The sequence below is a fragment of the Malania oleifera genome, chromosome 4 (assembly GCF_029873635.1).
Source record: "Malania oleifera isolate guangnan ecotype guangnan chromosome 4, ASM2987363v1, whole genome shotgun sequence".
NCBI lineage: Eukaryota > Viridiplantae > Streptophyta > Magnoliopsida > Santalales > Ximeniaceae > Malania > Malania oleifera.
The window spans coordinates 116,400,885-116,472,973 of NC_080420.1; the positions used below are offsets into that span (position 1 = coordinate 116,400,885).

At 35.0% G+C, this 72,089-nt stretch overlaps 2 protein-coding genes across 3 annotated transcripts in view; both read left to right on the forward strand.

Annotated features, from left to right (window-relative positions):
• The first annotated feature begins 15,107 nt into the window (after positions 1 to 15,107).
• Positions 15,108 to 51,742, forward strand: LOC131154228 (acyl-CoA-binding domain-containing protein 4). Its single transcript, XM_058106863.1, has 18 exons — positions 15,108 to 15,422; positions 15,937 to 16,007; positions 20,453 to 20,516; positions 20,601 to 20,672; positions 26,035 to 26,229; positions 26,312 to 26,389; positions 26,958 to 27,068; positions 31,358 to 31,424; positions 32,604 to 32,665; positions 33,127 to 33,266; positions 38,886 to 39,012; positions 39,111 to 39,225; positions 44,586 to 44,674; positions 48,321 to 48,404; positions 48,486 to 48,674; positions 48,824 to 48,979; positions 50,276 to 50,335; positions 51,224 to 51,742. Exons 1-18 carry the CDS (start codon positions 15,267 to 15,269, stop codon positions 51,404 to 51,406), a joined length of 2,019 nt encoding a protein of 672 aa, XP_057962846.1. The 5' UTR covers positions 15,108 to 15,266; the 3' UTR covers positions 51,407 to 51,742.
• Positions 51,743 to 69,775: 18,033 nt separating this feature from the next.
• Positions 69,776 to 72,089, forward strand: part of LOC131154230 (PWWP domain-containing protein 1-like) — a 9,970-nt gene continuing 7,656 nt past the window's right edge. The window contains exon 1 of one of the 2 annotated variants that reach the window (XM_058106864.1): positions 69,776 to 71,344. In XM_058106864.1, the coding sequence (XP_057962847.1) occupies positions 70,072 to 71,344 (1,273 nt within the window). In that variant the 5' untranslated portion in view covers positions 69,776 to 70,071. The remainder of the gene's footprint in view (positions 71,345 to 72,089) is intronic. The other variant, XM_058106865.1, reaches the window with a different exon arrangement.

A 72,089-nucleotide genomic window follows, 5' to 3' on the forward strand; every position in this document is an offset into this window, starting at 1 on the left:
AACTTTAAAACATTAAACAAATCAGAATAAGAAAAGAAGACAGAAAAATAAATAGTAACTAATAAATAAATAAATGAAAAACAAAAAGAAAAAAAATATATATAGATAAAGTAAAACACCATACACGTGCAAGTGTGTCTGTGTGAAGCATGTATGTTGTGTTGCCCGGACTGTGTTATGGCAGGGATGAAGGGTTACCTGGTGTGATGGCCGAAACTGTGTTGAGCTTGCTGAACGAAGGTGGGCTGGAAGGCTCTGGTTGGGGAGAGTGCTGGGGTGCAGCGCGGGGAGGTTTCGCGCCGGAACTCGCGGTTGGAGGGAGTGAAGGTGGTTCCTCCGCAGACGATAGATTCGATGTTGCCGAGTCGGAGCCTGGAAGAGGGTTGCCCGCCCCATGACGGCGGCAGCGGCGCTGAAGCAGCAGAAGATTGCTGGCGGACCGGCGTTGCCTAGTCTGGGCGGAGGACGGTTGCCGGTGGACAGCCGGGACTCGAGAGGTGCTAGTGAGGGCCGGCCGTGGCACTGAGGCAGGTGGAAGATTGCGGAGAACCTCGTTGGTTCGCTGTGCGGAGGGCGGCGCGGTTGCAGCATGGCAGCCAAATGGAGGTGATGGCTTGATGGTTGCTGCGTTTGGCTATGCAACCTATTGGCAGTGAGGGGGTAAGAGAGTAGGGGGAAGTAGAGGATGTGGGGGGCTGGTTTCGCGAGAGCGAAGAAAGGAGAGAATATTTTTTATTTTTTATTTTTGGCTCGGCCGTGTGCGCTGTGGCTGCCCCCCAATTGGCTGTGAGCTGTGCCCTCTTCTTATAACAAAAAAAAATTTGAAAAACAAACCCAAAAAAAAAATTCCTTTTTCAGTTTGGTATTTTCTTTTTGATAAAAATTAATGATATTAATATATTGGTTATAAGGAAATAATAAAATAATAATATTTAATAATAATAATAAGTATGCAAAATAATAATAATAGCAAATAGTAATAACAAAAATACAAAATAACAATGAATAGTATAAAAAAATAATAATGATAGCAAAATAATAATTTAGGTAATAACAATAACTAAATAATATAAATATAATAATAATGATAGTAAAAAATAATAGTAAATACTAAAAATGTTAAACATAAAATAACAAAAATAAATAATGATAATAATAATAATAATATAACAGGAGAAATAAATAATCAGTAATAATAATAATGATAATAAAGGTAAACATACTAATAAGGAATAATAAATAATCATATAATAATAGTAATAATATTATTCCTAAAGATAAAAGTACTAATAATAATAATAATAATAATAATACAAATAATAATAATAATAATTAAATAAATATTAAGAATAATGAAATAATAATAATAAATAATAAGCAATTGATAGTAATAACTAATAATTGATACATGAAATAATAAAAATCCTACTAATAATAATAAAATAATAATAATAATAATAATAATAATAGTAATAAATATATTGGGCCAGGGTAAAAATGGGGTGTCTACAGACGTGATGCATCATGTCATGGATGAGGAATCACTAGCGACAGTTTGACTAAAACTGGAAAGTTAGTATATGTCCAAATCCTTAACGAACAAGCTTTATCTTAAACAGAAACCGTATGTTCTTAAGATGTAAGAGGATTCAAATCTGAACCAACACATTAACATTTTCAATCAGATCATCAGTGATTTGAAGCGAGTTGATGTGAAGTTTGAAGATGAAAACAAGGCATTGATGTTACTAAATTCCCTACTTGCATCTCTTATATATGAAAATTTGGTTACAACTATGATGTAGGGAAAAGAAACTCTCGAATTGGAGGAGATCACAAGTGCTTTTTTAGGTTTTCATTAGAGGAAGAAAGCTAGTAATGATAATTTACAAGGTGAAGGGTTTGTAGTGAGGGGTAACCAGGAACGTGGAAGAAACAAGTTTCAAAGTAGACCGAGGAACAATAACTCTCGGTCCAATTCCAAGAAGAGAAATGACATATAGTGTTTTAAGTGTAGGAAAAAAGGGCACATAAAATAAAATTATCTAGAGAGAAAAAAGGGGAATACCGAGAATAAAGAGAGTCCATTAAATTCTGCGATCGTAGTGGAAGAAGAAGGCTCAGAGAATGGCGACAAATATATGTTTTCTATTTCATCCAGTTCTAAACATCTTATAAATTCCGGGATTCTAGATTAGGCATGCTCCTATCACATGACACGCAATAAAGATTGGTTCAACATGTATGGGTTAGTAAATTCTGGTTCTGCTCTGATGGGTAACGATGCATCATGCAAAGTTGTTGGAATAGGGATTATCATAATTAAAATGTTTGATGATGTTGTTAGAGCATTGTGTGATGTTAGGCATATATCGGTTTTAAGGAAGAATCTGATTTCATTAGGCACTTTAAATTGTAATGGGTTTAATTACAAGTTTGCAAGTAGAGTAATGAAGGTGAGTAAGAGTGTCTTAATAATGACGAAGGGGCATAAATTAGCAAAAAATATCTATACACTGCTAGGTACCATAGTTGTAGGTGGAGCTGCAGTTGTAGAGTTTGAGTCAGAAAGTACAGTGTTGTGGCATAAGCGATTGGGTTATATAGGTGAGCATGGGATGATGGAACTTCACAAGAGAAATCTTTTGAACAGTGTTAAAACATGCAAACTGAATTTCAGCAAGTATTGTCTTTGTAGGAAACAAAATATGGTGCAATTCAAGACAGCCACACACATGGCAAAGGGAATTCTAACCTATGTTCGTACAGATGTTTGGGGGCTAGTAAGGGTAGCATCACAGGGAGGACATACATATTTCATGAGTTTTATCGATGATTACTCATGAAAGGTTTGGTTGTACTTCATACGACACAAGTGAGAAACATTTGCCAAGTTCAAGTTATGGAAAGTTGAAGTGGAAAACCAGATAGGGAGGAAAATTAAATACCTCAACTCCGACAATGGTGTTGAGTGTACAAATTCAAAGTTCATGGAGTTGTGCAATCAACATGGGATTAAGAGACACTTCACAATACATAAGACAACACAACATAATGGTGTAACAGAAAGGATGAACAAATTAATGGCCGAAAGATTTTGGTGTCTCTGATTGAATACAAGGCTTGCAAAGAATTTTTGGGCAGAAGCAGTGAGTATGACATGTTTCTTGATCAACATGTCACCAAGGGCAGCACTAGATGGGAAAGTAGCAGAAGAAGTGTTGACAAGCAGCGCGGTAGACTACTCCGGTTTGAGAGTGTTTGGATGTCCAGCCTATGTGCATGTTTCTAGTAAGGAGAGAATGAAGCTTGATGCGAAGTTTAGACAGTGTATCTTTTAGGGGTATCAAAAAGGGGTGAAAGGTTTCAAACTCTGGGATCTAAAGGCAAATAAGATGGTGATTAGTAAAGAAGTGGTTTTTGATAAGAAAGTCATGTTGCAACATACTCAAGATGAAGAGAAACACGTGCCAAAAAATTGTAATAGCAATGAGCATGTGATGTAGGTGGAGCTAGAGACTCAAAGTAGAGATGACAATGTTCATAACACATGGAGTTCTAGCTCATGAAACCAGCAGCATTACAATATAGCTATAGATAGGCCTAAATGCACTGTCAGGCCCACCCATAGGAATGGTTTTGATGATCTAGTTTCTTATGCACTCTTTACTAGTAGCAAGGATCATAATACTTTTCAAGAGGTGGTGCACGGCCAAGAGTAAAGTAGATGGATGGGTGGTATGGTGGAGGAGATGGAGTCTTTGCAAAAGAACCAAATGTGGTATTTGATGGAGCTTCCAAAAGGGATGAGAGCGATAGGATGCATATGGGTATATAAGAAGAAAGAAGTAGTATCAGGAAAAAAAAAAAAAAGGTGGAAAATTCAAGGCTTGTCTAGTAGCAAAGGGTTACTCATAGAGGAAAGGGGTTGATTATTATGAGATCTTCTCCCATGTGGCCAAACACACTTCCATTAGGGCAGTGTTGGGTCTGGTAGCACATTTTGATATGCATTTGGAGCAAATGGATGTAAAGACAACGTTTCTCTATGGTGATTTGGAGGAGCTAATTTACATAGTACAACCAGGAGAGTTTAGTCAGCTTGGACAGGAACAGTTGGTTTGTAAATTATGGAAATCACTTTATGAGTAGTCTTTGAGGCAGTGGTACAAGCGATTTGACTCCTACATGATCCGAATTAGCTGCAGGAGATGTGAGTATGATTGTCGTGTTTATGTGAAAAGTCTGAATGATGGTTCACTTATTTTTTTTGTTGCTTTATATAGATGACATGTTGATTGTTTCAAAGAGTATGTCTGATGTAAACAATTTGAAAACCTTGTTTAGCAAAGAATTTAACATATAAGATTTGGGTGCAGTCAAGAAGATTCTTGAGATGGAGATTCAAAGGGACAGAGCTTCAAGAAGATTGTGGTATCTCAGCATAGCTATGTTGAGAGGGTGTTAGAGAGGCTCGACATGGATAATACAAAATCAGTGAGTACACTATTTGTGAATCATTTTAGATTGTTTACCGTCCAGTGCCCAAAGATAGATGATGAAGTTCAAGTCATGTCAAAGGTTCCATATGCTAGTGCAGTGGGGTGCTTGATGTATGTTATTGCAGTAATCCGGATAATTATGGGAATTAAATAATAAAGAAAATAGAGGGAAAAATAATTTTAAAGGGGGACGTAGCAGGGCCTCACCGACGAATGCGGACTTCTTGGTCTCGTTGACGTGGATGCATGTCTCGTCGACTAGAGCTTGAAACTCTTTGATGAGGGTTTGGTGCTTGTCAATGAACTTCCTTCTTGAACTCGTCAATAAGGTGACGTGGCTCGTCGATGAGGCCACGTGGCAAAAGGTCTATAAGTAGTAGAAAATCGGGATTCAGCGAGAGAACATTATTTTTCCTCATTCCTCTCTCTCTCTCTCCTACTCAGTTCCTCTCACTTCTCTCTACATTTCTCGCCCCGTTTCTCCCCACTTTGACTATTAGAAGCTGCCACATTGATCCTGGAGAGATTTTTTACAAGTCAATCGGAACAGATTATTGGTTTGGCCAACTTGGGCACCATCCCAGAATCAGGGTAAGTAGATTATTTGGGTATTTTCAGTTTTATTAGGCTTATTTGAGTTTAAATTTTGAGTAATATGAGAATATACTAGAGTTTGATGAAATAAATTAGGATATTATATTTTCAGGACTAGAGTATTTTTGGGACCCTGCAGACATGGGTTGGTGACCCCAGTGAATATTTTTAGGAGCCTAGGTAAATTATAATTTAGAAAATTATGAGTATGTAGGTTCAGAGAAATATAGTTTATTTATTGGAAATATGTATATATATGTATTATTTCAGGATTTTGGGGATAATACGTCGTGAGCGTGAGGATAAAGTTGGAGGTGAGCCTCCCAGCCAGTTAGGTAAGGGAAATATGCTATGCTAGTAAATTCATAAATATTTTTAGTAAATTATAGTATTTGTTTATTAAGGTACATGGTATAAATTATGCAGTTTTACAGATTTCAGAACATGAGTTTTATTAATTGTGTGCTCTGAGTGGATATTTGTTTAGTACATAATTTGTATAGTTTTTCAGAATATCATGATTTACAGTGTATATATAAACAGATATTTATGAGACAGATATTTTACAAATATTATACAGGTAAGTATTTTATAGTATTTGCAGAATGTCATGCTTTCCAAAACCATAACACTCAAACATTACAGATTATTCAGTTAGATATTACAGTCAGATATTATAGTTATTTTAGTCAAATATTGTAGTATTTTCAGATCATATTTATAGTGTTATGGTTATTTTAGAATCATGATGAAAATAATAGGATATTTATAGAAATAGTATATACAATATCGACCCTGATGAATCAAGTTATGTTCAGTTAGTAGAGCACCGTACCGTAACTAGTATAGATCAGAGTGCAACCACACATCTTAGATAGTATGTGGATGGTTTCCATCAACCGTGCCTGGAGGGATTGCAGACTCCATGGAAGACCGGGTTGAGGTGGCCGGTTTGACGAGGTAGTTACCAGTTCTGGACCTAGAAGAGGTTGCAGTTTGGTCGGACTGAGGATTAGTACAGTACAGTTGACTTACCTGGTAGACCAACCAGGATCAAGTCCTGCCTACGGGTCGCACAACCCTGTCATGAGGGGTTAAATCATGACGTACAGTTTTCCAGGATAAACATCTCAGTTATGTGTATGTATACAGATTTATAGAATATCAGCAGATATAGTATGATACTAGAAGTATGAAAAGTAGAAAACTCAAATATTACGGTTATACTTTAAATTATGATAAATGCAAGTTATACTGTATATTGATTTACTAGCTTTTACAGTTTCAGATATTATTAATATAATATTTATGAAACTCAGTCACCACACACTAATAATAGCATATTTCTTCTTACTGAGTATTGTCTCATCCCAGTGGTTTATCATTTTTCAGGTGATCCAGTTAGGCGAGCAGATTAGGCTCGCTATAAGAACCTGACCTGTGAGATATGGAATAAATAAATAAATAAAGGGTAAAACAGTGATTTGAATAGGCTTCGTCGAGGCCCTTCTATTGTTCGGCAACAAAATGCAGAGGTTCGGCGATGAGGAGAAGCCGAACGATTTTCTTGAAATCTCAGGCTCATTGACGAGGCCACCATGACGTCGACGAATTTCCTTCGCTAGCTCATCGACGATGACGCCACCTCGTTGACGAGGTTGGCCGGGTCAAAGGCTCTATAAATATCTATTTCCTTTACTTCTTGGCTAAGTTATCAAAATTTTCTCTCTCTTTCTCTCTCTCTCTCTCTCTCTCTCTAGAACTTGAAGCTCCACTCTCTCTCCCTAGATTTCTTCACCGTTTATCATTAAAATCTACGATTCGATGTTACTACAAGGATAAGGGAGAGAATCTCTACGTGTTTTGTAGAACAGATCTTCGTTTTGAGATCTTTGGGTTTTGACCAAAAAATCGAGGTAAGGCTTGATTTTCATTTCCGTTTCAGTAGATCTGTAGAGAGTAAGATTGTACGTAATTATCGTACTGTGATTTATAGGTTTTGGGAACTCAGTTCGCTATTTAGGAACCGTAGAATTCGTGTTTGGATTATCGAGAAAAGGTAAGGGGATTCTGTTTATATCGGTTATTTTTGAAATCGGATTCAGTAGAACTATAATTCACGATCTTGTGTATGTTTTGGCTAGTTATTTGGGGAAATCTAACGGGTAAAAATTACAGGGTTTTCACGTTACAGTTTTGGGGAAAAAGGGGGCATCTGGTTTCGTTGGAAAACCGTGGATATATTGTTGAGTATATTGTGTTACGGAGATGGTCGTGCATTGACTTGTTTTAAACTGTATTCTGAAAATTATGATTTTGTGATTAGTAAATAAGTATGGAATGAACTGTTATATGAATATACATTGAGTTGTGATATGCTGAACCGAATTGTTCCAAGTTGTGAAAGAGTATTCGACTCTATATCCGAGGGTGTGAAATACCACCTGCTAGTGGTAAGAGTGTTCGACTCTATATCCGATGGCGTGAAATATCGCCTCTTACCGGCTGATCATTGAAGGATGTGGATCCACCAGATGTACCGGTACGATGCCATGAGAGCCTGGGGCTACGCCATGTGCCGGGGATGCCGTGTAATACGGACCAGCTTCGTGCCGAAGAGTGTGACGACACTAGGTTCATTGATCATGTGTGTATTGAGAACTATACTGGAACTGTATTGTGGAAATACTGGAACTGAATTGTGTTATGTTTTATGTCATGATAACACTCATCTGTCATACACCCAGATAACCTGAATCTACCTTACTAAGATGTGTCTCACCCCTATCATACGTATATGTTTTCAGGTCCTTCGAGTAACTGAAACTAGCGTCCTAGTGTTGGGAGTGTGGTGGTCGGTTTACTGCGTAGAGTATTTGTGTAAGTACTTGGACTGTAACAGGGTTGTCATTTGGGGTATTGCTGGCACCCTGGGTTATGTTTTGTAATATGGAGCTTAGACTCTGTTTGTATAGACTCTGGTATGGTACAATGTATGTATGGAATGAACTTTTTTGTTGCGTATATATCATGTATGTGAATGTGTATAGGGTGTACAGAAACCCCACGGGGTCAGACCCTCATTCATTATAGTATCATGTGCGTTTTGTATGATACAGGGACATGTTAGGTTACTACATCACACTTAGGGGCCCATTGCTAGGTTCAGGGGGTGACACTCGTAGATAGAGAGATCTTTTGTACTGCCCTATTTAAAAGGTAAGTGTATTCAGGGGATTATATTTTTTAGTAGATGGTACTGGGGTGACGTGTAAGTATGTATGTATGGTTTGGAAACACTGAATTCTGGTATTGTAAATATGGATGTACGACTTTACGTTTTTCGCTGCATAGGTGTGTCAATTTATGTACAGGGATACCTTAGTGCTCATTTGGGCCCTGAGATGTTATAGCAGGTATTACTAGGGTATTAGAGTAAATAAAAAAAAATGAAATGATGTAATTTTTGGGTCGTTCCAGTTATGGTGTAACGACCTGATTTTACAAGCATTTTTTTTTTTCATAAATTATACACTAACTGTAAAGTTTCACTGCTCTAATACCTTCTAATATAAACCAAACCATCATCACGGACCAGATAGGGACCGTGGAATCATAACACAATAAACTACCTAAGCAGTGAGAAGCAGAATACATACAACCATAATAATATATACAATACCAGAGTGTCATAATATTTCCCAAAATATGTATACACAACCATTCCCAAAATACCCCATCTGGACCTAGGGACTACTCAAAACTGACTTCCCAAAATGCTCACCCTACAGATAAGGCAGTACTGTAGTCCCCTCTATTTGTGAGTCTGATCTGCTCGCCTATCTGGATCACCTGAAAAATGTTAAATCACTGGGATGAGACAATACGCTCGGTAAGACGAAATATGCTATTGCTAGTGTGTGGTAGGAGAGTTTACATATTTGTAAAATTTTATTTAGAAATACCATAAATAACTGAGTTTGAGAAAAACACGTATAGATAATGTACAGTATAGCTTATACCTATGTTACTTAACATAAACTGTTTTTCTAAATTTTCTATTCATCATACTTCTAATATTCATAGGTACTTCTACAGTTTCTATAAAACTAGATATACATATAATAACTGAGAAAATTTCCCTGAATGGATAACTTAAAGTCATGATTTAACCCCTCATGACAGGGTTGTGAGGCCCGAATGTGGGACCTATCCTGGTTGGCCAACTCCAAAAGTCAGATTGGCCTCCTCAACCCTAACTGATGGGGAGCCTGTCCACAACGTAGGCACGATCGACTATTGATATCAACATACTATCTGAGTTATGTGGTTGCACTATGAATCTAAAAATAGTTACGGTACTGTGCTCTGCTGTCTGAATCTGAACCATCAGGGTTTGATATTATATATGTAACTGTTATTTCTATATTACTGTTTTACCATGATTTAGAAATAACCATAACCCTGTGAAACTGATATGAAAATCTGAATAACTGACTGAATATTTAGTTTATGTATAACTGAATAACTGTCTAAATATCTGAGTATTTAGGTGTTATGATTCTGAAATCATAGTGTTCTGAAATTGCTGAAAATATATATTTCTGTACATATACGGTAAATCATGTTTCTAAATATACTGTATAATTTCTATCTGTATATGTAAACTGAAAATTCATCATTCTATAATACATATATATATCCTATGATATTTTCTGCTAGTATACTGTAAAACATGGTATTTGTAACTGCATAAATACTGTGCTAATTTGCTATAAGCTCATACCACACAATTTAAATAAATAAACTCACATGCTCTAAAATCTGTATTTTCTGCTATACAGATATTTTATAATCTAAATAATAATAATACTGTATAATTTCTATCTGTATATGTAAACTGAAAATTCATCATTCTATAATACATATATATATCCTATGATATTTTCTACTAGTATACTGTAAAACATGGTATTTGTAACTGCGTAAATACTGTGCTAATTTGCTATAAGCTCATACCACACAATTTAAATAAATAAACTCACATGCTCTAAAATCTGTATTTTCTACTATATAGATATTTTATAATCTGAATAATAATAATATGGTAAAATATGTAATTTTTGCTGATAATTATACTAAAATTCTTAGCATAGCATATTTCCCTTACCTGACTATCTGAACACTAGCTGCTATTTACAGTCTCACACATGTGACAATTATAATTTCAATATCCCGAGAAATACACATATAATTCCCTAATCAAACAACTGAATTCTCCTAAAAATTACCGAATACTATTTCCCCAAATCCACATATACACAATTCCTAAACTATAATCCATATATCATTTTACCTAGGTTCCTGAAATACCAACCACTGGGGTCCTCAACCCTTGTTTGTAGGGTCACAAAACATCCTATTCTTGAAAATATAATACATTGATTTTACTTCACAAAACCCCAGTATATTCACATATAATACAAAATATGACGTCAAATGAACTGGGTAATACTGAAAATACTTAAATAATCCACTCACCCTAGTTTTGGGATGGTTCCCAAACTTCTCAAATCAACATTTCGCTCCGGTTATGTTGTAGAGAATCTCCCCAGGATCACTGTGGTAGCTTTTGATCGTCGAACTAAGGAGAGACGGAGCTGGATTTCTAAAGAGAAGTTAGAGGAACCGTGTAGAGAGAGAGAGAGAGAGAGAGAGAGAGAGAGAGAGAGAGAGAGAGGGAGAGAGAGAGATAGAATTGTAAAAATGATTTTATTTCATCAAAATCCGCTCTAGAGCTATATATAAAATGCTATCCACGCTGTCTCATCGATGAGTCACGTCACCCCGTCGACGAGTCCAAGAGGTAGTCTTATCGACGAACTACTCCTCATTAACAAGATTTAGGCCCTGAAAATGACCCTCTCAGTAATTTCTCGTTGATGAGACGAATGTCCCCATTAACGAACCCAACAACGATGCTCGTCGACAAATGCCTTGTGTTCGTCAACGAGTGTAACACCCCGAACCCTTAATCTCGGGTCCAGCGCGTTATACCTGATAAAATCTTTGATAATCCATAATCCATAATCCATAATATATGCAGCGGAAAACATAACCATAATCTCCATATAACATAATACCAGAATTTACTAATTCTAACTACCAACCATAATAAATTAATCATCCACCAGTATTCAAATATATACATGTCTCCAAAACATTATCCATTAATACCAGTATGTTTCACAACTATCCTTTCATAACTGAGTTAAAATATAAAGATATAAAACTTAAAATATACATATCAGAATTAACATAAAAATATACCATTTTTCTTATATCTTCCAAAAATGTTATAAAATCTCAAGCTCTCAAAGCTCGATCCTGAGAAATCCTGGAAAGAAATAAATTCATATTCGGGTGAGACACTTCTTAGTAAGGGAAGAAACAAAATATTAAATTCAGCGTGTGACCATAATGAGATTATACATATCATTTTATAATATTTGCAAATCACTAACATAATTTCCTGAAACCATTTTCTGATCCTAAACAAACACATGCAAATGTTTAACCCACGAGATTACCTGAGGATAGGGGTGATTACCCGCCCATACAAGTAGCACCCCTCTGCTCTAATATTAAAGCAACCCAAAGGTCGCGGCTAAAGCATACCAGGGCACTCACCTTACTCAGTAAGCCCTCAAGTGATAAATTGATCTCGTACTCACACCGTTCAACAATAGCTTACCAGTAAAGGCCCTAAGGATAGGGAAATCTACCCGCCCATACAAGTAGGTTTCCTCTGCCCTAGTACCTTATGCGGCTACTGCCACATCTGTAGCTACTAGTGCACTCGTCTTACTCAGCAAGCCCTCGGGCGAAAGGTACGCCTCGCCCAATCATAACATATTCTACGTACATACATACTTATAATATCATAATACATCGTTCTTTCTATCATTATTCAATCATACACATCTGTTCATATTCATGACTTAACATTGCATTACATTTCACTTTAAGTGACTCTTTCCCATTTTACATTGTTTACATTTCACATTTCATTTCCATTCCATTCATTTCCCTTTTCATTTCATACTCATTTATATTTTAATTAATAAATACTCGACATCTTTCCAGCCGTGGTTGGTTAGCTTCGGCATCCTTTTAGCAGTGGTCGGCATCTTTTCAACCGTGATTGGTTTGCTTCGGCATCCTTTTAGCCATGGTCGGCATCTTTTCAGCCGCAATTGGTTAGCTTCGGCATCCTTTTAGCCGTGGTCGGCATCTTTTCAGCCGTGGTTGTTTCCATGATTGTATTAACACTCACATGCAGCATATTTCATATATCATTTTCACGCTCATTTCATTTTCTGTATATCTTGCATCTCGTATATATAACATAATTCCACACAAAATTCTATTTTACTTATGTCACACAATTTAGTAATAAAACTCATACACTGCCTGTAAAATAAACCAACCAATATTTAATGTTTATATACTAAAAATACCCTTTATTTCTTACATAAATACTCTAAAAATATGTTTCCACTTTCATCAGTTCATTTTCACATATACATATATAATAAACAGCCCTAAACTCGAAAAAAATATAATTTAAACAGTTGGCATTTTACCCATACTAAAACATATACACGTACATATAACACAATTTATTTTTTCATTAAATTCATAAAAATTCTAATTTAATATATATTTTTTCTCTTACCCGATTTCTTGAACTACGCCAACAGGGACTTCGAAAAATACCTGCGGCGCTCACCCGAACCCTAAATAAAAAATTTCTAACTCCAATAAATTATTCCTGAATAAAATATTATTTAAATATTTTTTAGGGCCATAATTCCTGAATAAATAAATATACCCTCAAAATTTAGCCAAATTGCCAAATTTCCTAAATCTCACTCTCGCTTTGGAGTAGGGTCTAGAAAACCCCAATTAAAAAATTACCTACGGCAAAATGACGACAACGACGATTAGGACCCGGTGGTGGTGCCTGATTGTCGATTTAACAGCAAATTTAACCAAAAATTGAGAAATTGGGAAAAATTACCTTTCCCCAGGAGCAGTGCCTAAGTCGTTCCCACGACAAATCTGCTCTAATAGAAATATCGATGGCAGAGTCAGGAATCCAACGGCACTTTCCATTTTCCGATCGGTGCTCGTTAAGCTGATGAAATTGAGGAGAGAGAAGAGGAGACGAAGGAGATAACAGAGAGAGAGAAGAAGATTGAAACAGGCGCAGAGAGAGTCTAAGAAGATCCAAGAGGTAAGATTGAATTGGATTTCAAATTGAAATCCAATTCATTTAATTATATCTTTACATTATTTTATATTTTATATATATATATACCTTATCCTTATATATACCCATCACATAATTTATTTAATTAATTTAATTATATAACGTTTAATTAATTTAATTTTACTATTATTTTTTTGTTTTTATTTTTATTTATTTTTTTAATACTATTTCTTTTTACTTGTTTATTTAATACACTAATTTAACAATGTTTAACCAATTAATTAATTAATAATTTTAATTATTTTTTTTTTCGGGTTATTACAACGAGACCCTGTGATTCCCTTTTAGAATTTTTCCTGTTTCCCTCTTTTCTTTATTATTTAATTACTAAAATTTTTCGTGTCTCTACATATGATATGTACAAAACTGAATCTGGCATAAGTTGTCAGTGTAATGAGCAAGTTTCCATCAAATTTGGGACGACACCATTGGGATGCAGTCAAGAGAATTTTCAAATACTTGAGGGGTACTACAAACTATGGCATCATGTTTGGCGGGCAATAGGGTGATCCTTCAATTATGGGATATGTGGATGCAGACTATGCAGGAGACTTGGATGACAATAGGTCTACCACAGCGTATGTATTCACTCTTGTAGGAGGGAATATTGTTGGAAGTCCATGGTTCACTCTCTAGTTGCACTATTTACTACCGAGTCAGTATATATGGCAATGGTTGAGGCTGCCAAGGAAGCTTTGTGGCTTATAGGATTGATCAAGGAGTTGGGTATTCAGTAAGGTGGAGTTCAGCTGCATTGTGATAGTCAGAGTACTATTTATTTGGCAGAGAACCAGATGTATCATGCGAGGACCAAACACATAAACGTGAGGTTTCACAGGATCAGGGAATTGATTTCTTATAGTGAACTATTGCTTGAGAAAGTTCACACTTCTGAGAATGCAGTAGACATGTCGACAAAACCTGTTACCATAGACAAGTTCAAGTACTGCTTAGACTTGATTAACATCTCCAGATGCTAGATGGGAGGCGTCCCAACCTATTGTCGCAGGTGGAGCTCCGGGTTATGTTTTCTTATTCTCTTAAGGGTGAATATTCGCCAAGGTGAAGATTGTTGAAATATGTGACTTATATCGAGTGGAACACATGCATAGAGAAAATAGGTTGAGGAAAAATAAGGAAGCTAGTCTGAAGAGAAAATTGTCGACGATTTGCATAGTACATCGATGGTTTCATTGACGGTTTCTTCTAGTAGCCAATCAAGAAGAAAACCGTCGATGGTTTTGTTTGGTGTTGTTTTTGAAATTTGAACTGAGAATATCAATAGGTTGAAAATATGGAGGCAAATCTTATGCAGATTGATGCAAGGGTATTTGAGGGATTCTCTAATACCTTTGCATGTCTAGGGGTTAGAATAAATACAATGTTATAATCCTAACTTTGATAAATAGTGAATTTCAGCCACCGCTTGCTCTTGTGGACGTAGGCATTCTACCGAACCACGTTAAATTATTATGTTGCGTTCATTGCTTTCCTTGTCTATGTTACACAATCGTTATTTTCTGCAATAACAAAATTTTACTCTTAATTTTTTTTTTCAAAAAAACAAAAGACCCAAAATCACACACCAACCATACTTTTAGAATGCATAAAAAAATAATGCAATTTAGATTATTTAGTCAAATTCATCAAAATAAAAATGTCTTTGTTGGGAATTCATTGCATGGTTCCCTAAAACATAAAAAAAGCACAAAACAGAGAGAGAGAGAGAGAGAGAGAGAGAGAGAGAGAGAATATAAAAGGTTGGCTCCTCCCGCCCCAAATCTGCACTCTGCACCATCTTCTTCAATTCGTGGATCTGCACCAAATCGTCGCAAATGGCGACCATGGCTCGGGCAAGCTCAGGCCTGGCCTACCCCGAGCGCTTTTACGCTGCCGCCTCCTACGCCGGCTTCGATGGCTCCTCCAACTCCTCCGTCTCCGACAAATTCCCCAACGACGTCGCTCTCCTCCTATACGCTTTGCACCAGCAGGTGATTGCAATCGATCCTCACCTCCTCACCTCTCTCATGTTCCCTGCCCTTTTTTTGGCTTGTACTTTATCACGCTGCGATCCAATGCAAATCTTTACTTGATGAATTTGCGATTTCTCTGGTGGTAGTTCCATTGTTTTGCCAGAAGGGCGGGCTTTCAATCTCACTCTTTTGAAAAAATCTCATTTTATGACGTTTTGTTTTGTTTTGTTTTGTTCTGTTCTTTCCGGCTGCTTGATTGGCAGTGGATGAGAACTTATGCGACTCGTTTTGATAGTAATTTGGGTAGATCTGATTGGCTCAGACGGAGATCGTTCTGGTTGAAATTTAAAATTTGGAATTGAGGCTTAAATTGACTGGAAAATGTGTTCGAGGGTGAAGTTTGGGTTTGCCTTTGGATGGGAATTTTATGTATCCGTTATTTTTTATTGTCAAATGTTGGTTAGTGAGGGCTTGCTTGCATATCTTGAAAGCATTTTGATCTAGTCTTTAATTGGATGCATTGTGATTGCAGGCAACCGTGGGACCTTGTACCATTCCCAAGCCTCGAGGATGGAACCCGGTTGAACAGAGCAAATGGGGGAGGTTAGCGAGCTAAAGCACTGTTATTTAAATTTTATTATTGTGATTTTTTGAGCTCATGTTTCCATTTCTAGTTCTATGTATACATTGTTATTGCTGCTGTTTGTCAATAGCTAAAAATCATACATATAGTTCACCCTAAAAGGAGTCCTGGGCTCTTCCTTTGGGAGGGAGGGGGGCCAAGAGTGGCTGTTGAGCCACTAGTCCATGCCCAGTTCTATATTTAGTGTTTGCTTGCTTCGATAGTGGAATGTGCGGGGTGCAAATTGAGCCATATTAGTGATCTTAGGCTGTGCTAGTGTGCCTTGTGCCTCGAGCGCTTTCAACTGGAACTACTGGAAATTTATGATTCCATCCACTGATCTTCGTGAATCTCGTTTTAGGAGTTGTTCTTTTAGCTAAGAACGAAGGCTGGCCAAGAAAGAAGAATCGACCAATTGTATCAAAGACATAGTTGCAGTTCAGCATACAAAGTTTAGTCAACTATGAAATTTATCTATCATGTTGACATCCATCTATATTCTCTACCAGGTTCAAACTTTATCTTGGATCTGCATTATCCTATTGGGAGTGTGTTAATTCACTCTAGAACTTAATACTATGAAGCATGGACACAGAAACAGGTGTCCGACAAAATATGTGTCTCACACACTGATATGTCAAATCTTAAAAATTCAAAACCCAACATGGCATGGAAATGAAGATACAAAACATATTATTTTTAAAAATATATAGGTATATTAGTAACATGTCCAAATATGATCCATTAACGAAACAGCATTCAAGCATTGTAGAATTTGCATTTAGCATATGATGTTGATAAATATGGTCCGTTTAATTTTTGAGCTCTTCTTTGATTGATGGTTTGTTTTTGAAACATGATTGATGCAAGTTTGCTTAGCTTAGTTTAGACAATATATTGTATTTTCAAGATATAAGAAGATTCTCAAATTTCGATAATATTACAACATAGCCATAAATTTTTTATTTCTCCCTGTAATAATAATAGCCTTGTCATGTGATTGTTTGACAATTCATATTTTTTGTGTCCAACACGTGTCTAGAAAGAAAGAAAATTAAAAAAATGGCCAACATGCTTGAGAAGTGTTTGGCACATGTCAGGGGTGCGTTGGAGGCATAGTTTAAAACTCGGACCGGTGACTGACCTGGTGAAGCCACTGGTTAGTCAGACCACTGGGTCAAACTGGTGATATAAGCATCACATTATAATATATTTATTGATATATATAACCTATATACTAGAAAAATAATATCACTCCATTCTTATATAAAATTTTATAAAAGACAAATTAAAGTTATTGGCTAATTAAAACCAAGATAATCTAACAACTATCTAAATAAACTTTGTATTTATTTTCTTATTTTTTGAAAATATTCTTAAAATTTATTATTATATTTTATTATTATAGATCATTTAATAGTTTGTATGATAGATTAGGAACAAAAGAAGGGGAAAGAGATATATTTAAACTTGCTAAAGTTAGAGAAAGGAAGAGTAAGGACTTAGGAAATGTAAAATGTATAAAAAGTGAGGATGATATTGTCTTGGTTAAGGACGAAGACATTAAAGAAAGATGACGAAGTTACTTTAGTAAGTTGTTTAATAAAAACCAAATAGAAGGCTTAAACTTAGAATTGTCAAATAAGGAAAAGACTAAAAATATGAGATTTATTCACAAAATTAGAGTTAACGAAGTTAAGTTTGCACTAAAAAAATGAAAAATGGGAAAGCTATGAGACCAGATAACATCCCAATTGAAATTTGGGAATGCTTAGGTGATAACGGAATTATATGGTTAACTAATTTATTTAATACAATTGTAAAAACTAAGAAAATTCCAGATGAATGGAGGAAAAACACTTTAATACCTATATACAAAAATAAAGGAGATATTTAAAATTTTTTATAACTATCGTGGAATTAAACTTATGAGTCATATGATGAAACTATGGGAAATGGTAGTTGAACAAAGATTAAGGTTAGAAATGAAGGTCTCAAAAAATCAATTTGGTTTTATGCCTGGGAGATCTACCACAGAAGCTATTTATCTTTTAAGAAGATTAATGGAAAAGTTTAGGGAAAATAAGAGAGACTTGCATATGATTTTTATTGACCTTGAGAAGGCATGTGATAGGATACCTTGGGAAGTTCTATGGTGGGTTTTAGAAAAAAAGTATGTATGTAGTAGGTATACCGATGTCATTAAGGATATGTATGATGGAGTAATGACTAGTGTAAGGACTATAGAAGGAGAAACTAGAGAATTTCTAATCACCATAGGTGTGCATCAAGGATCTGCTTTGAGTCCTTATTTTTTTGTTATAGTGATGGACCAATTGACCTACAGTATTCAAAAAGAGGTTCCATAGTGTATGTTGTTTGTAGATGATATTGTATTAATTGATGAAACTAAGGACGGAGCAGAGGCTGAGTTAGAATTTTGGAGAGAAGTTTTGGAATCTAGAGGCTTTAGGATAAGTAGAAATAAGACAGAATATATGAAATGTAATTTTAGTAATGATAGGAGGAATATTGGGGACAAAGTTAAACTAGATGATGAAGAAATAAATAGCACTTGTAGATTTCGATACCTTGGATCTATTATGCATGCTGAAGGAGAAATTGAAGATGATGTAATGCATAGAGTTAAAGCAGATTGAGTAAAATGGAGAAGTGCTTCAAGTGTGCTCTGTGATCGTAGAATACCCTTAAAATTGAAAGGGAAGTTTTATAGGACAGCTATAAGACAAGCAATGCTATATGGATCGTAATGTTGGGTGACGAAGAAACATAATATCCAAAAAGTAAAAGTTGCCGAGATGAGAATGCTTAGATAGATGAGTGGTATAACATTGAAAGATAAATTAAGGAATGAACATATTCGTGGTAAGTTAGGTGTAGCTCCTATAGAAGATAAGATAAGGGAGGGACGATTTAGATGGTATGGACACTTGCAACATAGGCCACATAGTGCACCTGTGAGGAAGAGTGACTTAGTTACTGCGGGGGGCAAAATAGAAGGGGTAAGGGTAGACCTAAAATAACTTGGGAGGAGATAGTGAGTAAGAATTTAATATTCTTGAATCTATCAAAAGAAATGGTCCATGATCGTATAAATTGGCGGAAAAGGATTCATATAGCCTGGGACTAAGGCTTGGTTTTGTTGTTGTTGTTTATTTTTGTTAATATTTATATGAGTGCATTACGTTGTGTATTTCTAGTTACATATATATAGATATTTTATAATCCGTTGAAAGACAAAAAAAAAAAAAATATAGCCTGGTGCTGAGGGAGGGGCGCCTACCCCATGAAAGAGGTCCTGGGTTCAAGTCATCTTTGCGCTCAAACCCCAGCAATTTTTTTCTTTTTCAGTTAGCATCTCTTTCTTAGTAGGCAGCCGGGTTGACTGGTCTTTGACCCTAGTTCAGATTGGATCGTGCCGGTTCGAACCTGGTTGGATGGGTCAATATTGGTTCACCTCATTACCGGTTCTAGAATGCTGATTGGACCGGCTTGGTGATTTGTTTCGGTTGAACCGGGTTGAATCGGCCGGTCTGGTCCGGATTTAAAAACCATGGTTTGAGGCATTTCAGGGTCCAATGTGTGTTGGATGGTGGATACAGACACTCCCCCCTTGTTGAAGTGTTGTTGCTTTAGAGACTCAATATCTAAATATCTAATGTGTTTTATTCGATGCTTCATTGGCTTTCCAATCGATTTATTTCCATCCTGGCGAGATTTTGAAAAAAATTAATGCTTTGCTTGACTGGGGATTCTTTTGTTTATTTGGTTGAGATTGACCTTTTACTAACAAAGTTTGCCGAGTTGCGATAAAGATGAATTTGTTGTGAAAATATAGTTTCAAACAATGCATATTGTCTCAAAAGTAAAACTGGCTTGATTTTCTGGGCACTGCCTTGGTTGTCTTTTTCCTAATTTCTTATATTTTACCTCTTCATAAATGCGTGGACCCATGAAATATAGGCTTCTGCAGTGTTACTTGGCCGATCATATGCAGTGATTTGGAAAAGCATCATGGATTGCCTGATGAGTAACTAATCAGCAACTGAAACTCTAGAGTGTTTATATTTTTCTATCTTCTACGGAAAAATGTTTATTTGCTGTCATATTTAGTTTCTTTGCAATTGTATTTAGTCGTTGTTTGTAGTGTGAATTAAAAATTCTATATTCTCTTGTCTCAACGATGATTATATTTTTGAAATATTTTTTTCTTGTTCTCAACCACCGGCAGTCTCAAAACCTCTACTGTGTTCTGTCATACCAAGAGCTGGATCATCGGTAGAGGTCCTAACATTGTAGTTGGCTGTGATTTTTAACTGTTGAATTCTTATAATAAAAGACACATTGTTACATAATCATTACTATTTGAGTTCTACTTTCTTAAAGATGTTTCCTAAATGTACAGCTGGCACCGGCTTGGGAACATGGCTTCCACAGAAGCAATGCGTCTTTTTGTGAAAATATTGGAGGTTTATGCACTATCAATCTCTCAGGGTTATACTTTTAGCATGTTATTTAGCACCTTGATTAATTAACATTTTTTTTTCGAGTAGGAAGAACACCCAGGGTGGTATTCAAAAGTATCTGATTTTGTTGCAGAGCCTGTTGTAGATGTCGAAATGAATGTGAGTTTGTTCAAATTTTACACACTTTCCTCTGTTTTTCATCTATTATCGATCAAATTAGTTTTATAAATGGCATTCTTTCATATTCTAGCATGGCTTATATCGTTTGCTCAAAATCAATTGAATTTTCTGGGCTCATTCTGCATGGCCAGGCCTGGATTATATTCTGCATGGAGATAGTATGTGAAAATTACTAGTCCATTATCTCATCTATGTTAGCTCATTTTGTTAGGTTAAGCATAAGTATACTGAAAGCGCCCTTAAATAGGCTTTGAATTTTAATCAAACTAAATACTGAACTGCATTTAGGGACTGTAACATGTGCATCTTTGCAGTGGACAGTTTTACTGGTAAGTATCATGTATAATGTTCAGGATATTGAAGGATTCATTGGTTTAGAATGGCTTGAATCTAATTGTCATTTGCTACTATTGAGATGCAAACTAGAGTTTACAGTAAATTCATTAGCTTTTTGTATCAGTACACTTACTCATGCCACCTATATCCTATATAAGTTGGACAATACTGGGCAACTCATTATTTTTGCACTGACCAGTGCTTATTAGGTCTGGAATCTCTTGATGTCTTGCTTGGTTGTATGTATAAAGCTGGTATGCTAGTGATAATAGAAAATATCATTAATATGTCATAGTAGTATGTAAATGAAACTGCTATGTTGGAGATAACTTAAGGCAAGTGATTGTACTGTATCCCATAGCGGTACATAAATCTTGACTAGTGACAGAATAGTATCGTGCAAGCAAGAGCTATTTTCCTTGTCTAATTTTTATTTTATTTTATTTTTTATTTATGATATTTTTATTAGGATCATATCTTCAAGATTCTAGGGCATTGGTATTTAATTAACTAGTATTTTAGTTTACTTGGGCTGATTGGGATCATTGTTAAAAAAAAATACAGAAATGAAAATGGAGAATCAGAGATAGAAACTAAAACTGAAAACTAACAACCTAAACTGAATTAAAATTAAAACAAATTAAAAACCTGCTAAATTTCATGTTTAATCAAATACCACTTTCATATATGGATCAAAATAATAAAAAATGTAACAGAACATAAATTTCGAAAATATTATAATGGAAACTAAAAAATAATTATAATCATTTTATATAATTATTATAATTCTGAATTCACTTTTAGTGATCCAAGAACAATCCTATTGTAGATGGCAATTGAAAAATTGTAAAAATGATTTTTTTTAATAAAAAATTTTAGATATTTGATGGATATTATTATTTTAATTGAATTTTTTTGGAAGAAGGAAAGAGAATATATTAGATTATAATTGCATTTTAAATACATGGTCATTTATTTTAATTTAAAATTTATATAGAATGGATAATTGAATCGCTAAAATTCAGTTCTAGATATTGAAATATTGAGAACCAAGTTGCCACGACATCTGAAAATCATGAAGTTGGGTTTTTTAGTTTTTGCAAAAAATCAACAATTGAAAGCAGGCTATATAGACAAACATGTTGTCATAAACTGACAGCAATGAAAACAGAAAATAGTAGTGATACCAAATAGCACCTTAAGGCCTGTTTAGTTTTGGTAAATAATTTTCATTTTTCATTCTAATTTTCCAAAAAATTACAAAAAGTTAGTTATTTTTTCATTTTTACAACATTTGTATGAAATAAATGAACAATAATAAACAGTTTTGACACTATTTGATTGTGAAAACAGTTATATTTTTCATATCTAATTTTTCAAATAATTACAAAAATGCCACCTTGTTTTCCAATTTTCTAAATTTATATAGAAAAGCTGGAAAACTTTTTTTCATTATTTTTCTAGATTTCTAACTCTTACTCTCCCGCATGGGAGCATGGGATTCGGATGTTGGACTTTAATTTGTGTGGATTATGTATAGAATTTCTTCTATATCCACACAAATTGAAATTCAAGCCTCTAAATCCATAATTCTATATATTACCTCATATAAATTTTGGAAAACTGGAGAACAATTTGTCTGTTTTTTGTGATTATTTTCAAAACTAGAAGTAAAAAATGACATTGCTTTGCACATTTAAACAAATTCTTTATTTTCTACCTTTTTATTATGGATCTTGAAAAATTTTAAAAATAAGCTAAAATTTTTATAATTCTTTGAAAAATTAAAAGTTGGAACAAGGAAAATGTTTTCCACAACTAAACAGGCCCTTATTTTTCCTAGATTAGCTTCCTTACTGTATCATTCCAATTTGTAGGATCTTCACATCTAAGTTGCTGGATAGTTGTCCAAGCATTGTAAGCCTGTGAAAAAGCCCCTATGTTTAGGTTTTATGAAGACTTGAATGTAGACTTAAAGGTATCGGATGTTGGTCCTCAAGTGGTATTAGAACAGATTATTGTTATTATATATGGTTAATGATTTCAACTCAAATCACCATGTCTTTCATTGTTTGATAGGGTTGTCTTTGAGTCCACTTAAACTCAGGGTTTGCAATTTTCAACTTAAATCGTCTTATGCTAACACCGTCTTAGCCACCTTCTCACTGCTGACCACGCCAGCCCTTTTGGAATCTCCCTATCCAAACCTTTGTCGCTCACAGCAGGGGGAAAAAAAAAAGAGATTCTGAGTTGTTGCAACTGTGCAATAGAAGCCAGCCCTAATATTCTGTGAGTTCTGGTTAAAAGACAACCTTGCTCCACGCTACTTCCAAAATCGAGAAAACAAGCTTCCCTTGTCAGGCTGTCACAAGCTTTCATTATCATCCTTGATAGCTTCACTAGAGTTTCTCTGTTGCTGGAATCAAATTACGTCAATCTTCGACCCTAATCCTTGCTGCAGCAACAGTTTCCAAGTTCATTTCGTCATTTTCAGAGCTTCAATCACAATTAAAGATCTCCAGTGGAGCTCTGCTTTCATCGGTAATCCATACCATCACCATCAGAAACCACCGTCATTTGCCAGCAGCTAGATGTGCAGAAGAGAGAGCCTAGCCGTTCTTTACTGATTCCTCCTTCCATTTGAGGAAGAGATTCCATTGAGACTGAACTGGATTGGACTGAACCAGCGAGGCAGCAGATTCTTTTTTATAAAAAAAGAAAAAAGAAAAACCAGGTTTCAGCTTGGTCTTGGAAAAGTTTGATTCTTGAACATGCTTGATTCTATGCCTTGCAAATGTATATTGTTCTTGATCCCAATCATCATGTATTGGAGGAGAGGCCTTCCTTTGAGCCCATTAGAGAAGAGAGTTCAGAAAGAAGAGGTAGTTAAGGAAGCTACTATTGAGATAAAGAACCCCTGTAGGAAATAGTAGATGCCTTAAAATTAGAGCCCAAGCCCCAGTCAGTTGAATTCATCGTTTCATCTGCTTGTTATACATCTAATGGCTTTTTCATCATACAGTCTCATCTCATTTTGAAGCCAGTGCATAACATTAGTCTCCTGCAACAGTGGCCAGGATCTGGGTTTTGCATCCTTTGGATTTTTAAATTTGAGGTTGAATTCTTTCTAATTGGTGGAGAATGACGCAGCATGCAAACAAGATCTATTTTCCTTGTCTAGTTTTTATTGTATTTCATTTTTTTCCATTTATGATATTTTTATTAGGATCATATCTTCAACATTCAAGGGTTTGTGAGCCTCTAAAGGTCCCTTATGTATTAGTTTTTTTCAGACTTGAATAGACAAGTAAACTTGTGGTCCTGCGGCTCCTGCCCGTGAGTGCTAAAAATGAGTTCCTCATAGTCAAGTTTTTTATGACATGCCTTTGTGCACAATGCTTTCTATGACTTCTGAAGTGATGAATGATCAATGTTTATTTTCAAATAATCTTGATTGGTATTCAATTATGTGAGTATTGTTTAGTCCATTTTCAATATGTTTTTCTTTTAGTTGTTGACGTGATAATTCTTTATTTTGCTTTATATTTTTTGTTTATCACACACGTGCATGTATTGCTACTTCATTTATTTCATTTTATTTTTTAGGGGACATTTTGTGAGGTCAAACTATGCATTCCACTTCCTCCATTGTGGAAGCATGTGAATTTCCTAGTTTGTATAGTAGTGTAGTAGTAATAATAATGTTACTATAACAGGCCTGGTTTCTTTTGGGATTTCCATTTTCATAGGGCTCTTAATGATAGGGAGGTTTTGGAGCTTGCCTCCTTATTAAGTTTGTTGGGTGGTAGGGTCCTTTTCCAAAGGAGAGACATCATTCTTGGATTCTTGATTCTTCTGGGAGTATTCTTGTAAATCCATTTTTGAGCTTTTAACCAATAAAAACTTGTCTTTCCCACTTCATAGATCCATTTGGAAGGCTAAAGTCTCCTCTAAGATTAAGGCTTTTATTTGGTTTGTTCATTCTAAGTGTAGTTAACACTAACAATCTCTTGCAGAGTAGGAGGCCTTTCATGGCTTTATCTCCAGATGTTTGCTCTCTTTGTTATCAAAATCAGAATCTGCTTCTCACTTTTTCCTTCATTGCTTCTTTTCTTGGAGGGTGTGGAACTATCTTTTTGGCTTATTTGGAGAGAACTGGGTGTGTCTGAAGTCGGTAGAAGATTTTCTGGCTATCCTTTTTTCAGGTTTTGGAAGGCGTAAGGATGCTTCAGTGTTGTGGAGGTGTGCAATTTTTGCAGTTTTGTGGGGTATTTGGTTGGAATGGAATGCTTGTAGTTTTATGGGGAAGAGGCTGCCTTCAATTATGCTTTGTGACAGGATTCAGTATTTGGCCTCCTCGTGGGTTTTTGCAGCTGGGTGTTTCAAACAGTTCTCTTTTCTGATTTGCAGCGTGATTGGTTGGCTGTGCTGTTTTGATTTATTTCATGATTATGTTTTTTATTTCTTCTTGTATCTTTTAAGGAGTTTTACTTGTGTTCCTTGTTGTACTTCTTCTTCTTAATAAATTTCGATAAAAAATATTATATACATATATTGTGAATGCTTGTGTTTGCTTTTGGATGGTGGTTTTACTTCATATTTTTTGTTCACCACATGCCGGTGCATGTTGCTACTTCATTTATTTCATTATTTTTTAGAGGACATTTTGTAAGGTCAAACTATGCATTCGACTTCCTCCATTGCAGATGCTTGTGAATTTCCTAGTTCATGTAGATGTGTAGTAGTAGTAATAATAATATTATCATTTATGTATACTGTGAATGCTTGTGTTTGCTTTTGGATGGTGGTTTGTGCATGCTTGTTTGCTTGGGGTCTTTTGCTTTGTTTGCTTGGACTCCATGTGAACTTTTTATGCAAGAAGTACTGAAAATTTGGAAGGTCCAAATGCATGAAACCCATTTTGAGCTTCTTGGGCTTGATTCTGCATTTTGTACTGACATAAACCTGCTTTTTTTTTTTTTTTTCTCTATCCTGGCTTTTATAGCACAATTCAAAAGTTGTGCCAGTCACTGAAAATGGCAATTCTTTCCCGGAGATGAAGACTATCGCCACTGAAAATGGGAGCATGTTGGAAACTCAGGATAAAGACGTTGTTTTGGAAGGCTTAGCTTCAGTTGGTGTATATGATCAATGGGTTTCACCTTCAGTATCTGGTCAACGCCCGAAAGCCCGATATGAGGCATTGCCCTGTTTCTCTTTTAGAACATGAATTGGTCTGTTTTGTAATTCCCCTTTTCTGAACAAATTTCTTCAATTTACAGCATGGAGCAGCAGTTGTTCAAGATAAAATGTATATATTTGGTGGAAACCACAATGGTCGTTACCTTAATGATCTTCAGGTACAAAACTGTTTATATGCTTGTTTGCATTGTTAGTTGTTTTTATGCTGTCTAGCTAAATAGCCTTATATACTATTTTCTTTTAAAAGCTATGGGCTGAACTAATATTTTTACTATTGCTTGTATGGAGGTGTGAGATTTTTGCTGTTTTCTGTGGTATTTTGTTGGAGAGGAATGCTCATATCTTCACGGGGAAAAGATGTCTTCATCTTTCCTTTGGGATAGGATTCAGTATTTGGCTTTGCTTGGGCTTTTGCAGTAGGGTGTTTTAAGGGGGCGTATTTTTTGGATTTACAGCATGATTGGAAGCCTGTGCTATTTTGATCATAATTTTTTTCCTTTTTGTTCTTTTTCTTAAAGAGGATTTCTCATGCTCCTTTTGATGTACATTCTTTCTTCTTCGATGATATTTCTTCTTTAATGTTTTTTAGCTTTAGTTGCTCTTTTTTTTTGGTTCAGATTTCATCATATTTTGAACCTAATTGCTTTAATGAAGTTAATCAAAATCCCTTTGAGATCCAGTTAGCTGCATATATTTAATTGTTCTTTAATCTGAGAAACAATGCAGGTTTTGGATTTGAGAAGTTGGACTTGGTCCAAGATTGAGGTTAAGGTTGCAGCAGAGTCCCCGGAATCATCATCTCCTGTAACAATACCTCCCTGTGCTGGTCATTCCTTTGTAAGTGTATATGAATTTCTTCCTCATTTGCCAAACAATGTTTTAAAAAAGAACGTATAGCCAATCTGCTAGTAAATATTAATTGTCAGAGTGTTTCGGGTAATAAATTTTATCTTGACTTTTAATGTTAAAAAACTCATATATTTTGGGCATCTTAGAGGGTCCATTGAAATGCATTAAAGTTCCTTGGGGTATTTTCAAAATAAGCAAAACCTTGGTTGTAAACTGCATTTTCTAAAAGGGAAAACTTGATGAAGTAAAAAATAAAAAATTTCTTACATTTATGGAACTTGTACAAGAAGAAAACCTTGTATGCATTTTCTAGGTACATTCACATTCTTGCAGTGAATTATATATTTTATTAAGTCAATTCTCATCATCATTTCTCTCTCTCTAATATCCTCTTTATTCATCTACCGTGATATCGATCGATAGCCATGATGGAGATGAATCTCCTGTGATTAGTGCAAATGGAAGGATTTCCTTTGGATTGAGAATAACGAGGGTTGGAGGTTTTGTGGTTTTAATTGAGAAGTTTGAGCCAAGAAATCAATGGGTGATGGCTGCTGTGTTGGCGATACATTGGGTTTTGCAGAATTTGACTTCAATGTGGTCTTGACTGAGCAGCTTTGTTCGGAGAAAGAAGTTTGTTCATCTCGATTGTGTGGTGGTGATTAGGCCAGCTCAGTTTGGCTGATTTCTTGAGTTTGGAGTCCAGGAGTTTTAGATTTTTCTTCTTAAAGGGTTGAAAGGAGGTAGCTGAAGAAGTTTCAAGGAAGGGTTAGAGGATTTGGAATGCAGAAACAGTCAGATGAATCTAATCTTGAGAGAATTGGTATGGAAGAGGGGAAAAGGGGAATATTCTATGGTGTGAGGTTGTTAAGGGAGAATCTCCTAACGATTGGTCTGCGCCTGGATGGAGATGCATGAGTTGCGGGAATAAAGAAGGCTTTTGTCATGATGGTAGTCTGGCGGCTAAAGCACAGCATGATCGAAGAGAAAATATGTTGTGGTGAGATACAGAGTGAACCATTGATGAAGAAGGTGAAGATGTTTGGGCCAGAGAGTAGTGTGCCTTCTAAACCATGTACTCCAGATTTATGCATGATGGATCTAATCAGGCTGTTGGGCCTAAGAATGTTGGGCTTCAGTGTAGTCAGTCTGAGTATGGGAAGTGTATTGTGGGCCTGCTGGGAGAGGGAAGGGCACGTATAAAGATTTCAATAAACTTGGCCCATTTGGTGGACTGCTGTGTCCTTTTTACTGAAGGGGCACAGGTAAAACAGGTGGAGGGGTTTAAAGAGGCATCGTTATCAATTGGAGAGTTTCAGTTATGATCTTAAGGGGTCTCTCTTATAGGGTGGAAATATGGGTTATAGGATGAAGGGTTTTCGCCCTTCGATTATATAGATGCTATGCAAATGGATAAGAGTAAAAATTATGGTTTGGCAACTTCTTATTCAAATATAGCTGGTCTTTCTCTGAAAGTTTCATTTCAAAATCAGAATGATGGAATGTTAGGAGCTGTGGCTAAGCAATCTGTTAGGGTTTCAATGCTGATGGATCAAGTTTAAATACTGATTAATGCTTGTGTTGAGGATATGTCCAATAACTTTTGTAATGAATTCTTTGGTGGACCAGGAGATGCAATCTGATAGAAGCCAGAATCAGGAAAGCATTGGCGATGGGTTGCACCCTGTGGGGAAAGGAAGGATGGAAAAAAAAAATGTAAAAAGGTAGTCGATATAAAGGTGTATAAGGATTGATCAGTGAGGAAGGAAGGCAAAGGTATGAAAAGTTTGTTTCATAACGATTGTATGGAGTATGTGTGAGAAAAATTTTGGAAGTTGATGATGCTGGAAAGTTTCATGTTGAGGAATCTCAGAGTTGTTCTAATTCTAACATAGATAAAGGAGGACATCATTTTCAGAAGGGGAAAAAAGAAATGAGTGGGATATTTTGGAAGAGGACAGTGAGTATGATAGTGATTTTTCTTGCGATAGTGGTCTTGATTCCCAAAAATACGGTTCTGATTCTTCTGACGCTCTTGGGGATATTTCTAATGTGCCCCCTTCTCTGATTAAAGGTCTAGAGGATGTTTCTATCTTGGGGGTTGGGGGTGGATTGGTTGTAGACTTGGCTGTGGCTAATCAATGTAGGGATGGATTATTAGTTATTACCTACTTCAGTGGAGAAGGTTAGCGCACACTGCAGAGGATGTTGGTGCTCAAAAAATTCGGGATGGTACAGGAATGTGGCTGGCTGATCTGGAAGGGAATGAAGTTCAATTGGATGGGGCTAAAAGGAAAGCGACTAAGTTAGAAAGGACTAACAAGATTACAAACCTCTATCAATTATGAAGGGAAGGGCTTAAAATAGGTTTTTGAAATTAGGGTTTATTAGTTCTTGTTTTGTTTTATTTGCTTTTTTGGTGTTTTCTCTTGTTTTATTCTTTTTTTCTGCATTGAGCATCTCTTGCCCCCCTCTAGGTTGTAATTCTCTCTTTTCTCTTTCTTAGTAAATTTCTTTTACAGCAACAACAACAAACCAAGTCTTTAGTCCCATTAGGTGGGGTCGGCTACATGAATCCTTCTCCTCCAATTTACACGATCATAGGCAATTTCCTCCAACAAATTCAAGACTATTAAATCGTTATTCATTATCTCATTCCAAGTTATTTTAGGTCTACGGTCTACCCATCCCTATCCCTTCTAGTGCCAGTAACAAGCTCACTCCTCAATGGTGCACTATTTGGCCTATGTTGCATATGCCCAAACCATCTAAGCCGCCCCTTCATTATCATATCTTCTACAGATGTTGTGCCTAACTTACCATGAATATGTTTATTCTTTAATTTATCTTTTAATGTTGTACCTCTCATCCACCTTTTTGGATTGGATTTTACTTTTTGGATATGTTGTTTCTTAGTTGCCAACATTTTGATCCATATAGCATAACTGGTCTTACAGCCGTTCTATAGAACTTCCCTATTAATTTTAAGGGTATTCTATGATTACACAGCATGCCCCAAGCACTTCTCATTTTACCTAACTTGCTTTAACTCTTTGTATTACATCTTCTTCCATTTCTCCTTCAACTTGCATAATAGATCCAAGGTATTGAAATCTACTAGTGCTATTGATTTCTTGACCATCAAGTTTAATTTTTTCTCCTATATTCCTCCTATTGTGACTTAAGTTATATTTCATATATATTGTCTTATTTCTACTTATCCTAGAACTCTAGATTCTAAAGCTTTTCTCCATAATTCTAACTTTAGATTTTACTCCACCCCTAGTTTCATCAATCAAGGCATACACCTGGAACCTCATTTTCGATACTCCTAGTAAGTTCGTCCATTACTAGAGCAAAAAGATAAGGGCTCAAAGAAAATCTTTGATGTACACCTATTGTGATTTAAATTGCCTAGCCTCACCACCTGCAGTCCTAACTCTAGTCATTACTCCATCATATCGAGCCTTAATGACATTGGTATGCCTACTACATACTCCTCTTTTTTACCCTAGAACCTGCCATAGAACTTCCTAGGTATCCTATCATACACTTTTTTGAAGTCAATAAAGACTATATGCAAGTCCCTTGTCTTTTTTCTAAACTTCTCCATTGATCTTCTTAATAGATATATACCTTCTTTGGTAGATCTCCTAGGCATAAAGCCAAATTGTTTTTTTGAGACCCTCATTTCTGACCTTAATATTTGTTCAACTATCCTTTCCCATAGTTTTGTTGTATGACTCATGAGTTTAATTCCATGATAGCTATTACAATTTTGAATATCACTTTTATTTTTTTTATATAGGTATTAAAGTGCTTTTTCTCCATTCGTCAAGCATATTCTTAGAGATTTCTTTTGTGACTAAAAAATTATATATTTTATTTAGTTTGAGGGACAAAAACTCTAATTGTCCTTCCAAATAAAAAAATATTGTTTTTTCTCAATTATTTATTTCCATATTTTCCTCAGCATTATATATTGGTGAACAAATCATACTAAAAAATTTTCTCAATTTATTTACGTGATAAATAGGAGTTCCCTTTGTCATTAAGTTTTTATTACATCTATAGTTATCACCTTCTTTGACATTAACTTCATCCTCTAAGATGTTTCAAGTAATAAATTATCATGTGTGACATTTGTTATTAGTGATACATTTTGTGTTTCATGTATCATAATATGTATGTTTCTATGCAGAGAATTCATAATTTAGGGAATTTTCTAAAAAATAAATAAAATGTCATCGAACTTAATTTGTTTTTTGTTTATCTAGATACCATGGGAGAACAAGCTTCTTTCAATAGCTGGACATACAAAGGATCCTTCTGAAACTATCCTAGGTACAAATCAATATCATTTATTTTCCCTTCATTCATGTAGGGCTCATGCCACTTTTGTATATTAGACATATGAAAACATTAAATGTTGCACAAAATTTTGATTAGGATAGTTATTTTGTGTTGGGGATGTATTATGAGAAAACAATGATAAAAGCTTCAGTTATACCAAAAAAAAGAATATTCACACCAAAAGAAAATTGACTTTGAGCTGCCCGTGTTGTTAGATGCTAAAGTAATTGCCTTGTGTTTGGGAGCTTGGATTTCAAGGCTTGAATTTGGATTTTTATGAATGATAAAATGCAATACGAAATTGTGTTGAGTTTTGTCTAGATCCATATAAATACAAATCCAAGATCTGAAATATGTGCTCTCAAATGCAACCTAAGAATAAATATTTATGCTAGTGGAGAGGCCTACACCTGTGCTTAGGAAAAGTAAATTTTTTGGGTCCAAGAAATGGGAAAAAGGACACTGGACACTGATGTTAAAACTTAAAAGGTTAAGCTTGTGCTAGGTATACAAGGGCATATTTTTTGTAGCCTTTGTTAGATGTGTGAGAAGTGTCGTCTCCTAGTTTGGTTCTAATTTATTTGTTTTTTTGCTGCTTCTGTTTTTGCCCTTAGGTGTGGCTCACTGTGAGATATTCAGGGTTTAATTCATACCATTCAAAAAATTAAAAAAGGATATTTACAACTATTGGCATAATAATATTAGATCTACAACAAAATTAATTTTGCAATTGCTTATTGCAACTTATAAAAAAAATATATATATGGATGTCTTGACGACCAGGTTGAATACTTGGATCTTGTGTTATAAATATCTGTCTAACGAACAAGACATCCCAGGTTGAATATTTGGATCTTGTGTTATAAATATCTGTCTAATGAACAGATGCCTTTAAGATGTTTTCAATTACTTGTCAGAATATACCAGCAAATGTTGTAAGTTGCTCGACATATTCTGCATACACTTTATTTGTGTAATTTGTGTTTTTTCTTAGGAAATCATAAATTTTGTTGAACTATTGTAAACATTTTTTGCAACCTCAACTCGTGATGATTTACAAGCATTGCCTTCAAAGTTTGCTAATTCTGTAGAAATCGGAATTCACATTCATGCTTTTTGATCATTCTCTTTTCTTTTTAATGCCTTATTTTGTCTGTTTCTGCATGACAGTGAAGGCATTTGATCTGCAAACATGCACTTGGTCAACATTAAGAACTTATGGGAAGGCACCGGTATCTTTCTTCTCCTTATGATGTCTGATAAGTTTCTCAAAAACCAAGTCAGGAACAAGATATTCTAGTTAGAATCAGAAGTCTGCTGTCTAGAAATTAACTTGTGCCTACAAGCTGTTACATTGTCATTCTTTTTCCGAAGAAATTACACGAATGAACTTTCTTGGAAAAATTTTTGTCGGGGTTGAGGGGAAGTTACAGTTTTGATCCCAGTTTATTCTTATTCATGAGCATGAATGGAGACTTTTGGGGATATCTTCAGCATTACCGATTAAATAAAATAACAACCAAGATATGGTCTAACTGAAGAAGACACAGCTATGCTCCTTGATCACAGGGCTCAGGGATACATGATTGCAGTACAACATGAACTGATATTTTGGATACGTGCTAATGAAATTGTCATCAATTGCGAAGTTGTGCTTGGTAAATGTTTGCTTACATTTATTTATGCTTTGCAGGTGTCACGTGGTGGTCAATCAGTGACTCCTGTTGGGACAAGCTTAGTCATCTTTGGCGGACAAGATGCAAAGAGATCTCTCTTAAACGATCTGCACATTCTTGACCTGGAAACCATGACCTGGGATGAAATAGATGCTGTGTAAGATGTTTTATCAAAGTTTCTTGTGAAAGCTTAGTTGTTGTTTTTTTTTCCATTTCCTTTGTTGCTTGTCATAGGTGAGTAAATGACATAAATAATCAGAAACATAAGAAATAAAGAGAGAATAAAAACCTTCTTGTTCTCTAAATATCAGCCAACAACAATCCTCTAAAGCTCCAAAAGCTAAATACTGTTGGGAAGCCAAGAAATTCACTGTTTCAAATTAATTGTACAGGCTGGCATTGATCTCTAAAAATTTTAAGCATTGTTCTCTGCCCAAAGACATGAAAATAGCCATCGAAGCACTTTTCCAGGGATCTTGTAGTCGACGTAGTTATAGCCCCTTCTGTCCAAGTTTGCTTAGGATGGTCAAACTGTCAAAGAAAGCATTAAATAACCGGTCAAATAATTTCTTGAAAATGTGCCATCCCTAGGAAAACAACCCTATACTCTTATTCATTTTCCTATTCTTGAAAAGTCGTTGCAAGTTTGGTCTATATTTTATATATACACACACGCAACAACAACAACAACAACAACAAAAACCAAGCCTTAAGTCCCTCTAGGTGGGGTTGGCTACATGAATTCTTTTCCGCCAAATTTATGCGATCATGGACAATTTTTTTCTATAAATTTTGGACTATTAAATCTTTACTTACTATCTCATTCCAAGTTATTTTAGGTCTACCCCTACCTCTTCTACTACCCCTTACAACAATTGACTCTTCCTCATTGGCACGCTATGTGGCTTACGTTGCAAGTGCCCAAACCATCTGAGTTGTCCATTTCTTATCTTCTATAGGAGCTACTCCTAACTTAAGGATTTGCATATGGTTTTTATTGATTTAAATAAAGCTTATGATAGAGTACCTAGGGAAGTGCTTTGGTGGGTATTAGAAAAGAAGGGAGTTTGCAATAGATATACAGAGGTCATTATGGGTATGTATGATAAAGTTGTGACTAGCGTCGGGATCGTAGGAGGAGAGTCTAGAGAGTTCCCAATCTCAATAGGTGTTCATGAAGGTTCTACTTTGAGTCCTTATCTTTTTACTTTAGTAATTGATGAAATTACTAGGAATATTCAAGATGAGATCCCTTAGTGTATGTTGTTTGCAGATGATATCGTGTTGATTGATGATAGTAGGAGCAAAGTAGAATCTAAGGTAGAACTTTGGAGAGCTACATTAGAGTCTAAAGGGTTTAGGATAAGTAGTAATAAGACTGAATATATGAAATGTAATTTAGTAATGTAAGGAGTAGCAACAAAGAGAATGTTAAACTGGATAATCAAGAGATTAATAGATACCCTTAAAATGAATATCTGTGTTGTGTGATCGTAGAATAACCTTAAAATTAAAAGGAAAGTTTTATAAGATGGCTATAAGGCCAGTTATGATTCAGAATGTTGGTAGCTAAGAAACAACATATACAAAGAATGGAAGTTGCTGAGATGTGTATGCGAAGGTGGATGAGTGGTTTAACATGAAAAGATAAAGTAATAAATGAACATATATGCAAAAATTTAGGCATAGCACTGGTTGAAAACAAGATAAGGGAGGGGTGACTTAAATGGTTTGGGCATTTTAAAACTAGGCCTAGTAGAGCACTTGTGAGGAGGAGTGAGTTATGGTTTCTAGCATGAAAAGGGGTAGGAGTAGGCCTAAAATTACTTGCAATGAGGTAGTGAGGAAGGATTTAATAGCCCTTAATCTAATAGAGGAAAATGCTTTGGATCGGGTGAATTGACGGAAAATGATTCATGTAACCGACCCCACCTAGTGGGACTTAAAGGCTTGGTGGTGTTGTTATTATATTCATCCATCTTGGCAACTTTCATTTTTTGGATATGTTATTTCTTAGTTGCCCAACATTCTGATCTATATAGCATAGCTGGTCTTATGGCCGTCCAATACAATTTTCCTTTTAATTTTAAGGGTATTCTACGATCACAAAGTATACTTGAAGCACTTCTCCATTTTACCCAACCTGCTTTAACTCTATGCATTACATCATCTTCAATTTCTCCTTTAGTTTGCATAATAGATCCAAGGTATCAAAATCTACAAGTGCTATTTATTTCTACGTTATCAAGTTTAACTTTGTCTCCAATATTCCTCCTACTATTATTGAAATTACATTTCATATATTCTCTCTTATTTCTACTTATCCTAAAGTCTCTAGATTCTGAAACTTCTCTCCATAATTCTAACTTAGCCTCTACTCTACCCCTAGTTTCATCAATCAATACAATGTCATCTGCAAACAACATACACCATGAAACCTCATTTTGGATACTCCTAGTTAGTTGATCCATCACTAAAGCAAAAAGATAATGGCTCAAAGCAAATCCTTGATGTACACCCATTGTGATTGGAAATTCTCTAGTCTCTCCATCTATGGTCCGTACACCATCGTACATATCCTTAATAACATCACTATACCTACTACATATACCCTTTTTTTCTAAAACCCACCATAGAACTTCTCTAGGTACCCTATTATACGATTTTTATAAATCATTAAATACCATATGCAAATCCCTTTTCTTTTCCCTAAACTTTTCCATTAATCTTCTTAAAAGGCATATAACTTTTGTAGTAGATCTCCCAGATAAAAAACCAAATTGATTTTTTGAGACTTTCGTTTCTAGCCTTAATCTTTTTTCAACTACCCTTTCCCACTGTTTCATTGTATGACTCATAAGTTTAATTCCACAATAGTTATTACTGATTACAATTTTGAATATCTTCTTTATTTTTGTATGTAGGTATTATATTGCTTTTCCTCCATTCATTTGACTTTTTTTTAATTTTTATAATTTTGTTAAATAAATTAGTTAACCATATAATTCTATTATCACCTAAGCATTTCCAAACTTCAATTGGGATGTTATCTCCTTTTGCTTTTCCATTTTTCATCTTTTTTAGTGCAAACTTAACTTTGTTAATTCTAATTTTGCAAATAAATCTCATATTTTTAGTCTTTCCCTCATTTGTCAATTTTAAGTTTAAGCCTTCTATTTGGTTGTCATCAAATAGCTTACTGAATTAACTTGCGATCTTTCTTTTATGTCTTCTTCCTTAAATATGACAATATCATCCTCACTTTTTATACATTTTACAATACCTAAGTCTGTACTTTTTCTTTCTCTGGCTCTAGCTAGTTTAAATATATCTCTTTCTCCTTCTTTTGTATCTAATTTATCATACAAATTATTAAATGATCTATGTTTAGCTTTACAAACAACATTTTTTATGTCTTTTCTTGCCTCTTTATACTTTTCAAAGTTATCCATGTTTCTACATTTTTGCCATGTTTTATACCAAATTCTTTTTTGTCTTTACGGCCTTTTGAACATTTTGATCCCACCATCAACTTTCTTTGCTATATGAAAATCTTCCCCGACTCACCTAAAATCTCTTTTGCTGTTTTTTTAATAGAGGTAGCTATCCTACTCCAAAAAGTGTTTGTGTCTACACCATCCTCTATAATCTAATTACCAGCTTTGATCATTTTATCTTTAAATTTTATTATATTTTCTCCTTTTAGGTTACACAATCTAATTCTCTTTCATTGATTTATTTTATCCTTTCTCTTCCATTTTTTTTCATACATATGTCTAATACTAAAACTCTATGTTGCGTGGTTAAGATTTCTTTGGGATAACTTTACAATCCTTGTATGATAAATGATCTACCCTCCTAGTTACAAAAAAATCTATGACTTTTATTTTTTCCATTTTTGAAGGTTATTAAATGTTCTTCTCTTTTCTTAAAGCAAGTATTCATTGTAATAAAATCATATGACATAACAAAATCTAAGATCATCTCCCTAGGTTCATTTTTGTCTCCATATTCATATCCTCCATGTATCCTGTCATAGTCTTTATTATCTCTTCTAATGTGTTCATTCAGATCTACTCCTATGAATATATTTTTAGTCCTTGATATGCCTTGTATAATACTATCCATATCTCTGCAAAATTGTCTCTTAATATTTTTTGATAAGCCTACTTGAGGAGCTTAAGCACTAATGCTATTTATTATCTCTGGCCGAAGACCATCTTGATTTTTATAATTCTATCATCAACTCTATTTGCATCTACAACGCTATCTTCTAAGTTTTTGTTTACAATAATTCCTATCCCATTCTTATGTTTTTCTTTTCTAGTGTACCAAAGTTTAAATCCTGATTTATTAATATCTTTATTAATTTTTCTTCTAATCATTATGTCCACAATTTCCATGCTTTTACCCGTAAGTGTCCTTATATTCCAAGTTGCTAATATAATTCTAGTCTCCTGAACTAACTTCTTTACCTACCTACGTCCAAAATGATGCGGGAACCCTCGCATATTTGACAATGTACCCGGGTGCAACACATCACGTCACTTCAAGAGGATGACCTAGCTCACCCTCGCCCACTTTTCGCTACACTCGGGTGGTATAAGTGCAATGCGTCACTTATAGGGGACGCTCGAGAATATTCGGTAAGGATTCATAACATAGTGATCTAACAAGTATTACGCTGGCTGTTAGCTACCTAACGCAGTCCTCCTTCTTTACCTGGGCTTGGGACCGGCTGTGTGTGAAAAGATTGGGACATTAAGTGCATCACATGTGGAGTTTTATATATATATATATATATGTGTGTGCGCGCGCGCGCGCGTGCGCATGTGTGTGCATATACTCATGTGTTAGCATATTATGAGTTGATATTGAATGAATTGAAGCCTCTGGTATAATCATCTCGATAACGTTGTGTCTCTTATTTGTCCTACATCACATTCATTATTTAAATATATTGGAAACTGTTTGTAAACATTATAATTTAAGATTAGGATTAAATATTGTAAATTTAATACATCAATGACAAGTGTGTGGTACGTAAGGTGCCATAAATATAAAACATTAATCATGTTAAAACTGAAAAAAATAGTGTTGTCAATATCGAAAATTCAAATTTGCATGAGAATGTTCAAGTCTTAAGATCATCATTCCTCTCCTTGTAATAATCTTTATTTTCAATAAAGAAGATTTATTAATATGGAAATGTCTATTTGGCGGGCTTTGGATCTCAAATTTAATTTCAAGGAAATTTTGCTCTATAGTCAACATTTTGATAAATTTTGTTGAAATTTAGAGATTTTGATTAATTTGGGATAATTTATTGGAATTTCAATGGAGATTTTGTTGGAAAGAAATTGATTGCCATTCTGATCTCAAATTTGGTGGAAAGTGGGAAAAGGATTAGACATAGAAATGATTGGCATTAGGATCCTGAACTATTATAACAGCATGGATCTTAATTTGGTGTGGTTTCTTGATTGTAGAAATAGTTGGCTATATAGATATCTGCTTCCCTTTCTGTCTCTTACAACAGTTGCGATACTGTTCTAAAATCTTATTGTGCCTTAAATGGGGCTAATAATGAACAAAACAGCTTGTTTTTTAAATATTTGATGCGTATAGTCGTTACTGCAGAGAATTCATATCATTTTGCTGTCAATCTTAATTTGCAGCTGGATCTTCTAGCAATGTTATGGATTGAGCAGAATGATCTAAATCAGTTTTTGTATTATATTTTTTTTGTAGTTGACTTAAACTTTATTTTTTGTAGTGGGGTGCCACCTTCGCCAAGGTCTGATCATGCTGCTGCAGTGCATGCACAACGCTACCTTCTTATCTTTGGTGGGGGTTCACATGCTACATGCTTCAATGATCTGCATGTCCTTGATCTGCAAGCTGTAAGTTGAGTTTTTTTTTTGTTTTTATTTTTAAAAATATTTTGAGTTGTTATGTACAGGATTATCATTTTAATCTTGTTTGTGTTTGGATTTTTCAGATGGAATGGTCGAGGCCCACACAACAGGGTGAGATTCCAAGTCCACGGGCTGGACATGCCAGTGTCACAGTCGGGGAGAATTGGTTTATTGTTGGTGGAGGTGATAACAAGAGTGGTATGTGTTTTCAATTTCTCCATTCAATAAAGTAATTTTTTACTTAATCTTTGCTTCTGGAGCTCCTGGTTTGGGCTTAATGTTTGCTGCCTAAAATTCCAGTATCTTCAATTAGCTTTCTGTTAACCTTAACGCTATGTTTCCTTTGGAATCATAGTTTGATAACTCCGGACACACTGTAGAGCAGTAATTTTGGTATGTAGTTTAAAAAGAAAAAAAAAAAAGGTTTTGATGTATTGAGTGGCAGTAGGAGCTGCACCAAGAGGGCTGTGACAACCATTGTATGACTTGGAATTTCCTGTTTTTACTAGTGCCATTATTTTCATTTAATTTTTTTCTTGTTGGAATCTTATGTTGTATTGATTCTCTAGCAGCTATTTATAGGAGACAATAATTTCAGTTCTGCCTTTTGATCATTAAATTTCCTCCACATAATGTGTTTTCTAAGCTTGTTCAGATTGAGAACTTTCGAAGAGGGACTTAGAAAATGCTTCTGTGCTTAATGGCTGGAAATTATCATTCAAGCCATTGGAAATTTTTGGATATTGTTGTAATTTTAATTTTTAATTTTTTTAGTATTTCTCTAGTAGCAGATTTTATTTGTTAGGAAAGTAATGTGCTAGTAATTAGGTTCTTCTATTTCAATTTTCTTGTTTTACAAACATTTAGGCTTTTAAATACCGCTATTATATAATTGTGTGGAGATTAGGTTTTGGAATTAAACTGGAATATTACACTGCTTTTGGTTCTCAGCATTAGGGCTGGGATGGAATTGACATTCAGACCCCGATTCCAGTTCCTATGTTTGGTTTACATAAATGAGGCTCGAATTGTATTCAACATGGAATGCTAATTCCCTCATTTGGAATGGTGCTTCCTATTCTTACATGTTGGATTTACAATTCCCTTCCTGACTCTTTTTTGAAAGACAATTATAACCTTCTCTAACTAACAACAGCAGCAACTATAATAACAAAAATAATAATGACAACAAAAATAAAGTAATAATAGTAATAATAACAAAAGTAAATAGCATAATAAAAATAAAAACAGCGATATTGATGTTGACAACAATGATGGAGACGAAGACAATGACAACAATAGCAGGGTTGAATTGAAGTCATATATTTGAAAGATTACAAAATTAAATACTTTTGCATCATGGGATAATTTAAAAGATGGCTTATTTTGAATTCCATTATAGCCACCATTGAGAAATGTCAATAGAAGGCCATAAATTATGCCTTGTTAATAGCTATTAATCTAGGTTGTATATACTTACATAAATAGGAGAGGAGATTTAGCTTACCATGTATAGCTTCCTAAAATCCTAAAATCACTCTATGTAAATTAGCTGGCTACCATATATAGCTTCCTAAGATCACTCTGTGTAATTAACATGTACAGATTTAAGTTTCCTTTCCTTGTATAACTGACAGTCTTGCCTATATAATGAAAGACCTTCTCAAAATAGAGGACAATTCGAACCATTCTGTTATGGTATCAGAGCCATTCTCTAAGAAAGCTCAGTCCTAGTTTTTTCTGAGTCATAGCCTCAGTGCTTATGGAGAAGTAAGATAATGTTTGTGTCAGGTTCACTGGCAAAAATTATGCTGCTTGGGAGTTTCAATTGGAGACCTTTCTCAAGGGTAAATAGCTGTGGGGACATATAGATGGCAGCAGCAAAGGGGGATCTACTGCAGAAAGGTCTGTGGCCAACAAGGCAACTTAGGATGCCAAAGATAATCAAATCATGTCCTGGATTCTTGGTTCTATGGAGCCACTCTGATTCTGATCTTCAAATTGTCCTCTTTTTGAGAAGGTCTTTCATCATATAGGCAAGACTGCCAGTTATACTGGGAAACTTAAATCTGTACATGTTAATTACACAAAGTGATCTTAGGAAGCTATATGTGGTAAGCCAGCTAATTTACATAGAGTGATTTTAGGAAGCTATACATGGTAAGCTAAATCTCTTCTCCTATTTATGAAAGTATATACAGCCTAGATTAATAGTTATTAACAAATAATAATTTATGCCCTTCTATTGACTTCCCCCCTCAAATTGATGTGGGTTATCCATAAGCATCAATTTGTTTGTAAGAAAATTATGCCATTGCCATGTGAGAGCCTTCATCTTAAATGAAGGTTATGACTTGATCAGAATTAGAGAGAACCAGAAGAAGAACTGTAGAAGAAGATGAAGATCTGTTGAAGAAGATGAAGACGATGGCTGCAAGAGTTCGAAGACAAAGACGAAGATGATGACTGTGATGGCTGCAAGAGTCTCAAACAATGGTGAGATTACAACTCGATCAGAATCAGAGTGGCTCCATAGAACCAAGAATTCAGGACATGATTTGATTATATCTTTGGCATCCCAAGCTGCTTTGTCGGCCACAGACCTTTCTGTAGTAGATCCCCCTTTGCTGCTGCCATCTATATGTGCCCACAGCTCTTTACCCTTGAGAAAGGTCTCCAATTGAAACTCCGAAGCAGCATAATTTTTGTATAACTGACCGTCTTGCCTTTACAGTGAAAACCTTCTCAAAAGAGAGGACAATTCGAACCATTCTGTTAAGAAATACCAAAAGAAAGGAATTGAAATCGTGATTTCGAAGTCATTCTATATGACTAACAGACGCAATAATTGCACTCCAACTGTGATTTCATTCCTGTCTCAATTTTTTTTCTACTTCAATTTTATTCTGCAAACCAAACGTAACGTCAGGACTTAACCTTTTGATGTTGACAGTGTGCCTACATTTCGGCCCTTCTCATTGTTCTCCTGTCCTCTCATGTGCTTCCTCTACCTTTTCTCTCTAGTGATATGTGTAAGTTCAGTGTTTGAGCCCAAACCTGATCCATACTCATCCCCCGTTGTTGCCATCTACCATCAATACCTACATTGAGATCTTGCGACTGCCCATATACTACTATCCGCTGCTGCCATCACCACATTACACCATCATCATCATCAACTGAAAGAAAGAGGGCTGCCTCAGAGAAATTTCAATCCACAAAACAATCTTTAGTTCTGAAAAGGAAAGAAAATTGTTGCAACAGCCAAGACCAGGGCCTGCAATCATTGATGATTTTCCTTGCCAGATTGACACATCGTAGCACTAAATCGTGATACCACCTTCAGTTGCTGCTGCAATTTATTGAAGGCCCACTCTATTTACTCTTCCGGTTGCAGACCCTCTCTGGAATTCCATTGCTGGATCAGTTTATTCTCTTGTATTGGACAACCTGTCATGAATTCCGTCCCTCGTCATTGCTGTAGCTCTGCCTCTTGTTACATTAGTATCATGGCCCTCACCGGAGCAAGCACTGGACAAACTAGAACTATTACTGAGCTCTATCACTACAATTTTTATCAACATCAAGTTCCATTCCATCAATGATGATAATCAGCCGTATGCTCTCTTCATTGCAGCAGATACCTTCCCTTTATTTATTTTTTTATTTCATTTGACAACCCCAAGTACTTATTATTCATATAACTCAATCTCCTTCATTATTCTTATTACATGGCCTCTTTGGTGTCTCACTTGACTCGAGCCCCTATCCTTACCCATTTACTTGTGTCAAATATAGCCTCTTAGTCATCCTTTCACAATGGTACTTGAAAACCATAAAAAAAGTGTTCAGTTATCAAAAAAAAAAAAAAAAAAAAAAAAAAATAAGCCACAAAAAAAGTTGGGGGAGGGGGTGGAGGAGGAAAGTGTTATTTTTCAAATTAACCATGGATGTTGGTGATTTTCTATATAACCAAAAATCAATCAACATAACAATAGGTATTTCATTTTCTTTACCGATGGAGCACAAAGCTTGATAGAAAATCACTAGCTTTTGTGTGTCTCTAAAGAATTTAGGTGAAGCTTCTAGGCTTGAGATTGACAATTGATATTCCTTAAACTAGGTCACAGAAGATGCTATTAAACTGTTACAGTTGCTAACTGGACCACATCCATCTCAATTCATTTTTGTTTGGGTGGACAACACATCCCCATTCATTTTCGCTTGGGTGAACAACACAAAAATTTGCAGGTCACACGGATATGTTTGGTTTCTGTTGAAATGGGTGCACGCTTGAGTTTTTTTTTTGGGCGTGATGTCCTTGCTATGAAGGTTGTACATGTGTTAGTCGGTTATCCTCAACAAAGGATTAGCTATTGGCTGTTGCAAAATGAAAACCATTTTGAATTTTGAGAAAAAATCTGCATCAAAAGAGAAGAGCCTTTCTCAAGTGTTACTAAACAATTGGCAAGTAGAATCACATAGAAAGAAGGGAAAAACATTGAAGGTGGTACTGGCCTCATCCATACAATGCGATAATGTTGCCATTGATGAACTTTCTGAGCTCATAAATGTAAAAGATCCATTGGAGAATGTGCGCGTGATGAATAATATTCAAGAACCCACCAACATTCCCATCATTGAGTTTGTCATTTCTAATCAACTTGGTGAAACAAAGAATAAGTCAACTGCTTTGATGTTTTTTATTACTTCCATTGGAACAATTTTTGTTTGAGCGACTTTGGTATCTTCTGGCTCATTGTTTGTGATTTCTTCTCCTCCCACTATTAAACTCCAGAATAAGTTTTTTGAACCACGGGGGAATGATGCTGTGTGAGAAGGCAAACTGGATATTCAAATTCAAGGCATTGGAACTTTCTGGATATTTTTGTGATTTACATTTTTATATTTTCATTATTTTCTGCTAGTAGTATTTTATTTGGTAAACGGTAATAAAAAAGTAGATTATCAGATTTTATTTGTTAGGAAAATAATGTCCTTGTAAATCAGGTTTCCTTATTTTATTTTGGTTCCCAAGTGTTTTGGGCTTTTAAATGCCAATATTATGTAATTGTTTGGAGACTTGGATTTGGAGTTGAATTGAATGATGAGGGTTAAACTCTTGGTATAGACAGTGTATCTATGTTTCTTCCTCTCTTTCTTGTTTCTCTTCTGCTCCTTAATTCTCTCTTTATCTTTTCCCTCTTTTTTCCTGCATCAATATAACTTAGAGATGGAAGTCCTGTAATGGGACTAAGGCTATTGTTTATATAGAATGGAGGGGAATACCTTATCCTTTGTGCAACGCATGAGCACCCATTTGATTCTGTAATTTTATTACTTTCTTGGTAGCTGTAATGATTGTGCAAGTGCAACGCTATTAAATTGTAAACATTTTATTTTTCGTAAGTGTAATGAATTCTTTTTTTTTTTATTTTTTTAAAATTTTTTTGGACATATAAAAGCTTTTTTGGATTATATAAAAATTTTATCTGTTCTCTAATTTATCAGTAATTAGACCATTTTTCACCTTTCCCCTTCCTTTGAACTTCTTGCAGGGGTCTCGGAAACTGTTGTTCTCAACATGTCAACACTTGTTTGGTCTGTTGTAACTACTGTTCAAGGACGCGTTCCTCTAGCAAGTGAGGTATTTACTAAATCTAATTTCATCAAGCCAGTTGATGAACACACAGAGACATTCACATGCATACATACTTCATCAAACTAGTTGCACAAGAAACATCTAATGTGAAGTGTATAAATTTTTTTCATTCATTCGGTTGCTTGAACATTATGAGGGAAAAAATGAAGTCAAATTTGTTCTTTCCAAGTTTTAGGTTTAGGCAACTTTTTTTTGTTTTTTTAATTTATTTATACATAATTCTATTACAAAAGAATCTGTTCAATGCTTTTGAGTGTTTCTACAAGTTTGTGTTAAGAACTATGCAGAGAGACGGAGAGAATGAGAGAGAGAAGAGAGAGATAGCTCGTACCAAAAGGATGAGCCATAAACTCATTTCTAAGTAGAGCTCTTACAAAGCCCATTTCACGTGGATATTTATGGGACTGATACTCTTGGGACTCGAGCAAAAGTCCTAGGTACTAGTTTTCAGAAAATAGAGTGCTTAGATTTTCTAGAAATGTTAATCCTAAAAAATTTCACCAAAAAATACCTGCAAAAATAAGTAGTAAAATACATATATGCACAGTAGTTCCAATAAAAATATCAAATAATAAAAAATCTTAAAATTCCTAAATCCGTGTTTTCATCTTGGGCTTGCATCCTCTTTCACTCAACATTGTTTTGAAATAAATAAATTTCCTCAAATATTAAACATTTGAAGAGCAAGAACTGTGCAAGTAATTTTTTGGATTAGCATTGCAATTCATGGGCTCTGAAACATAGTAAAATTGCATATTGGAAGAGTCATTCAAGATCACTCAAGGATGAAGCCAATATTTTATGGTTTTATTTTTTTTGGGCGGTTGGGATGGTGGCGTGGGTAGATAAAAGATATAACAAAAGAAAACATAATGCTCATGGCAGTAGTAATATACGTAAAAGAAAGATGCACTTAAAGAAAAACATTTAAAGAAAGTTTATTTGTAGCGTATTGAGTTTTTTCTTTACAGTTTGCAATAGAAAGAGTGAGTTAATTTCATTAGAGAAAAAAGAACAAAGAAAAAGAAAAATGAAAGAAGAAAAGGAGATACCGTAAAGAAAACAAAACTACTAAAATATGATAAAGACAATGCTCATAAATAATTAACATTTTAGAATTTTATGGTAGCCACCATATAATTCTTTAACAATTCTACATACTTCATGGTTCATTTATTAAAAAAAAAAAATAACACATAATTTCTTCGAGGGGGGTGGCCAAGGCCCAGCTAGCCTCTTCTCCCTTTGTCCTTGGGTGGCTGCTTGAAATTATAGAGTTAGGAATGTTAGAGATGATTCAAGAACTCCTGATGGTGCTCAGCAAAAAAAAAGGAAAAAAAAAAAAGGAAAGAACTCCTGATGGTGGTTACAAATTCATCTTACATACTTGCAAAGGTACTTAATTTTCTAGCATTTGTTGAAGAAAGATGTTAACAGAGGGTTTTGTTTTATATTGGGAGGAGGTAAGAGAATTTTGTTGAACAAGTTACAGTCTCATAAGATATTATTATTATACTAATGAGACAGCATTGGTGACAATCCTTCCCCTACCCTTACAAAGCAGGAAGCCTTGTGGCCCGGGGATTCCCTAGAAGAAACTAAATCAGTTGACTGGTGTCATAGAATATTTATTTAGATGTAGTGTGAGAGCTCGTACATTTATTCAGTCCCATTCCATGGTTAAATAGCCCAAAGCTTCAATCATAGGACAACATTCCTGCACCCCCCCCCCCCCCCTCTCTTTTCCAGGGGCACATGAATCCCCATTTAAAAAAAAATAAAATGATTGGGTTGGTATTTAAAGTCTTAGTCATCTATAAGGTTTGAGGTCGATACCATAACCCATTTGCATGGGCTTTAGAAATATAATCTTGTTATTAGCACCTTGCTGTTGAGCTATACTTTTTATAATTTTTTATTTTGGAAAAACAATCCTAACACCATGTTGGGCAAGACCACCCACACCCCAATTGGTAAAGAGATAGCGAAATTACAAGAAATATAAGCACACAAGAAATTTATTACTATCAAGGTGTAGAGAAAATACAACAAGAGAGTATTACTCCTCTCTCCACAATTGTGAAAAACCCACTACCATTTCCTAACCCAAGAAAATAAATTTATGTAGGATGAAGAACCCAAGGTGAACTCTTTCGACATTCACTCTCTCTTGAACTTACACTCACACCTTACTCTGCCCACATGGCAGTGAGACCCACTCCTTATATAGACCCAACATATATATACTGTCCAACTCCAACCACTTAATAAATAACCATGCCACAAATGTTAAGACACTTGTCCCCAAAGTCAAGAAGTGACTCTGAAGTTGTACAAATCATCATCAGCATTGTTGTATGGTGTCATAGGACTTAGACAAGACAGGTGGTTGGACTGCTTGCTTTATATGGAAGCATCTGTGTGAACAAGGGATATTGCATGGTGCATTGTGCGGTTCTATCATAATTAGGAGGTCCAGAAGCCATAATATGACTTCTTTGCAGGCTGCAAAGGCGTGTTCTGCCTTGGACAACCCCTCTCGCATAGCAGGGGCAAACATTTTGATTGGTGAACATTTTGAAAGTGATGTGGGCCTGTAGCTGCATGTGTCTGTAGGATGGTGACTGCTGATTCCGTAAATTTGACATCTTTGTACCTTATACATATGGGCAATCGTGCTTTTGAAGTAGGGGGCCCATAACAAATTTTGCTTGCTCAGCAATGCATTAGCCTCTCCTTCTAGACACCTCGCTGATTCAATGAGCAAGCTAGAACTTATTGCACTTTGGTGTGAAGAATGGAATGTTATGGATTAGTGAGTGAAAGATGGAATACAAGAGATTCTGAAGGAAACAAAGGAAATGTTTGGAAGTTAGGGAATTTTGCATACTTGATTTTTCTGGTGCTCTGGGAGTTTTACAAGAGTGACCAGGTCCTGAGAGTTTTTTCATCCGTAGTTTTTATTTGGTGTGTATACAGGTTTAGCACTCCATTGATGTCCTGTTAATACAATTTTAACCCTTAAAAAAATGCAAACTTTTCCTTAAGTTTTCCCCAACAATTGATTACTGATCTGAGAACTTGTAGTTTATTGTGCAAGATATAATTTTATAAATAGATAGTGTTTCTCAAGCTAATATTTGATGCCCTGGATATAGTATGGGTCTTGGTATACTTCTGCTACTACTGCTAGTAGGTACTAGTAATGGTTATAGTAATAGTAATAGTAACATTATTAATTAAAACATGGATACTGATAATGTTTAAAAAGCAGATTGTTTTATTCTTAACGTACTGTTGTACAATACCATTGTTATTAATTTGTAGCTATTGCAGAAAATTATTGTTTAGCATTGTTGGTGTACATTATATGAGATACCATTTGTGTTTGCTAGTAAAAAAGGATATAATTTGTGCTTGACCTGATTTTTATGTGATTAATCCTTGCTTTGGCATGAATTGGCAAAGTGTGTGAGTGTGTATTGGATAAAAGAATTGGCGAAATGTAGAGCATATGTGACTGAATTTGTTGCATGTTAAGGGAAAGGTAGCCTGGTGTTTGATAACTGGAGAATTGGCCTTATTGCTAGGATTCCGTAATAAAAGTGCTATCTGGTTTCTACTATTGCAGGGTTTGAGTTTAGCGGTGAGCTCGTATAATGGTGAAGACATTCTTGTGTCTTTTGGGGGATACAATGGGCGATATAGCAATGAGGTCAAGAGTAGTTCTAACTATTTTGTGTTTGTAATTCTCCTGCTGTTTTTTCCTCTTTCTGATTTTGTTTGTTCATATTAGGTTAATGTTCTCAAACCGAGCCACAAATCAACCTTGCAATCAAAGATAATGGAGGCTTCTGTGCCAGACAGTGTGTCTGCTGTGCACAATGCTACAAATGCAACCAGAGATTTGGAGTCTGAGTTTGAAGCAGGTCAAGATGGGAAAATAAGAGAAATTGTTGTGGATAATGCTGATTCAGAGCCCATGGTAATACATAATGGCATTATATATTCAAATTTTTGTATTCATTTTACTTCGTCTGAGCTAGTTTGCTATGTATTTCTCCACCAAAATTGATAGCATGCAAATGAGTATTTCATTTTGCCCCTTCTCACTTAAATTTTGGAGTGTTGCAGAAATTTAAGAGTGAGGAAACCAATGAACGCCTTATAGTGACTCTCAAGGCAGAGAAAGAAGAACTAGAGTCTTCACTGAGCAAGGAGAAATTGCAGTCCCTCCAGTTAAAGCAGGAGTTAACCGAATCTGAGGCTCGAAATGCGGACCTGTACAAGGTAACCACTTGTAGGGACTTCATTAAGCATTTTGGAAGTAGAGGGGGGGAGGGGTGTACCATTTTTTTGACTTTGTTTGTTTGGTAGGAACTATAGCAACACCTCCTCTCATCTGGTGAGGTTGTTTTTGTGACTTGAATGTGGCCTTTACATTGTAAATTTGTAATGCCCTTCCCATTGGGTTGAGGCTTGCCCCAATGAAGGAAAATGTTATTCGTTGGGAAATAGTTTCAATAAAATTGATGTCCAGCTGAATGCATGTTGGCAAATCTCACTAATGAAACATGGGCTATGTTGCAATTTGAAAGCTAACCCTCTCATCATGAATTTTTTAATGAGGAGCGAGGACTAAATTATATTGATAAATTGACCTTAAGTTATGATGGAAAATGATTTCTTGAAAAATGGTTTTTTGGTAACCCTTGAAATTAAAACTTAAAAAGGAACAGAATGTCCTTAATGCTCCATTTTATAACTTGGTGAAAACTCAATATGCCTTCCCATTTGGTTTCAGGGAAGTTTTCCTTTTTTGTACTTGAAACTTATTTTGGCACGATACTTTCCCTTGTCAGATTTTCCACCGAAACAAGTGACATCTGAGTGTTCTAGTCCTGCCAGTATTACTGTGGCTTGACTGATCTATTTTTATTCTCACTGACTTTTCATCAATTTGCTTTAAAGTATGAGGAGAATTAAAATTTTCTGCAGACAATCTAATGTGAGGGAAATGATCATGAACTGCTGTTTTGAAGCACCGGAATTTAAATCAAATCCTAGGGAAGCCATTTTTTCAATAAGAATAGAAATATATTAAGAGAGAGAAAAAGATTACAAGCTTGAGGAGGACCAGAAGTCCTCAATAGAAAAAGAAAATGAAATGAAAAATATACAAGAAAGACAAATAAGAGAACCTAGCGCAAACTAGCTAAGAAAGCCCCTTCTTAAGCCCTTGCTGGACTCATTACAAATTCAGTAAGTTTCATGTACCTGTCTAATGTTGAAGCTTATCGTGTTCATAAACTTTCTGCAAATTTTTGGGTATTTATTAAATTTCCATGAGTCTGCAAGAAATACAAATGTTTAGTTTCCTATCCAAGAATTATTCTAGAAGCAAGCGTCTCACATGAGCTGCAAACTCTCTGATATTAACCTACCTTAGATTGGTTGGGCAAACTTAGTATAATTATCCTCGTTTTCATTTTCGAAGAATTGCATTCACTGCTTATAATTGTTTTTCTCTGTCGGATTTCCATTTTTGTTTTTGGCTTGATGCAATTCCCTTTACTGACAATCTAGGAGCTTCAATCTGTACGTGGACAACTTGCTGCCGAACAGTCGCGATGTTTCAAGCTTGAGGTATGTGCCTTTTTTAAAATATTTTTTTTCAAGTTAATTGATTTTGGGTTCTTAGCACAGTGATCGTTGCATTTTTCTGCTGTAGTAACAAATTATGCTGCTTTAAAAAATGAGTAATCCATTGGTTAATGAAAAGTCCATTAAAATTATCTTATCAGTCGCCTTTGTCAGTCTACGTCATTTTGTTGCTACTTTTGGAATGGGTAGCCTACTATTGCACTTTCCAGACAACTGCTAGTTAAATTTGGGAAAATGAGAGTAAAATAAAATGCACATAGATATGCATCCTTGCTCTTGCTTTGTTTAGTGGTCCCCAAGCCTTTTTCCTTCCCTGTTTTTGGCAGTTGAAGATTGCAAATAGTTTTTCGTGACTTCAGTTCATTGAACAGTGAAATGAGTGTTAGCTCCAAACCAGTCTGAGATTTCAAAATAAAATAAAATACGATATTCAACTGTGTGATGGTGGGCCTTGGATCAACGATAAGGTTGCTCTTTGTGATCGGTTGGTCATGGGTTCGAGTACAAGGAAACAGCCTCTCTATATAAAAGTACGGGTAAAGCTGCGTACACTGTGATGACCCTTTCCTTACCCTCGTGAAGCGGGGAACCTTATGGCCCGGGGACGATATTCAACTGCGTAATGAATGTTGCATGCAAGAGATCCCCTCTCTTCTGTGAAGAGAAGGGCATGTGCAGGTTTTATAGATGACAAACTATGGTTGACATTTCTAATCTTGTAGATGTAGGCATTTTTTTGAGGATTTTCAGGATGTTGCATCCTTCCAACATAATTTTGCTTGACCAATACAAAACCTTGTCAGCATGCAGTTCTCATTGTCTTCCATGAGAAGGTCTAATCCATCTGCCAATTAATCTTTGAATCAACAGGTTGATGTTGCAGAACTACGACAAAAGCTGCAAACAATGGAGACCTTACAAAAAGAACTCGAACTCCTGCAGCGACAGAAGGCTGCTTCAGAACAAGCTGCCTTAAGCGCAAAGCAACGGCAGGGCTCAGGCGGTGTGTGGGGTTGGCTTGCTGGCACCCCACTCCCTAAAGATGATGCCTGAAAGCTCTCAAAGCCTAATCACAGAGTGGCCATTAGATTTCCTTCTTATTGATCATTTTTACTTGAGGCTTTTTTATTTTTTTCCCTCTCTTCTCTTTAACCCGTTCTTTTTTTTTGACAGAAATAAGATATTCAAGTTTTTTGTTTTCCAGAAGGAGACCTCAGTGGCTTCCTTCACGAATACATGTTTTGTAATCTCAACCATGTAGTTAACATATGGGCAGGTGCTATATATTTCCCCTTATACCAATTTCCAAATAGTTTGTAATTGGAGTGGAAAGATTTCGAGTGAAATGTAGAATATCATCGTTTGCCATGAGAAAAATGTTTCTTTCTATATTCTTGTGGATTGTTATTTGAGTAATGCATTTTCAAAAAAAAGATTATCTATTTTACATTCTTTTATGTCCAATAAAGCACTGCAGCCTTCATTTTATTTTTTAAATTTATTATTTGTTTTAGTTCTCATGCGGAAAAAAAAAAAAAAAAAAAACATATGTAGCTACCATGCTCTCTTTGCTAAAACAATACCTATGCAATGCTTCCATGGTATGTAAGTCTCTTTTCATTTTTTATTTGGTCATGTGCAATGCTTCCACAAGAATGGCCAAACGGTAATCTTATTATTTCTTCCCCAAATTGAATCACCACAAGAATGGAACTATGGACCTCTAACAAGAGAGGCCTAGTGATGTTCACTCCCACAGTTAAAACGTTGTATTTTGTAAGCAAAGAGAAAAAGAAGAAAAATACAAGGAAGAGTAATGAAAAGTAAAGAAAATTTTCTTTACCTTCTATTGCACCAAGAAATATATGAAAGAAAATTATTAATACTTGGGTTATTGATGGGTATTTTTTTTGTTATTCATTTTATTTCCAATTTTGAAAAAAATTAAAATTGCATATCAATTTCTTCTCTTTGTCAATTTTGTATCTTGTCTAAATGAAAGAAGAGTAATGATATACAAAAAAATAAAATAAATAGGTTAAGCGGTTTTATATTTTTTATACAAATACATATAATGTGAGTTGTACTTTTAGGTTAAATTATTATTTGTCACTTTGCAAGAAAAAAAAAAGTATTTTTTTGGCTGTTGTATGAATCAATTTTCATGACTAGTAATAATTTTAACGTACTTCTTTTCCACCCTCTATTCTATGTAAAATTAGTTTTTTGAGAACTTTAGGCACTTTTGCAATTATATTGGAATGAAACTCAAGAACTTTGATCAATTTTGGATGACCAATAACTTGAAGTAAAAATGTATCTCAATTAGTTCAAATTGATAAATTAATAGGATGAATTTTACAAGTCAAGAACATTATATCAAAGCAGCCATTAATTTAAAGCCATTCAAATTATAAATATATATATATATATATATTTAAATGTATAAATCTATAATTGATATCACAACTATACATAATATATATTTAAAAATTTATAATATATAAATATTGTTCATTTAATCTAGGTATTCATATAAAAATATCAATGTGAAACCATAAAAGAAGTTCACAACCAACTACTTCCCCAAGTTAGAAGATGACAAATTTGCGAAACAACAATACCATTTGCTTCTAATAATGAAGCATAATGCTGACATTTAATCACTTAAAGTTTATCCACGACTAAATGACCAAAGAGTCGTCATAATAATGTTCAATTATCCTAACTAGTTTCGAAATTCGGTGAATCCAAATGCTAATTTAATTTCATATATAGAAATAATTAAATTATGAGTAATTGTGATTGAGATTCACACACTTTACATCTTTCCACGAACACTGTCATTTCTTTCCACAATTCCATTTTTGACGGTAATGTTTCTCTCTACAACCCTTTTTTGAGTCTCCATAGGGCTGTTGCTATCTCAGTAACTATTTTGATATTTTTTTAGAGAATATATCTAAGTAAACCTAACACCTCCCCATAGTCCCTTCAAGTTTTTTTACCAAATTCAAGTTATGGAAAAATGAAATTACATAAATGGGGTGTCCACAAGCACAAAATATAGAATTGGGGGCTATTCCTATTTAGGAAATGCGGACACAAGTGGAGCCCACAAAAAAGGACCAAATTCTTATCCTCATGTTCAACTCTCTTACACCAAGACTACACACAAGGGATTAATTTGGAGAGGAGTTAGTAGGTCAAATCCTTCAAACATTTAAATTAATATTTGTGAATTAATAGATAAAATTAAATTTTCATATTTTTAACATATTATAATATAATGATTTTATTGAAATTTTAGAAACATAAAAAAAATTAAAAAATAGAATTTCAAATTCACACATAGAAAATCTAGATTGAAAAATTTTATATTCTTTTCAAATTAAAAATTATAATTCTAAAAATTATTATTTATACGATTTATATTTATGCACATATATAATAACATGCACATATAATTTAATATTTCTATTATTTAGAAAACATGGTCCCAAAAGAAATTCCAATGAAAATACAATGATTTGAAATAGTAAGCATAATAATAAAGTAAGCATTGTGATTCTTAAATTTTCAATTAAATCAAAATATTTATTATAAAACTTTTATTCTTCATTAGTTATCGATAAAAGTAAATCTTGATTTGAAGAATATATTTTGAAATAGAAAATTATGAAATAGTTTCTAATTTACTATGATGTATTATTGATAATAATAACATATACTCGTAAAATAAAGATCACAAAATTTGAATAATAAATATAATAAAGCAAAGATCACAATGCATAGTATAAATAAAACTTTACATTTTGAATTTCAATAATATTGTAATAAAAATATAAATTTAATATCATAAAAGATTTTCTAATTTGAAATTCTATTTTAAATCTTTTTGTACGTAGCCAAAATTTTAATAAAATCATTATGTTGTAATATTTTAAAAATATGAAGTTTAATTTTGTCTGTTAATTAGCAAATATTAAATTATATGTGCATATTATTTTGTATATATGTGAAAATTATTACTAATCAAGCTATTAATTGATTTTTCCAATTTGTTTTTCTTGTTACTCATTTTATTTCTATTTTTGAAAGAAATTAAAATTTTGTATTCAGTTCTTCTCTTTAGAAGAAATTCAGAGTCTAGAAATCCATAGAGGGAGGACAAAGAGGGAAGGAAAATTAAGAATTGTATATTTCTTGGTGTGAAAATTACACTATATAGAGACTCCTATTTATACACATTCTCTGTAGACAAATTACACCAATTTAGCCTAATCAGTTACCTACAATCAAGCCAAATCAATCAATAATATCAATCTTAACAAATCAACCCTTATTTGCTTCTTTGACCAATCTTAAGAGTGATTCTCTCTCATCAATCTTTAATGGTAAATCTCCCATATCCTTAACACTCCCCCTCAAGTTGGAGTGGATATTAATGACACTCAACTTGTTCAGTAGATGGTTGAATTGAGTAGGTCCAAGAGCTTTGGTAAATAGATATTCTGGTCATTGACTTGTAGGTATGTGAATGGTTTGAATGACAAGGTTTCGGAGCTTCTCTCGAATGAGATGACAATCGATCTCTATGTGCTTGTTCGTTCATGGAATACCGGATTCGATGCAATGTGGATAGCTGCTTTGTTATCACAGTATAACTTGATTGGTTGTGGATGTGCTATTTGGAAATCTATTAGAAGTTGCTTTAACCAAATAATCTCACAGCAGGTTGATGCCATATATCGAAAAATTCATCGTCCAGATGATTGTTTGAGATGTTCGAGGTTTGTCCATGAATTGACTTTGAATGTGTACGACATATGCTAACTATGGCCTGGTGATGGTCAAATATATCAGCTTCCCAACCAATCGTCGGTATGAAGATGTGTAGAGACTCGAACTCGTAAAAATAAGAAAAGGGTAAAAAGGGGATTTTGTAGGCTTCGTCGACGAAGCTAATGTTCTTGGCGACGAAGGCAATTCAGTGCTTCATTGCCGAAATTCAGAGTCTCGTTGATGAAGAGATCCTGATTGACAGGGAAAATATCAGGCTTGGGTTCGTCGACGAAGGACCAATTCATCGACGAATTTGACCGGGTCAAAAGTCCTATAAATAGGATTTTTCATTACTTAAGGGTTGAAAAACCTAAAATTCTCTCTCTCTCTCTCTCTACAATTCTTCGCCGCTTGTCGCCCGTTTCGACGATCGGAAGTTATTGCGAGGATCAGGGAGTTAAGATCTACAATACTATCAGATTAGATTTTCGATTGGGTGATAAAGGTCGGGAATTGGTTTTCAAGAATTTTAGTTTCTGTTTCGAAATCAGGTAAGGGAATTATGTTAATGCAATGTTTTAATGTTTTTTGATCCGATGGAAATAGTTATGGAATGGAGTATTTATGTTTTCAGTTGTTCTTTTTAAAGCCAACCGTTCGAAATGCTTGTTTTCAAACCTAGGATATACGATATGATATTTTGAATAGAAATGAACGGTGGAAAGTTTGATTTGATCCTACAAACCATTTATACAGAGTTTTCTGTGGTTGCCTACGGGCTATATTTAAATATGGAAAATTGTGTGGCATGTGAATATGATTTTTGGAGTGATGGAAATACCAGGATGGGTATGTTTGTATAATACTGAATTGTTTGTGAAAATACTAGAACTGTTTTGGGAATTGCAGGAACTTTATGAGAGGGCCGAGGTTGAGTTTGTATTAAATGGTCGAGCCTGGGTTTTATGAAATGTGTTAAAGTATAGTTTTAATTACCTAAATTGCTTGATATGCTTTAGGAAACCTAAGAACCCAGTGTTGTGAGCACGGTACCGTTGCTAAAGAGAGTTGCACCATTTGACTGCGTGTGCCCACATTTACGAGAGTGTGGTATTGGGTGGTCCTAGCCGATTGACCTTGGTAGAGGTAGTACCCTTCTAAGAAGTGGTAATACAATCAAACTCGTAAGTGGTTTGCGGAAGCCTGCCATCGACGAATCTAGGGAGTTGAGTTGACTTGGCTTGGGTTGATCCCTCGGGTTTTTGTCCAGCCTTCGGGCTGCACAACCCTAACCATGGGGGTTTATACATGACAATAGTTATAGGGTGTATCTTTTATGCATATCTGTATATTTATGTAATGATGTAATTGTTTTCCAGTAATGATTTATGTTATGAGAAATGAGAAATGAGAAATTAGTATACATACTATGTTCAATAAAAGAGAGAGGCATGATTCTAGTATACACTGAAAAACATGCCGCTACACACTATCATTAACTTAATCTTCCTTATTGAGAGGTGTCTCACCTCGTTGTAGAACATATCTTTTCAGGGAATCCAGAGATCTAGTTTAGCGGGATGTGGGGGTGGAGACTAGTTTAGTTACTTTCTGTGAGTGTCTTCAAGAATTTAGATATGAGTAGTTTATGTAGTATGCCTTCAGGCTTATATGATTGGTCGAGTGGACCAATTTAGTTGACTTACTGTTATGGGATGTAATATGTGAATGGAAGAATCTTGATGTATATTGTGGTTTAGCCTCTGGTAATAGAAAATGGACAATGTTTCATTATTTCCACTGCATATCTTGTATGTTGAGATGGTATCAGGTACACATACGTCACTAAAGTAGCACCCTCTGGTAAGAAATTTAGAGTCTAGAAATCCATAGAGGGAAGACAAAGAGAGAAGGAAAATTGAGAATTGTATATTTCTCGGTATGAAGATTACACCATATAGAGACTCCTATTTATACATATTCTCTGCAGACAAATTACACCAATTTAGCCTAATCAATTACCTACAATCAAGCCAAATCAATCAATAATATCAATCTTAACAAATTAACCCTTATTTGCTTCTTTGACCAATATCAAGAGTGATTCTCTCTCATCAATCTTTAATGGCAAATCTCCCATATCCTTAACACTCCCCCTTAAGTTGGAGTGTATATTAATGACGCTCAACTTGTTCAGTAGATGGTTGAATTGAGTAGTTCCAAGAGCTTTGGTAAATAGATTTGTTGGTTGTTGACTTGTAGGTATGTGAATGGTTTGAATGACAATGTTTCGGAGCTTCTCTCGAATGAGATGACAATCGATATCTAAGTGCTTTGTTCGTTCATGGAATACCGGATTCGATGCAATGTGGATAGCTACTTTGTTATCACAGTATAACTTGATTGGTTGGGGATGTGCTATTTGGAAATCTATCAGAAGTTGCTTTAACCAAGTAATCTCACAACAGGTTGATGCCATAGATCGGTACTCTGCTTCCGCCGAGGATCGTGAAATTGTTGTATGCTTTTTGGTGTTCCAAGAAATTGGTGATTTTCCAAGTAGAATACAATATCCGGTGACTGATCGTCGAGTATCTTTACATCGAGCCCAATTTGCATCACAAAATGCATGCAATTGAATATTACTGGAAGTTGATAGGAAAATTCCTCGTCCTGATGATTGTTTGAGATATCGTAAGACTCTATGTGCTGCGTCCAAGTGAGATGTTCGAGGTTTGTCCATGAATTGACTCAGAATGTGTAGTGACCCGAAGAATAATGGTATTTAAATAATAAAGAAGGGCAGAAATAGAAACAGAAACAGAAGGAGGCAGCAGGCTTCGTCGACGAATGCTTCACGTTCATCGACGACGTTGCGCTTTGGGTGTAATAACCCAGGAATTTAATCAAGGACTCATCGACGAATACAGGGGATTCGTCGATGAAGATAACATGGGGTCTCGTCGACGAAGGTATGTTTCGTCGATGAGAATATACCGAGAGGCTATTTTTTAAATTCTAAAATTCGTCGACGAGGAGATGGTGTTCGTCTACGAACCTTCTTCGTGACCTCGTCAATGAGATGATGTGGCTCGTCGACGAAAGCCGCAATATAATGTTAAACTCAGTTTTTACACAGAAATTTCACCTAGAATCTCTTTTTTCTCCCCTACGGCTCATTCTCTCTCTCTCCTCGATTTCGGTCCCGTCAACTGTCAGATCGACGATCTAAGGCCACCACGACACTCTTGGGGAAGTTCTCTCTAAGTTTTCCGGAACGGATCGTCGGTGGGACGAAATTGGATTTCATCCTAGATTCTGGGTAAGACATTTTTATTGAAATTTGGCTTTCGAGCAGTTATAGGAAATGCAGTAGACATAGAAATAGTAATATTTTGTTCTGGGATATATGATTTTTAGGGTGTTGAGTGGGAAGCCCTGCGGTGTAGGACTTGATACAGTAGGGGATCTTAGCAGGAATCAGGTAAGGGAAATATGCTATGCTAGGCAAACCTATTATGCTTTAGTATAAATTATATGTTTTCAGCAAATTATTATTCAGATTATTTATGTGATTTCAGAACCTGATAATATTAATGTTTAATGGTGTGGCATGAGTTTGTTATTAGCCCAGTACAAGGTTTCCATAATTTCAGAATATCATGATTTTCAGCACATGCACAGAAACTCGTATTTTATAGTATTTCTCAGAATATTATGATATAACCGTTTCAAAACCATAACGTTCAGTTTATACAGTTAATTAGAAAATTTAGTTATTCAGTTATGCAGACTTACCAGATATCTAGTTATTATAGTTTATTCAGCTCAGTATATATTATGTTATGGTTATTTCAGCTATTGCAAAATCATGGTAAAAATAGTATTTTAGAAATATCAGTTATGTATATAGTATCAGACCCTGATGGACCATATTCAGCAGCAGAGCACGGTACCGTAGTTATTTTCACTTTAGAGTACAACCCCTATTAAGATAATAGATGGTATTCAGAAGTCGATTGTGCCTATGTTGTGGACAGGCTCCCCATCAGACATGGGTTGAGGGGGCCGATCTAACTGTCAGAGTTCAGTTGACTTACCCTGGTCGGACAGCTAGGTTAGGTCCCGCTTTCGGGTCGCACGACCTTGTCATAAGGGGTTAATTCATGACTTCAATTATCCATCAAGGGAATTTTCACAGTTATTATTTATATATATCATGATCAGATTTACAGAGAACAATTATACTTATAAGTATTATCAGTATTATGAATAGAACATTCTAAATAATCAGTTTATGTTAAGCTACTTAAGCATGTTTTATATGATAACAGGTATTCTGGTTTTTCTCTGTTTTGTTATATATAGTATCTAATTTTAGATAATATTTTCCAAGTATTCTTCTTACTGAGCGTTGCCTCATCCCATTAAACTTATATTTTTCAGGTGATCCAGCGAGGCGAGCAAATTAGGCTCACAGATAGAGGAGTTTCAGTGCTGCGTGTTGTTGGAGTGAGTATTTTGGGGAAGGTTTTCCTTGTATAGTTCTAGTCTTAGATGAGGTATATTTTGGGAGATACAGCTGTGTATTTATACTGTGGGAGTATATTAGCACTTTGGTATTGTACGTTATTGTATTATATTCGCATATGGTTGTGATTATATGATTTTAGCTTCTCGCTGCTTAGGTTGTTGGTTTTATATTAATTAGAAAATAACGGAGCAGTGGAATTTCATAGTATTTATTAGTAGAAAAAAAATTACAGAATGTGTACGACATATGCTAACTATGGCCTAGTGATGGTAAAATATATCAGCTTCCCAACCAATCGTCGGTATGAAGATGGATCTAAAAGTGGTTCTCCATCAGTTTCACTAAGAGCCAGATTTGGTTCCATGGGTAGGTTTGCTGGTTTAGCACCAAGAAATCCAGTTTTCTCAAGTATCTCCAAGGCATATTCCCTTTGTGATAAAAGGATGCTAGTTTTTGAGCGGACCACTTCTATACCTAGAAAATATTTTAGAATGCTAAGATCTTTGAGTTTAAAACATTCTCCCAAGTATTTATTGAGTGCATCAATCTGTTCCAAGTTGTTTCCTGCCAAGATGATGTCATCTACATATACCAAGACAATTGTAAATTTTTTTTCGTAGGATCAGACGAACATGGAATAATCAACTTTAGATTATTTATATCTGGAACTAATAAGAGTGGAAGAAATCTTGGCATATCATTGCCTGGAGGCTTGTTTGAGGTCGTATAGGGATTTGTTGAGCTTGCAAATTCGGTTCTCCCCCTTTCCTCTGAAATCAGAAGGAAGGAGCATATAGACGTCTTCATCGAGGTCTCCATGCAGGAAGACATTGTTGACATCAAGTTGATGGAGATGCTAATTTTGTGCAGCAGCAAGGGTGAGAATAGTGCGAACAGTAACCATTTTTGCAACATGAGCAAAGGTTTCAGAGTAATCGATACCTTCCTTCTGATTATAGCCTTTAGCAACAAGGCGAGCCTTATAACGTTCCACAGAGCCATCTAGATTGTGTTTGATTTTGTATACCCATTTGCAACCAATGTGTTTCTTGTGGGGTGGAAGAGGAGTCAAAGTCCAATTATGGTTGGCTTCCAAGGCATCAATCTCAGCACGCATGGCATCACGCCACTTAGGATCTTGCATAGCCTGCAAGAATGACTTGGGTTCTTGTGCAAGGGAGATGGCAGTTGTAATGACCCAAAGAATAATGGTATTTAAATAATAAAGAAGGAGGGAAATGGAAATAGAAATAGAAGGATGCAGCAGACTTTGGATGTAATAACCCGGAAGATTTACACAGGGCTTTGTCGACGAACACAGGGAGTTCGTCGATGAGCTCATAAGGAGGCCTCGTTAACGAAGCCACGCCTCGTCGACAAGAAGATACCGAGAGGAGTTTTTAGGCAGTCTGAAATTCATCGATGAGGAAGGAGGGTTCTTTGACGAAATTCCTTAAGGACTCATCGACAAGATGACGTGTCTCGTCGACGAATCTGGCTTTATAAATTGCTAAAACTCAGATTTTTCACAGAATTTCAGCGCAAGTCACCTCTCTCTCTCTCTCTCTCTCTCTCTCTCTCTCTAAAATGCACCCTTCTCATTCTCTCTTCGATCCAGGCCCCGTCTCTCATCGGATCGACGATCTGAAGCCACCACAACGCTCTTGGCGAAGTTCTCTGTAAGTCTGCCTGAGCAGATCGTCGGTGGAAGTGGTTTGAAATTCATCCTAAATTCAGGGTAAGGTGTTTTATTCAGAATCTGCTTTCCCTACAGTTATAGGAAATGTAGTATGTAAGAAAATACTGATGGTTTGCTTTGGAGGATGTTGCTTTCAGGGTGTTGAGTGGAGAAACCTGTGGGTGTAGGGTCAGAGTTGAGTGAGGGTTTTTCAGAAACTAGGTAAGGGAAATATGCTATGCTAGGAGATTTACTTACGTTATCAGAAATTTTATATATATATGCATGTATACCAGTTATTCTACAGAATACGAATTTTTAAAGTATGTGTGGCCTAAGTAGATATTATTTGATATGAAGTTTTATACAGTTTTTCAGTATATCAAGTTGTACATATATAGTTAGATATTTACAGATTTTATACAGATAGAATGTATATACATTTATAGTTTTTATTCAAATGATTACACAGACAGATATATATATATATATAGTATACAGATGTTTATTCAGATCAGTATATATAGTATTTACAAAATGTTATGTTTTTCCTAAATGCCATAGCACTCAGAGTATACAGACAGATTATACAATTATAGCATTAAGATGCTACAGATATTACATTATTTACAGTACATAATTATAGTGTTATGGTTATTTTGGAAACATGATGAAAACAGTAAAAGAGTATATATGTATATATATAGTATCAGATCCCTGTGACAGATACAGATACAGATACATAATACAGAGCACGGTACCGTTGCTAATACAGATATAGTGTAACAACATATCTCAGATAGTGTGTGGGTACCGTCAACTGTGCTCGGAGAGTATGCTGCTCCCCAGTTCACTAGGTTGAGGAGGCCAGTTTGACGAGGTAGCAGCTAGTCCCGCGCCTAGGAGAGTATGCAGTTTGACCGGCTTGAGGTAGTGTAGAGTATAATGACTTTCTTGGAGGCTTGACCAGGTTAAGTCCCGCCTATGGGGCACACAACCCTGTCATGAGGGGTCAAATCATGATATACAGAGTTCCAGGGATAAAGCACAGTTATGTATATGTATACCGTTTTACAGTATTTGATAAATATAGTATGATATTAGTAGTATGAAAAGTAGAAAACTCAAATGATACAGTTATGTTTTAAACTGCAAAAAATGTAAAATATTCTTTATAGATTTATCCTTTATTACAGCTCAGATGTTATTTAAAGTATATGTAACTTAGTCTCCACACACTAGTAATAATATATCTCTGTAACTTAGTCTCCACACACTAGTAATAACATATCTCCACTTATTGAGCGTCGTCTCACCTTATTATTCTAACATTTTTCAGGTGAGCTAGTTAGGCGACTAGATCAGGCTCGCGGATAGAGATTTCTTAGTTACCCTTGTTACAAGATAAGATGGTGTAGAGTTTTGTATTTTTGAGATAGATTTTACTGGGGAGAAATGTATTTTGTGACTATGTAATGGAAATATTGAGTTCTGGTATTGTATAGTATATGGGGTTGTGAAATTTATGTTTCCGCTGCGTAGGTATGATTATTGTTTACAGGATTACCCCGGTGCCTTCCATGGCTCAAGTTTCATAGCAGGGGGTATCAGAATAGTTCATATGTGAAAAAAATGATTTAATTTTGAGGTCGTTACAGCAGTGGTGAAGGCACAGTGTGTAGGAGAAAGAGAATCATAAGAAAGAAAATTAGAGAGAGGATAAATAGTACTTAAGGAGCGACCAATATCAATTCAGATGGTAGGATAGGTCGAGACGGGAGTGCTTGTTCAGCATGAAAATCCTATAAGTAGGCAGGTGGCTGAATCTGACATTTGGATCTCCAAACTTAGATAGGTGGGGTAGGAGAAAGGGGAACATCATTAGGTGGGTAAGTATGTGACTGGGTAGAGGGTTCAGAAAGAAGATCCGAAGAGTCAATGGGATGAGGTAAAATAGCAGAGGGTGACTCTGAGGTAGATATTCAGGTGAAACACATCTCAGTAAGGGAAGAAACAATATATTAAAACAGCGTGTGACCAATATGAGGTTTGTATATAACATATTATTCATCATTTGCAAACCATTAACATAATTTTTGAAATCATTTTTTGATCCTATTCAAACACATGCAAGGTATTTTACCCATGACATTACCTAAGGATAGGGGTGATTATCCGCCCATACAAGTAGCACCCCTCTGTTCTAATACATTAGCCAACCCAAAGGTCACAGCTGAAGCATACCAGGGCACTCACTTTACTCATTAAGCCCTCAAGTGATAGATTAATCCCGTATTCACACAGTTCATACAAAAGTTTACCAGCGAAGTTCCCGAGGATAGAGAAATCTACCTGCCTATACAAATAGTTGCTACATCTGATACTTACCAAGGCACTCGCCTTTCTCAGTAAGCCCTCGAACGAAGAGTCTACCCCGTTCAAACGTAACATGCTTTACTAGCATAAATACTGATAATACCATAATACATTATTCTATTTGTCATTTATCTGTAATTCTCATCTGTTCATGTTCTCAACTTTGTCATTTCGTAGCATTTCACTTAACGTGACTCTTTTCCATTTTACATTGTTCACATTTCACATTTCATTTCCGTTTCATTCATTTCCATTTTCATTTCATTTCATAACATACCCAGCATCTTTCAACTGTTTTACCCAACATCTTTCAGCTGTTTTACCTAACATCTTTCAGCTATTTTACCTAACATTTTTCAGCTATTTTACCCAGCATCTTTTAGCTATTTTACCTAGTATCTTTCAGCTGTTTTACCCAACATTTTTCAGTTGTTTTACCCAACATCTTTCAGCTATTTTACATTGTTGCATTAACACTAACATGCAACATATTTCATATAACATTTTTATACTCAGTTCATTTCATGTATATCCTGCATCTCATACATATAACATATTTTTACACAGAATTCCTATTTACTCATGCCACACTATTTAGCAGTAAAATTCATATATATTTCCTGTAAAATAAGCCAACCTACATTTAACATTTATATGCTGAAAATATACCTTTCATTTCTTATATAATTATCTTGAAAATATCTTTCACTTTCATTAGTTCAATTTCACATATACGTATCTAATAAAACTACCCTAGGGTCAGAAAGTATAATTTAAACGGTTGACATTTTAAACCCATACAGAAACATATTCACATATATTCATAACATATTCCATTTCTCAATTAATTCATAAAAATCTGGTTTAATATATATATTCTCCCTTACCTGGTTTCTTGAATTACGCCAATAAGGACCCCGAAAAAATACCTGCGGCAATCACCCGAAACCTAAATAAAAAAAAAACTTAGTTCCATTAAATCAATCCTAAGTAAAACACTATTTTAATATTTTCTATGCCCATAAATTACAAATAAATAATTATACCCTCAAATATAACCAATTTACTTAATTCCCTAAATTCCACTCTCGCTTTGGAGTGGTGTCTAGGAATCCCAAATTTAAAATTTACTCCGGCCAAAATGACGACGATCGCGGCTAGGACCCTGTGGTGATGCCCGATCGTTGATTTAGCGGCATATTTAAAGAGAAATTGAGAAAATAGAGAAAAATTACCTTACTCCAGGAATGGAGCCTACGCTGCTCCCACGAAAAATCCGCTCCAGTAGAAATGTCGGTGGCGGAGATAGGAACCTAGTGGTATCTTCAATTTTTCGATCGGCTGAATATTGGTCGAGAAAATAAGGAGAGAGAGAAGAGAAAACGGAGGTGAGCGTGAGAAGTGAGAGAGACTGAGAGAGATATGAGAGGCGTGAAACAGAGAGGGCGTTGGAGAGATGAAACTTCAATTCAATTGGATTTCAATTCAATCATTACATTATTTTATATTTTATACATATATATATATACTCATCATATTATTTACTTAATTAATTCAATTAAATAACGTTTAATTAATTAAATAATTCAATTAAATAATGTTTAATGAATTAATAATTCATCTAATTTTATTTTATTTTATTTTTAAAATTTTTTCTAAATATTTTAATCATTTTTAATTTTTTAGGTCTTTACAACTTTCTTACAATCTCTTGAATTAGGTATATATTTTCCACCATACTTCTCTGTTTGACAAATGCAGATTGTGCCGAATTCACAATATCCTCAAGAACTAGTTTGATTCTGCTTGCAATAACTTTGACAATCACCTTGTACATAATGTTGCAGCAAGAAATGGGTCTAAAATCTTGCACGGTGTCTGCATGTTTGGACTTTGGAATTAGAGCTATCATCGTATGATTTATCTGCTTCAATAATTTTCCAATTTTAAAAAACTCCTTGACAGCTAGTGTAAATTCTTTCCCAATTATATTTCGGGACTTCTTGAAGAAACAAGTTGTGTATCCATCAGAGCCAGGAGACTTCATATCCCCTATACTAAATACAACATTCTTTATCTCCTCATCTACAATAGGGGCAATCATTTGTGCAGCCAGATTATCATTGATTATCTTCCCTCTCTCAACAATCAGTGGGTTGATAGCTTCGTTACCTCCACTTTACCTAGGAGATTTTTATAATATTCTAGAAACTCCTCCACCACTTGCTTCTGGGAAGTAGTTCTATCCCCATTTTCTTTCTTCGTTGTAGCAATATGGTTCCTATTTACTTTCTTTCTTATTAGGGCATGAAAGAAAGCAGTACTCTTGTGGTCTCTAAGGTATTTAGCTTTTTCTAGTTGAGCCAAGAAAATACTGTTTGCCTCTGTACCTATACTTGTATATAGAAGAAGGGGAAATAATTCGTCCATGAAATGTAATCTTCTACCTTTTTATTTTTATTTTTATTTGACTATGTGTGGTCGTGTACCATCTCCTACAAGAATGGTTAAATGGTAATCCTATTTCGTCACAAGAGAGATTAGGCGATGTTCACTTCCATAGTTAAAATGTTGTAATTTGTAAGTTAGGAGGAAAAGAAGAAAAATATGCGAGAGAAAGTAATGGAAATAAAGAAAATTTTCCCTACCTCTTATTGCACGGAGGAAAATATGAAAGTGAATTATTATTACTTAAGTTATTGAAGGTTTTTTTTTTTTAATTTTTCATTTTTTCCCTACTTTTGGAATATATTAAATTTGTGTATCAATTTCTTCTCTTTGTCAATTTTGTATCTTGTTTGAATGATAGAAGAAAAACTATACATAAATTAAAAAAAAAGTTAAGCGGTTTTGTTTTTCTAGACAAATACATATCACGTGAGTTATATTTTTACGTTAAATGTAAGTGGACCTTATTATTTGTCACTTTGCAGGAAATGAATTATTATTTTTTAATTTTTATATAAATAAATTTTCATGACCAATAATAATTTTTTTGTTCACTTCTTTTTAAATTAGTATTTTGAGAACTTTAGGTGATTTTGCAATTAGATTGGAATAAAACTCAAGAACTTTGATCAATTTTGGTTAACCAATAACTTGAGGTAAAAATATCATTGAACTAATTCAACCTGATAAATTAATAGGATGAATTTTACAAGTAACGATCATTATATCAAAGCACATATATAACATAAATATAAACATTTAAATTCAAATAATAATTGAAAAGCATACAATTTATAAATATATATTTATAATTGATATCACAACTATGAATATTATATATTTAAAATTTTATAATATATAGATATGGTTCAATTAACCAAGGTATTCATATAAATAAATCAATGTGAAACCACTAAAAAAGTTCACTACCAATTACTTTACCAAATTTGAAAATGACTAATTTGCAAAACAGTTGTATTTTCACTTCTAATTGAAGGATAATGCTGATATTTAATCTCTCAAAGTTGTGTCTACTACAAAATCGTCAAAGAGTCATCATAATAACGTTTAATTATCATAACTAATTTCACAATCCAGTGAATCCAAATATTAAATTAATTATATATAGAATTAGTTATATCGTGACTAATTGTGCAGGAGACTCACACACTTTATGTTTTTCTGAAACTGTAACGCTTCTCTTCATAATACCTTCTTTGAAAATAACCTTCTCTCCCCCAGTGGGCCTGTCGTTATCTCATTAACTATTTTGATATTTTCTAAGGATATATTTATTTTTTTTATTTTTTAGTTAACCTAACGTTTCTCTCCATAATTCTTTTCTGAAACCCTAGTTGGGTGTTCGCTATCTCTCTAATTGTGATGATATTTTCTAAGGATACACACACACACATACATTAACTTTTTAACAAGCTTAATACTTCTCTTCAGAATCCTTTTTTGTAGTCCTAGTGGAACTATCGTTGTCTCACTAATTATTTTGATATTTTCTAAAGAAATATATATATAGTCCCAGTGGAGCTATCGCCCTCTCACTAACTATTTTGATATTTTCTAAGGATATATATATATATATATATATATATATATATTATTTATTCGTTTTCTAATAAACCTAATGCTTCTCTCCACAATCCCTTTCTTGGCAATAGCAATTTCCTTCAACAAAGCTATCACTATCTCACTAACTATTTTGATATCCTTGAAAGTTCAAGACCAAACAACATTGAAAGTACAAAATTCAAAATTTAAGTTTAAATCTATGTAAAATTTAACAAATTATAATGTATTTTGCACTACATTTTGTGAAAGCTCACACATTTTTAGATTTGTGTCCAATATCCTTTTAATTTTTGTTTTGCTAAAATCAATTGTCCACGTGGCAACATATGAAAGTGGGCTGTAAAATCTTCCATTGCAACACCAATGCCCATTGTGCTCTCAAAGCCTGCAAAAATCATAACACCACAAAATACTTCCTCTCTCTCTCTCTCTCTCTCTCTCTCTCTCTCTCTCTCTCTCTCTCTCTCTCTCTCTCTCTCTCTCTCTCTTTATAGGGCTTTTTTAGACACATCTCTGCAGCCCCTTAGCTCCAATACGGTTGTCATTGTGTCACTTATTATTTTGATATATATTTTTATGAAACATAGACTCTTTTCTCTATAAGCCCTTCGCGTTAGTGAAGTTGTTTCTTTCTCATTAAGTATTTTGATATTTTCTAAGGATATATATATTTTTTACTATCTACGAAACCTAACACTGCTTTCCACAACCCTTTCTTTGAGCCCTAGTGACTCTGTTACAATCTCACTGTCTATTTCGATATTTTCCTAAAACTATATATATAAAATTTTCTATTAAACGTAGCACATCTCTCGACAACCCTTCCTTGAGCCTCTGCGAGGTTGTCTCTATCTCATTGATTGTTTTGATATTTTCTAAATATATAAGCCCTTTCTTGATAGTAGCACTCCTTTTCACAAGTCCTTGAACTTCAATCAAGTTGTTCCTATCTCATGGCTATTTTTATATTTTCTAAAGACATATATATAATTTTCTATTAAACTTAACGCTTCTATCCACAATCCCTTCCTTGAGCTCTAGTGAGATTGTATCTTATTATCTATTTTGATATTTCTAACAATAAATATATTTTTTATTTTCTAGTAAACTTAGGCTTTGTTTGAAACTTGGAAAACATTAAAGAAAGGAAATGAAAATATGAAAGAATTTGCATTTTTATGTTTGGTTATCAAGAAAAGTAAAAAAGAAAATAAAAAATACATCAAATCTATGAACAAAATTTTAATTCTACTCATCATTAATATCTAACTTTTCATATCTTCAATCACATTAAAATAAATTTTCATTTTCAACAGTATTAATATAAAAGAAAAACACAATGAAAAATGAGTTTCTTGTTTCTTTTCCTTTCTTTTCTTTTTTTCAAATAAAATCTTTGACCCAAACGGACCCTTAATATTTCTCTCTACAACCCTTTCTTTGATAGTAACGCTTCTCTCCATAGCCCCTTTCTTAACCGTAACACTTCTCTCCGCAACCCTTTCCTTGATAGTAATACCTCTCTGCACAACTTTTTCCTTGACAGTAACACTTATCTTCACAATTTCTTTTTTAACAGTAACATTTCACTTCATAACCTCATCCGTCTCAATAAGATCGTCGTTGTCTCATACACTATTTTGATTTTGTCTAAGGATTACTTTTAAATTTTTTAATAAACTTAATGTTTTCTTTCACAACCATTTTCTTGAGTCTCTCTGTGAAGATATCACTATTTCACTGACCGTTTTGATATTTTTTAAAATAATATATTTTTTATTTTTTAATAATCTCGACACTTGTTTTCACAATCTTTTTCGTAACCGCCAGCGGGGCGGTCGCTGTTTCGATATTTCCTAAGGAAATATATATATATATATAAAATTTTTTATTTTCCAATAATTTTTTGTTTTGCTAAAATTAATTATCCATGTGGCAGCAAATAAAAGTGGGCTGTAAAAATCTTTCATGTGCATCGTCGGTATTATAAAAACGCAAAGTGGGTGCCCGCAAAAATGATAACACCGCAAAACGCTCTCTACTCCCTCATCCCTCTCTCTCTCACATTTCTCTCTCTAGGGTTTCTCTCTCTCTCCCTCTCTCCCTCTCTCTCTCTCTCTCTCGTCGATCTCTAGCTTTCCTTCTAGGGCTTTTCCTTCATTCGTACATGACTTTGTTGCATCGTGTACCAGTGGTGTATCAGTCAGTGAGGTATGCATTATCTTCGTAAATTTTGTACCCTTCATTTTCAAACACTAAATCGCTCGATTTCTTTGGAATTTATTCGGTTTCGGATCAATTCCTTGGGTCCCAATGGTATCAGTGATGAACAGCGGCGATTGTGATCTAGATAGGGGCTCTGAAGAGCCTCATGTTAGAACTAGGGTTTCAGACGATGGTGGTGTTGGTAGTTCTGACAGAGGCGCCTATGGTGGCATTGATGTAGAGAAATCTGTCAATTTTTCTGTTTCGAATGAGGGTAGGACTTTGCATCGGTTCGAGAGTGAAGCTAACGCGGGCGGTACTGTTAGGTTTTTAGATGATCATGTTAATGTGCATGCTGAATTAGTTGAATCGGAGAATGAGGGATCTGGGGGGGTGAGGGTTAGGGTTTCTGATGGGATTGTGATTGATGATAGAGGAGTAGGTGGGGAAACGGAATCTAGAGTTTTGGAGGATAAGGTGGAAGGCATGGTCTCGAGAGATGGTTCTTATCAACAAAATGATGGAAATGATGGGATGGAAAGGGAGGGAGTGGTAAGGAGTGCTGGTACGTGTGACCCTTGGAATGATCGGACAAAGCTGATGGTTTCACCTGTTGAAGCGGGGAAGTATGCTGTTTCTCTGTATGACTCTTCGTTATCGAAGTTTGATGATTTTGTTGGGAAAGAGAACTGTGGTCTAGTGAATATGGGAGTGTCGAATGTAGTGGGCTATGGATTTGAAGTAGGGGATATGGTGTGGGGGAAGGTGAAGTCTCACCCATGGTGGCCAGGGCATATTTTTAATGAAGCTTTTGCAAGTTCTTCAGTACGGAGAGCAAGAAGGGAGGGTCATGTGTTGGTTGCTTTTTTTGGCGATAGTAGCTATGGATGGTTTGACCTGGCTGAACTTATACATTTTGATCCCAATTATACTGAGAAATCACGGCAGATGACTTCAAGAAACTTTGTGAAGGCAGTTGAAGAGGCTGTTGATGAGACAAGTCGGAGATCTAGTCTTGGTTTGGCATGCCGCTGTAGGAACCCCTATAATTTTAGACCCACAAATGTTTTGGGATACTATGCAGTTGATGTGCCTGATTATGAGCCTGGAGGGATTTATTCAGCAAGTCAAATTGGAAAGGCAAGAGAGAGTTTTCGTCCAGGTGAGACTCTTTCTTTCTTAAAGCAGTTGGCAATGACACCCCAGTGGATTGAGGAAAGTAGCATTGACTGGATTAAGAATAAGGCTACAGTTCTTGCTTACCGCAAGGCTGTGTTCGAGGAGTTTGATGAGACTTATGCTCAGGCGTTCGGCATGCAACCAGTAAGACCTCATCAACCAACAATTGCATTGGATCAATCCCTTAAAGAACCAGCTCGAGGTATTAATTATAATGGTTTTATTCTGATTTGTTGTTTGCCTGTTTGATGCTTCTTTTTGCTATCTGGTATGTTTTTGTGTTGCCTACCTCTAGATGAGTATTAAGTGCTTATTAAATTTTATCCAATGTTCCCTTCCAGTTTAAGTGGTTGGCCAAACATGTTTCTTCTTCTGAATTTTCCCTTACGAGTTTTAAGCGTGTTGTGTTTACGACCCTGACATTTGTTTTCTAATCAGTCATGTTTTCCCTTGCAGATTATGTAATTGCTATGTATGTGCTTGCTTGTTTTGAATTTGCTCATAAAGTTGTGAAGCTAATTACTGATCTGGCAGTTAATATCATTCTGCCACTGCCACTGTGATCCCTAGGATCTGATTTCTCTGCCATTGTGGTATTCTAGTGTTATTCTCTTGTGTAGCTGCAAACAACTCACTTAACGTTATATATGTACCATTTCTTGGCAAGTCTTGTATATATTCTTTTTGTTTTCACTGTTTTTTTATACTTTTAACTGTTATATGATGATGTTGTTAGGTGCTTTAGGGTTGACAAAAACATTTATTAGATTTTATTTGAAGTTCAAGCATAGTAGTGATGACAGATTGTTTTTGTGAAGAGATGTGGCTAAATTTTCTATTAGCCTTCCTCAACGTGAGAGTTGAGAAAAGGAGTTGCTTAAAATGTATCCATTCTGGGGCTTTAAGCAGCCATGTTTCCTTTCATTGTTCTTAGGATTTGGGAAAAT

Bases quoted from the DNA above. Each gene is read 5' to 3' on its own strand.
- LOC131154228 (XM_058106863.1), top strand. From the start codon at position 15,267: ATGGCGACCATGGCTCGGGCAAGCTCAGGCCTGGCCTACCCCGAGCGC. The intron at 20,517-20,600 runs GTTTATGCACTA...TTTTTCGAGTAG, and splicing joins TTTTTGTGAAAATATTGGAG to GAAGAACACCCAGGGTGGTA. The intron at 31,425-32,603 runs GTACAAATCAAT...TCTGCATGACAG, and splicing joins TCCTTCTGAAACTATCCTAG to TGAAGGCATTTGATCTGCAA.